Source organism: Zingiber officinale, chromosome 1A (assembly GCF_018446385.1).
Source record: "Zingiber officinale cultivar Zhangliang chromosome 1A, Zo_v1.1, whole genome shotgun sequence".
Classification (NCBI taxonomy): Eukaryota; Viridiplantae; Streptophyta; class Magnoliopsida; order Zingiberales; family Zingiberaceae; genus Zingiber; species Zingiber officinale.
Genome location: NC_055987.1, coordinates 135031809 through 135103897, shown reverse-complemented (window position 1 = coordinate 135103897; position 72089 = coordinate 135031809). Strand labels below are relative to the sequence as shown.

The 72089-nt window shown below is 38.7% G+C and overlaps 1 non-coding gene and 1 pseudogene across 1 annotated transcript; both read right to left on the bottom strand.

Moving 5' to 3' along the window:
- Positions 1 to 15231: 15231 nt before the first annotated feature.
- On the bottom strand, positions 15232 to 32803 carry LOC122003486 (annotated as a pseudogene).
- A 28102-nt stretch (positions 32804 to 60905) lies between these two features.
- On the bottom strand, positions 60906 to 61011 carry LOC122039259. Its single transcript, XR_006128120.1, has one exon. It is a non-coding gene; the product is annotated as a small nucleolar RNA R71 (small nucleolar RNA).
- Between the last annotated feature and the right edge of the window lie 11078 nt (positions 61012 to 72089).

Below are 72089 nucleotides of genomic sequence, written 5' to 3'. Positions count from 1 at the left end.
CAAGTAGTAGGAGACATCACTCAAGGAGTGAGGACTCGATCTTACTTTAGAAATGAAGGAAGTCAAGTAGCCCTAATATCTCAAATAGAGCCCAAAACCATTGATGATGCCTTGCTTGATCTGGATTGGATTTTAGCAATGCAAGATGAACTATCTCAATTTGAGAGAAGTCAAGTTTGGGATTTAGTTCCTAGGCCTGCCAACAAATCAATTATTGATATAAAATGGGTCTTTAGAAACAAACTTGATGATAAGGGGATGGTTGTGAGAAATAATGCAAGATTAGTTGCTAGAGGTTTCAATCAAATACAAGAGATAGATTATGATAAAACTTATTCACATGTAGCAAGATTAGAGTCTATTAGGATGATGTTGGCCTTTGCCACTGACAAGGGGTTCAAGTTATACCAAATGGATGTAAAATCAATATTTTTAAATGGTGTTATAAAAGAAGAGGTATGTGTTGAGAAACCGTCGGGGTTTGAAAATTTGGAGTGTCCAAACCATGTATATAAACTTAAAAAGGCCTTATATAGGCTAAAACAAGCTCTCCGGACTTGGTATGAACGATTGTCAACATTCCTAATATCAAAAGGGTTTTATAGAGGGAAAATTGATCCCACCTTATTTTTGAAAAATAGTGATAATGATATGTTTGTGACCCAAGTATATGTAGATGACATTATTTGTGGTTCCACAAATAGAGATTTTTTAAATGAGTTAATTAATTACATGGAGAGTGAGTTTGAAATAAGTTTGGTTGGTGAGTTGACATTTTTCTTAGGTTTACAAATTAAGCAAACCAAAGAGGGAATTTATATTCACCAATCTAAATATGCCAAAGAGCTATTTAAGAAATTTGGAATGGAAAATGCAAAAGATATATCTACTCCCATGGCCACTAGTACTAAATTAGATAAAGATCTTGAGGGAAAAGAGGTTGACTCTAAGGTGTATCGTAGTGCTCTAGGAAGTCTTCTTTATCTCACGGCTAGTAGACCCGATATACTTTTTACCGTGGGTATGTGTGCAAGGTATCAATCTTGTGTCAAAGAGTCACATTTGAGTGTCGTTAAGTGAATTCTCCGATATCTCAAGGAAACTAAAAATGTTGGCCTTTAGTATCCTCGAACCGAAACTTTTGACCTAGTAGGATATACCGATTCTGATTATGTCGGATGCAAATTGGATCACAAAAGTACTAGTGGTGGTTGTCAATTCCTAGGATCCTCTCTAGTAAGTTGGTCAAGTATGAAACAACATTGTGTAGCTCTCTCCACAACTAAAGCAGAATATATTGCAATGGGAGAGTGTGTATCACAATTATTATGGATGCCCCATACTCTAGAGGACTATAAACTTACCTATAACAATGTTCAAGTTCATTGTGATAATGTGAGTACAATCAACTTGACAAAAAATCCCGTCCATCATTCAAGAACAAAACACATAGACGTTAAACATCATTTTATCCATGATCATGTAACTCGAGGTGACATAGTTCTAAATTATATTAAGTCAAAATTAAACTTAGTCGATATCTTCACGAAACCTCTTCCCGAAGTTGAATTTAGTTTTCTTAGAAGGGAATTGGGAATGTGTTGTATTGATTAAATCACATCCTCCATGATCACTTCAAAGGTAAAGTTCTTGAAGTTCTCTTAACCTTTATTTGCCCTCTCACAAAAACTAGGATCGTTCTCTTGATAATGTTTAGATGGAAACCCTATTGAAGTTTGTGTTTGGATAAGAGTTACTATTGCATTGTTAGATACAAACTTACAAAAATTATTGAAGTTTTAAACGATTTCCAATTATGTGTCAATTTTCGACAACAAGGACCATTTTCTTCAAAACTTATCTTTCCCTGATAATAGAAGACATACGTATTATCTACCCAAAATTTCATGATTTTTAGATTAGTGTATAATTATTTGTTCATTTATGAAACTTGGCTCTGAAAATAATCAGAACTGCAGTGTTATCAGAAATTTCAATCGATTGGGAAGCTCGCATCTCACCCACAGAGCATCGCTGAATCGATCACTGGATCGATTCAGTAAGTTTCAATCGATCGATCGATCGATTGAGATGCATGTCTGAATCGCACAGAGGCTTCGTGAATCGATCGGTCAATCGATTCATTTACTCTCAATCGATCGTGCGATCGATTGGGGAATTCGAAGTCCAACTTAAAACACTGTTGACCTAAGTATCCTCCCATTTCAAACTTTCTCCTTCTTGACTCGTCCCGTGACCTAACTTGGGCAATTTCCTTGACGATTCTCCCAACTTTGTCAGTCGCCTTCCCCAATGGTCTTCACCGGCAATGAGTGCTCTCCTCTTCCTCTCCCACTTCCACTCTTCCCCTCTTGATGAATGAAGCTCGCGGTCCACTGTCTTCCTCGTCTTCTCATCGCAGAACTCATATGCCTAGATGCGAAATCCGAATCCTAAGTGAATCCTACACTTTTCTTTTACTTTCTCTCTAGACTTTGCTTCTATAATCTGAGTGTTATTTTAGGTTTCTAATCTTGCCATGTTTTTGGCACATTTCATTCATGCATCATATGCACGGCATTGCATTCTTTGTATTGTGTTGCCTGTGGCATTGTGCATTTTATTTCATTCCTCATCGTTTAGGAAGAAACAAAAGGTCAGTGAGTTGGGTGAGGGTTCATCTCGGCTGCAATCCCGCCCTCAACCTCCCACTGATCAATATTTTTTGAATGCTACTTTGCAACAAGCTGTTAACCAAAACACCATCAAACTGATCCCTCCTTGGTCCATCGATCATCAATTTTATCATGATTCTTGCTTTGAAGTCTTCTTCTTAATCGAACATTACAAGCTTTCATCCATTGTCTATTTTGAAAGAAGTGTCAATGTCGGGCTTGTATCTGAGTTCTATAATAACTTGCATACATCTGATGGAGTTCTTTACCGTACTGGTGTCACCAAGCACATCTTGGATTTTTCTTATCAGACCCTTCAACAGTTTTTGGGGTGTCGTCCATCGACGAATGAGTTTGTGTTTTACCCTACCTTACCTAATCTATTGCCTTCACCATTCGAGCATATCACCATTGATTCCATGCATCAAAGTCTCTTTGGTCGTCCCTGTTTGGATGGTCCAAATGCGCATATTACCACTTTCTCCTCCCTTGAATTATTTGCCAGGGATAATGCATTATTCAAAATAGTTATTAACTGTCTTTTGCCCATTGTCTCTCATGTCTTAGCCCTCATCAGACCCTCTCACATGTTTTTGTTGTATGTCACGCGACATCTCCTTGATGTCAACATGGCTTTGAACATCTTTCACTACATCATCCATTTCACTCAGCTAGTGCAGCAGACAGTCCATATGTCTTTTGGTAACCTTATTACTGACTGGTTAGAGTCCATGCACATTGATGTATCCTGAGGGAAGATAGAGCATATGACCGTCGTGTATTCCCAAATCTCTTCATGGTCATTCACTAAGACTGGTATTGAGGCTGGGTCGGATGGCGTACGATGGATTGACCGGTGTGCCCTTGATGAGGGACCAAGGGATCGACCACGGAGGGAAGGACAAGCGCTGGCTCTGAGGGCATCTGATCCTGAGGCGGATGTTGCGACACCTGCTTCTCATAGTCCCATTGTAGTTGTTCACCTTCAAACACTTGAGGAGACCATGGACACTCTCTTTGAGGAGTTGTTCATGGCTATTGCTGAGGTGCACACTGAGATTGCCACTTTGTGGATGAGCCTTGATTCTCTGGTGGATTTAGTGCACTCTTGGATGGCGGGTCACTCGTCTCAGTCTCTCCCTCCCGCGAGTCCAGTCCCACCTGGTGTGGATGCCTCTGGAGTTGCTGTTGCTCCGGCTGCAACTATTGCTCCTGATCCTGTTGTTGCTTCCGACCCTATTTCCACTACTTCTAGAGATGACTCATTTGACTTCTTTGTACCTTTATAACACAACACTCTTGCACTTTATGTATTTGTTTGTCATGAAGTCTATGGTGTGAACTTCAGACTTTTCTTTTAGTGTGTGATATATATCTCTTTCTATAATATGTCCCCTTTCTGAACTCCTGTTTGGCATATTATGTTGGTCTTTGTGTACATGATACATGGGGGGCATACCCTATTGTCTTCTGGTTTAGGGGGAGTGTCCCTCGAGTATGTTGTGTTTGCTTAATGTACCCAATGAGGGGGAGTGTTTCTAGTTTCTTTTTGATATTTGCCAAAGGGGGAGATATAAGTTGAAGTTTATGCTTAATTAAGATGAAATTCATGCTTAGTTATATATGTGTTGTTATTACTACTTATGCTTAATTAAGATGAATTTCATGAGTAGTTCATGACAGTATGTGGTTTGCTATTACTATTTACCATTTCATTATTATTATGGTGTGTTGGTAATTAGCCTAAACTTAAATAGATTGTCAAACATTAAAAAGGGAGAGATTATTGGTGCAATTATGCCCTGGAAGTTTCAATGTGTTGACAATTATTTAAGTTTAGGTTAATACGTTTGGATCTAACATGTATTGTAAGTTTGCAAGAAAAGTCCTTGTAGGTCAGAAGACATAATGCAAGGCAAGAGAAGTCTAAGGAGATCAAGGACCAGATTCTTAGCAAAAGAAGTCCTTGCAGGAAAGAAGATCGGATGTAAGGCAAGAGAAGTCCAAGAAGGTCAAGGACCAGATTCTTAGCAAGAAAAGTTCTTACAAGTCAGAAGGTCAAATGCAAGGTAAGAAAGTCTAGGGAACAAGCGTTCATCTGACATGAGGTATTTATAAAAAGAAATATGTATTAATCCACTTGCTATTAATCGGGAAACCAACAATTGATTGGTAAATCGATTGAGACGCACGACTGTGAAACAATGTGTTGACAATTATTTAAGTTTAGGTTAATACGTTTGGATCTAACATGTATTGTAAGTTTGCAAGAAAAGTCCTTGTAGGTCAGAAGACATAATGCAAGGCAAGAGAAGTCTAAGGAGATCAAGGACCAGATTCTTAGCAAAAGAAGTCCTTGCAGGAAAGAAGATCGGATGTAAGGCAAGAGAAGTCCAAGAAGGTCAAGGACCAGATTCTTAGCAAGAAAAGTTCTTACAAGTCAGAAGGTCAAATGCAAGGTAAGAAAGTCTAGGGAACAAGCGTTCATCTGGCATGAGGTATTTATAAAAAGAAATATGTATTAATCCACTTGCTATTAATCGGGAAACCAACAATTGATTGGTAAATCGATTGAGACGCACGACTGTGAAACAAAGTGTTCCTGCATTGATCAACCGATCGATTGGATGAAACTAATTGATCGACCAATCGATTGACCAAGCTTCTACATGAAGCATAGAGCACTCCTAGATCGATCGGCCGATTGATTGGAGGAAACCAATTGATCTGCCAATCGAATGACGAAGCTTCTGCATGAAGCGCAGAACGCTCCTGGATCGATCAGCTGATCAATTGGAGGAAACCAATTGATTGGTCAATCGATTGATGAAGTTTCTGCGCGAGAACTCAGCGTGCGTCTGAATCGATCCAATGATCGATTGATGAATTCAATCGATTGAGAATATTGGCCCAATCGATTGAGGTTTGAACCAAATGATCTACACCGTTGATGTTGGCATGATGGTGCTCAACGGATACTTTTGAATCGGTTGGAGATGTACTCAATCGATTCACAGCGACGCTCATGTGAGAAACGACTATATTTGAAGCTGTTTAAAAAGCTCAAAAATATGCAACGAAAGACTCTCTGAAATACACAGTTCTATCTCTCAAGTGCTCAAGATCTCTCAAGTGCTCAAGAACAAGTTCAAGCTCTCTTTCTTGCCATATTTTCAAGTTGTACTCTACAAAGAAGAAGTTATTCCAAGTTTGTAATCATCCTCTTCTTCTTCCTTGTAGTGGTTGTGAGCTTTTTCCTTTGGAGAGAGAGAGAGCTATAAATCTTGTAAGATTTCTCCACCTTCTGTGTAATTCTGAGAAGGAGAAGTTCTATAGTGGAAGCTAAGAGTGATGGTGGTTTGGATCCTTTGACTAGTCACCTCCTTGAGGAGGTGGATACCATGTAAATACAAGAGTTAGCATTGCTTTCAAATTTCTGTCATGCAAAATCAAGTCAACGAAGAAATCAAAGTGAGTCATCCCCCCATATAAGATAATAGTCACGGAAAGGTTATGTCAGATCTCGACATTCTCATCACTTGGGTAGCAATAATATCTTGCTAGATGTCATTCATTGTTTATAATCTAAAATGTTGATTTGGATATATTGCCAACGTTACGAGAACCTATTGGATCACATACAAAGAACAAGTTGAGTTGGAGATGAGTTCATATGATGGATCATTGGATTAAATCTAATCCAAATTAGACTCATTGAGTTAAACTAAATTGGATCTAATTTTTGGATTGAGTCTAATTCGAATTAGATTCATGGAGTCAATTTGGATTGATGTTCATGGAGTCAATTTAGATTGATGAGGTTTAATGAGTTAGACTTATTGGGCGAACTTGAATTCACAATGGAAGATGAATGGTCAATTTTGAAAATAACCATTAACTCATGAAGAGTTCAAATGTTGATTTGAATTCTAGAAGGAAGACCAAAAGACTTTTCATGAAAGATGATTAAGATTAATTCATGAAAGAAAATCAAAAGACATATGACCTTTGGTATTTCTTAGATGGATATAAATATGATTTATGTATGGAGTTTTCATTAGAAAAAAACTGGTCGTGTCGATTGAGATTCCTCCTCCTTATCTTCTTTCTCCCTATCTTGGCTGAAACATCCTAGGTGCTTGCTAGCACAACCAAAGGTTGCTTTTTTCTCCACTTTGTGAGTTTGTGAGATAAATGAAGGTTTGTTCGTGTGGATACCGTAGAGGCACGAACACGTGATCGTGCAGAGATCCTAGCTGTCGGGACATCGAGTGTACGAATCAAAGGTATAACTCTCTAATCAAATTTAGTATATGATAGTTTTTTCTTTGCATGGATCTTCTGGAGAGGATCTAGTAAATTTTCCCCTTCTCTTTTCGCGTGTTTAGCGCACTAGATCCCTACAACTAACGGCTATCGAATTTGGTCCTCTCATTGGCATTAATGTAGAGATATTCTTCTGACAACTATATAAATCCTAGAGAAGGTAAATGCAAGAGATCTCTTTTGTGTAACTCTCACACACATTCTCTTTTTAGCTCTATCAAGCTCTCTCTTGCTTCATCTTTCTGCTCTATTCTTTATATCTCAAGAAATCCTAACTTGAATATCGAAATAACTTGTCGGGATCTCCCCAGTACTAGTCTAACTTTCTATTGAAGTGCATTTTAGTTTTTGTTCATCCTCTTCATTGATAATCTCCAGAGAACATGCATGTCAAATTATTTATTGACTGATAGTTTGATCATCGATGATATTTAACTGAAACACTTAACATTAATCAATTAATGTGTATAAATTACCAGGCAACTTTTGATTTTCCCTAAAGTTGATGTTCCTTATAAAGGTTGAATTTAACTCTATGTAATTACATAAGTTATTTGACCAAACATAAAATTATATATATATATATATATATATATATATATATATATATATATATATATATATATATATATATATATATATATATATATATATATATATATATATATATATATATATATAGCATGACAATTTCAAAAAAAATGAAGACGCTCTTTTGACCTTTTCCATAGTTATACAATTTATTAGTTGCTATATTAAAATATATATATATATATAATATATTGATTGCGATATCCATATATAGACGGTGGGAAAGAACAAGTACCAATTGCACGAGGACCTCTCTCCTGTCCTTTTACTATGTCACACTTTAATGCATCTTTTTATTTTAATTAATGAATTTGCTATCTTACAGGATTATTGCCTCCACGGACAGGCACTTGGTACTTATATATAGTGTTTGCTATAATAAATTATAAGATCGATTCATATCATGTATGAAATATATAACGGGTCATCTGACCTCATATAAAGGTTGTGCCGTACGAAATCTTTCATAATTTATCTTCTTTTCAAATCACATAAGACAATATAATCATGAGGATGCTTGGATGAAGGTACATCTTTTTATTACAATATCTTATATATATATATATATATGATTATTGGTATGCAATTAATTAAAATTATAAATTAGACTTTCTGCTTTTTTATTAAAAAGGAAAAAAATCAATGCAAATCAACGGAAAAGAGATAATTAATTGATAATATCACGCATGATCTCGCCAAATTAGTGCTTGATTATAACATTGTGTGGAAATGGTGCCCTCATCCCAAGCTCTCCTTCACCTAGCAATAATTTTTTAAGTGGAAGAGATTTTATTTCCTAGTTGATTATTTCTTTGGAGATTCAATTCTTATTATCCTATGATAGTCTATCATCCGAGTATCAACTCTAATCATTGATTATATCATTTTGTTCATATGAATGGTATATCATTGAGTACAACTTGGCTAAGATATCATCAATAGTAATTTTGAAAGAGCTAAAGTCAATTAAAAAACGAATTGACAAAAAGCAAGCAAAGCAAGTTATATTGATCTAAAAGTCATGAGCAGTCAAATTTGTACTCGATCAATTTAACTATATACAATGAGCTAGAACAAAATTAAACTTACTACAGTGTCAGTATGTGAATGGTTACACGAGGTACTTGTGCACTTGTTTGGTAATATATAGCAGCAGCTACTATTACACTGCTCTCTCCCACGAGCAAGGAACTATATTGAAGAAGAGAAAAAGGACACCGCAGGCACACTCGTAGGCACAACCTAGCTAGTTTCGATAGGGACAACCGCATCAATTCTGACACTTACCACGTGCGTACTCTGCTTGCACACGTGTGTCTGTTCAACTTCTGCTTCGGTGCCTCCTATGCACGCGCGTACGTACGAGACATATATAGACGACTGTAGCCTGTGAGAGACAGTGACAATGTCGTATAATTAGTTATTGTATAATTATATATTAAATCCCAAACAAAGAGACGTGGAGACGGCCGATGGCTTCTTTGAGACGACAAGCAAGCCTAGTAATTAACAGTTATTCCTGTGGATTTTTTCATATTTTAGATATATGGAATTCGCGAGTTTGCATCAGACTACTAGCTTGAGCATGGTTAAAAGCAGTAAGTCTTGTAATGCTTCCAAGCAACAAGTTGGAGGAAGAATCCAAGCCACTGTGTGAAATTTTGGTTTGATCCAGGCTTTGATTTGATATGCCGTCTTGTTTTTGCCTGCGCCAAAATATACGATCATATCACTGATGCATGCACCATAACATTAACATTTCATCTAATAAAATGAAAAACAAGGAGAACAGGAAGTCAAAATGGGGCAATGAGCAGCCAAATATTTTTCTGCTTCATTGTCATCGATCATTAACGCTTCCTAAAATTGCGCAGAGCATTTCACATGCAATGCAAAGCAAAAAAGTTAATTTAGAGCGGCACAAGGCTCCATGGCGCACCCAGTCAAACTTTGACAATCTGCCTCAAATCAAACCCTTTCTTCTCCTTAATTTTTTCCATCATCATTAATAAAAATTATCTTCTGCAATCAAACAAGTTCAGGCAGTCGATTAATCTAATAACGTTGATTAATTACTCGACTTTTTTTTTAATTATCGGCACTCTAAATTTACAGCTAGTCACTCTGACTTCTATTAAAGTGTTCAGAGCATGAAAATCGCATGAATATGAAAAAAAAAAATAGCTGTAAAACATGATTAATATTCGACTGTTAGCTAGTACTGGTTAGAGTTATAGGCTTGCCGGAACTCTTGAAGGGCATGCAATAGGGGTTGACAAATAATGGATATGAATCATGAACTTGAGGCTGCAATGTTGAGCTGATTTCTATGTTCAATTTCTATTTTTTTTGCTTTTTTAATTAGTCTCTTAACAAGATCAGCTGCATGTTTATATCAACGTCATTTTGGCAGGCATTAAAAGCTTCTCAAATCTCCAAGATATATCACTTTCTTTTTCCAGCTTTATATTGTTTCCTCTTTCTTATATTAATATGGACGCCTTTGTAAGTTATTGATATATGTAACTATCAATATTTATGGATTACAAAGATGGAGAATATACGTACAGTTAATTCTCACATGGTCTCGATTGCTTTGACCATTAGTATTATGAACTTTTTGGCTGAACACTTGGCTATCGACATGGCCATGGCCTTGGCCACACACCACGAGCACCTCATTAACAGGGAAAGCGTTTGGTGTCTTCTTAGGCTGTCTTTTTCTTGAGATAGTAGGGGCTTACACGCGAAGTAGAGCATTGCGTTGTGCAACTTGGTCCGGACAATCATATATGGTACACTGCATGATCCATTGCTATATTTATTAATTGAACAGGATCAAGTATCATTCAATCTATCACACAGTGCAGCGTTCAATCGATTTATCATTCTAACGCGGAGGAGCAAGCTGCAATTCGAGGCCTCGAGAGCGTCCTATTAATTCTATCAAGTCCTAGCGATATTTTTGCAGCAATGTCGGCGGGTTGATATTAATGCCTATGTTCGGACTGCCCATCTACTTTGGGCTAAAATTATTGAGGGCCCAAACATACACCCACTTACTCTTTATTACGCGTACTCGTGCGTTCTTCGTGACCTTGCGATTTGCATGCGTCAAAACAGCGCTGGCATTGTATGGAGGACGACGGAGGACGAGACAGGAGCAGAACAATGGTGCACGTATGCATTGTTGGTGTTAAGAAGGTAAAAGGGTGTCTCTTCCTTTTTACTATCTAACCTTTTCTCATTCCTTCATTAATGGAGGTAGAAGAAGATGAAGAGTCCTCTTTCTCTATAAAAAAAAACGTCCAAGATAATTAGTGCAATGAAAAAAAGAGAATAAGAGGGGTGCATGCATCAAGAAAGGTTGTTGCATTGTGTACGCAAATAGGACCGCAATTGGTGCAATGAGAAAAAGAGAGCAAGAGGGGTGCATGCATCAAGAAAGGTTGGAAAGGTTGCTGCGTTGTGTACGCAGATGGAGACCGAAGCACATCAGAAGTGCTGTCAGAATTCTATCGAGACTGTGTCTTGCAGAGAAGAAGAACATCCGAGGCATGAGATTTGGTTTGTGAGTCATGAAGAACTTTCCGATTCGTTCGTAATCGTTCTTCCGACGACAAGTGGTTCGTGATCGTTTTTCCTAAGACAAAAGAAGATCAAGATCTACTACTGGAGATCGTTGTGAGTTTTACATATTTTATATTTCTATATTTTTCATGCTTTAGAACTATCAACAATGGTATCAGAGCACAAGTTGTAAAAGCATGAAAATAATTTGTATTACTTCGCCTGGAAATCGCAACTTTGTGTCGGAAATTTCCTCCCAATCTAGCAAATGACTTGCAAACGATCGCTGCAAGAACCAGTGATCGGATTGTGTGCCGATGGCTATGTTACATGCTACCAACCATGTCCGAAAGAATCTGTGATTACTACCGACCACGTGTTTGTCACGTAGAAATGGTCGTAAACACCGACGACCAAGTCGGGAGGATAGTCATAGGTGTTCTTGGCCTGCTAGCGCTAGAAACGAGGCTAGAAAATCGACAATTGATTGTCGTAGTCGGCAACCACGCCACTGCATGGGGCGACATAAATGACGTCGACATGCTCATGGGCGTGTCTTCGGTGGAAGAAGCGGACGTTGTTCGGCATTGGATAGAAGACGCCGGCTGGAAGGTATGCCAATGACGACATTTCGGATTTGGTGAAGGATTCCCGTCTAGCCGACGATGCGCTAGTGGCCGGGACACGTTGAACACCCAACGGTGACGTCGTCGGGCCAAGGGCGACCAGTATCTAACGCCAGAAAGGATCAGCGACCGCCATTGTAGGCCAGTGATTGGCCTTTGTGGCTGACAACCATGTCTGTCGTGGTTGCGTGGAGGCAGAGTGGCGCGAAGAAAATGGTCGAATAGTAATTTTGTTCCTCAAACTTACTTTTTGAGAATTTATTTGATTATTGCATGTTGGATTAAGTTTGTGTTATCAAACTTACGTTTCAATTAATTGATGCACTTGGAATTAATTATAATTGGGATTATTAATTGTCTTAATTAATTGGGTTGGGTTTAAACTTTTTTGTCGGACTTAAACTGGATCTGGTTCACTAAATCAGACTGACCATGTTGGTTTAATCAGACAATTTTGGCCCAATATGACCTTGATTTAGTTCAAACCTGTAACGCCCGCCCTTCCCTTACTAATAGCAAGGGTGGCGCTACGCGAACATACATATATGCATATGAAATCATTGCAGCGGAAGGATTTTTTTCTTCTTATTAAAACTTAATCATATAAACAAAACATGTGAACATGCCAGCATTCATGCATATAAAATTTATGTACTATTTATTACTTGAAATATGATACATGCTTGTTTAACTAAAGCATAAAGTGTACTAATAAGAAGGAAATTAAATATGTATATTGTTCTCTAGAGTTCATGATAATTAACAATTCTCTAATTACACAAGTACTTAACATTCCAAGGTGTCATGGAAGCAAGAGCAAGTATAGATCCCCTTAAGTATAAACCATCCAAACAAATTCAAGTTAATATTATCAAAAGTAGCAAGAAAGAAATAGTTCACATGCAAAAGCTTAAAACATATATAAGTCTTGAAACACAAAACAGATCTCTTCCACCATACCACTGCCACACACATCCTTTGCCCCTCCTGCTGCTCCCTTTAGTTTAGTCATTCTTTATCCTTTTCTGCAGTACAAGGAAATTTAAAACTATAAGCACATAGGCTTAGTAAGATCCTTTCCTATTCACAAAAGTAATAAATCATGGAGTAGTGATATATTCATTTAACTAACATCTAGATTTAACATTTCATGCTAGCATAAAGTAGTGTCATACTCATTTGGGCAAAATCATAAACATAGCATATGAAAGCATAAACATAAGGTAGTAGCATGTTCATCTAGGTATCATAGACATATCTCAAGAGAGCATCCTCCTAAAGTATAATGATCATATAGCATGAAATAAGTGTATGCACGATGTTCTTTTGAAAACATGTATCAAAATCATATGGCATGAAATAAGAATACGCAAAATGTTCTTTTGAAAGCATATATTATATAGATACTTGAACATAAATCTCAACATGAGGGTCCAGCATTGTACCACATACATGAATTGCGCGCATCCTAAATAAATCCGAGGTAGCCAATCTCGAACCTACTAGGAACTAGGCCCGTGCTTTGACCTAGGGACAACTTAGGAGCCCATCCCATGGACCATTCTTAGGGTCCGGTACAAGCCATACAAAAGTAAAATAGCATATCATGTTTCTTGTCATATCATGAAGAGTGCTCTTGATCCAACTTATAGGGAAGCAACTCTTAGACATTTCATCATACATAAGGCTTGCATAAGCATAACATGGTGACATAAGGTCCACATATCACATAGCATATCATAGAGAGTTATTATCATGCATAGTTGGGGTTTTGAACCTTCTACAAACCCTAATTCCATGTCTTGGCCGAAACCTATAGAGCATGAATCTAGGTTTCTTTTAAGCACATTAAGCATGAAACTTTGAACTAATATCACATGGTACATGGCATAGCATAAAAGAAAACATAATCAAGTCTAGTTGGAATTAAACTTCCCTAAGCCCCTTTTCATTTCCTTCTTGGCCGAAACTTACAAGGCATGTTTCTAAGGTTTTAAGCTACATAAATCATGAATAACATCTTAATAACATCATATCACATATTAGGTATCATGAGAGAAAACATAAGCTAGACAAATTTGAGTTAAAACTTCTCTAGGCCTTTTAATTCTTCATGGCCGAAACTTCAAGGCATGTTTCTAGGGTTTTAAGCTACATAAATCATGAATAACATCTTAATAACATCATATCACATATTAAGTATCATGAGAGAAAACATAAGCTAGACAAACTTGAGTTTAAACTTCTCTAGGCCTTTTAATTCTTCTTGGCCAAAACTTCAAGGCATGTTTCTAGGGTTTTAAGCTACATAAATCATGAATAACATCTTAATAACATCATATCACATATTTGGTATCATGAGAGAAAACATAAGCTAGACAAATTTGAGTTTAAACTTCTCTAGGCCTTTTAATTCTTCATGGCCGAAACTTCAAGGCATGTTTCTAGGGTTTTAAGCTACATAAATCATAACTAACATCTTAATAATATCATATCACATATTAGGTATCATGAGAGAAAACATTAGCTAGACAAATTTGAGTTTAAACTTCTCTAGGCCTTTTAATTCTTCTTGGCCGAAACTTCAAGGCATGTTTCTAGGGTTTTAAGCTACATAAATCATGAATAACATCTTAATAACATCATATCACATATTAGGTATCATGAGAGAAAACATATGCTAGAAAAATTTGAGTTTAAACTTCTCTAGGCCTTTTAATTCTTCTTGGCCAAAACTTCAAGGCATGTTTCTAGGGTTTTAAGCTACCTAAATCGTGAATAACATCTTAATAACATCATATCACCCACTACAAGAAAAATCCTCATAGACATCGGTGGAACAACAACGTGTTTAAGAAAAAACCGATGTCTTTGAGTATTTTACACCATTTTTTCCAAAAATCAGCGTCTATAAGCGCAGATTTTCGCTCTTAGACATCGGTTTTTTAAGCTGATGTCTATGAGCGCCTTTTTTTTCATTAATAGACACTGATTTTAATAGCGGTTTTTAAAACCCGGTGCCTATGATAAAATAAAATAATTTAATTTCCCACCAATACTTAGCCAAAATTTACAACACTTCACTCTTCCTTCCAAACCTAAACCTATATCGCGCCGTCCACCGTATTCCGTCTCAATGCCGCCACTACTTTCCTCCTCGCCGCTAGCCGCCCAACCATCTCTCTCAGCCTCATCTTCCTCTTCCCCTTCCTTTGGGTGAGAAGAGGCTGCCTGTGTGGCTTGGAGTCATCGCCGGGTCGCTAGAAGTCGCCCTCCTCCACTCTTTCTCGATCCCATATCTGGTAACCTCGATTCCTCATCTCCTTCTTCCGATTTGATCCCTCCTTGTCGATCCTTGCGTGGCCAAGACTGATCGGAGCTCCTTGCTCACTGATTTTGCTGATCGCGGTAAGATTCGGCGCTGCCTCCAGGTGTGTTATCGACTAATCGGTCGACATGGTGAGGGGGAAGACGTAGATGAGGAGGATAGAGAACCTGGCCAGCCGGCAGGTGACCTTTTCCAAGCATTTGAGAGGCCTTCTGAAGAAGCCCTTTGAGCTCTCTGTGCTCTGCGATGTCGAGCACCAAATGTCAAGTATTCCCCAAGTACTCCTTATGGTTATCGATTTGTGAACTGGGTAACAAAAGTCAAGTATTTTTGTTTTTCATCCGAAATGAAAGTACCAGTGCTTCCATACTTGACCAATTTGAGCTTGATCAGGAGTTAAATGCATATTTTGCATTTTTGTTCGAACTTATTGTTGAGAGGGGACCTTCTGTGGGTTTGAATGTTAACCTTAGCCGATATGATCTGTTTCAAGGTCATCTCTTCATTGCTGACTCTGGAAGACTTGACATTCTGTAAGTAGAAAATGATTTTCTAATTTCTCAGCAAAGTTATGGCTTTCTTATTGTTTGAAATTCTGTGTTCTTCTGCAGTGCTCACTCTATTTTCATGCTCCTTTTGTCAGAGTGACAAGTGTTTTCAAGGAATAGTAGCAAACATAGAACGTGCCTTAGTGTTTGTGATGCCTATGCAAATTTAAGTAGAAAAAAAATTAAACAATTAAACTAAAATGATTTATCTCTTGGTAAATGATCACAGGCTACTGAAGTCGCTACTGAAGCACTACAACAAAAACCCTCATAAACATCGGTTTTCCACCACTGTCTATTACATTTTCGACCGATGTCTATGAAGGCGATATAAAAGGTCTGCCATTTTAGACATCGGGTTATAACCGGTGTAGTATCACTTAACGACATCGGGTGTAAAACCGATGTAATATTATATGTTAATAACACCAGTTTTGACAATGGTATACGACTGATGTAATATTAGTTAATGACACCGGTTTTAAAGCAGTGGAAAACCGATGTAATATCAATATTGTTTAACGACACAAATTCGATTTCTGAAACAGTGAAAAATCGACAGTATCCAAGAAAATACACAAATATTCACAAATTACATAAATATTCTTCTTCCAACAGTATCCATAAAATACACAAATATTCATAAATTACATAAATATTCTTCTTACAACAATATCCATAAAATACACAAATATTCTTTTTACATCAAAAGTTAATAGATATTGTACACATCAAGGTAGAACATGGTGAGTCAAAAATCAAGCTGAGGCTACATTAAATTATGAGAATCAGAATCTGTTCAACTTGCGATACTGCTCCATTCTTCTTGCGCCTTTCATTTCCCTAATCTCACCACTTTTCACCTTCAAATGCCTAGTTTTCTGAGTTAAAACATCCACTGTTCTAATCTGTCAAACAAAAGTATCATTTGGTCTACTTAACTATAGCAAAGAATAAAAATAGAAGAATTATACATGCTGTAGAAATCCTAGAATATCACCATCAGAAAGAAATTGACATGGGATAATATACGCAATTTACATTCCATGCAAATGCATGCATCATCCAAAGTTTTCAAAAATCAAATACCTTTCCTACTCAAATGTAATCTAGCATGCATTCAGCCCACTCGAACCACACTTCATCAATTTCAACTCTGGAGTACTTGAGATTTATAAACTGTAAAAACACATAAATAATATATTAGTAAACCAAGACCAAAAATCATAGTTAAAAAAGTAGTAAGAGCACCAGGTAACAAGATGACTAATTTGAATGCTTAAAAAGAGACACATTCATCATTTATCTCAACCACATCATATAGTGATAGATCTATCATTCCTGGGAACTTAATATATTCCAAACTAGAAATTATTGCAACAAAGTTTTCTCATAGTTGCAATTTAACTAATTAAACCATTTTCAATCCAAATCAATTTAACTAATATACTCACTGCTTCAATAAGCATCTGCACTTCAGACTCCACCAGATGTGAACCAAATTTAGCGAGCCCAGTTTTGAGTTCATCATGGGATACAATGCCATCATTGTCAGCATCCATCATCTTGAACATATCTTTAATGTCTTCCACTTCTTCAGTAGATAAGTGATCAGCAATAACCTAATGAATAATCAACCAAACCAAGTTATACTCTGCAATCAAAAACATCCCATTTAACTACTAATTGCAGTGAGACAAACCCTTAAAGCTCTCCTTTTGAATCTGTTCATCATGAAAATTGTTTAAGTCTTGACTTGACAACATCACCAAGAGGTATTTGAGGCTTTCTTTGCATTCTGAAGCCAATGATGCTCTGTATGGGGAAAAAATGTATAAGCATCAGTTCGACATAAGAAAGAAAACAACACCAAGTAGAAAACCCAAGAACAGGATGACAAGCTAAAGAAATATGGATACCATCCCAGATAATAAAAATGATCTCAATTCTCAAATTATCAAATGTTAGGGACACTTCCATTGAAGTTATATTAACAAATAGCATACAGTGTAAACATACCAAGCACTTGCTTTGTAGTTAATCGAAGCTTGGGATCAGGTTCCAACATCAACCGAACTAAATTTTTAGCACTATCAGAAATACTAGGCCATGGTTCCCATTTGAAATCTATTACGCCCCTAAGAATTGCTTGAGCAACTCCCTGTTCAGTTTCTGCAATTAAGAAATCATAGCTCGTTAGATAGAAAATGTATCTGAAGAAATACAAAAAGTGTATTAATTAATAGAAAATAAGTATCTTATTAGCATAAAGTGATAGAACTAATAAAGAATAGATTTATTCATGGAAAGCTTACAATAGACAATAAGTAACTTATTTGTAGAAAGTGGTAGAACAAATAATGAAGTGTGCAAAATGGATTTATTGATAGAAAGCTTACCAGCCCAAAATGGTGGAACTCCACACAGTAAGATATAGAGTATAACTCCAGCACTCCATATATCAATTTCTGGTCCATAATTCCGTTTTAAAACTTCTGGAGCCATGTAATTGTTGGTTGCTACTCGGAAAGCTTAGAGGTTCCACTGTACAAAAATTTTGTACAAAGGTCTGAACCTTTTCCTAGCTACCATGTGTTCTTTTAAATTAAATTTTGGATCGCCTGCAGAACTTAACACGTTTGATCCAAAACTTAATCTATTTGTTCTTTTAGGTTTTGACTTGGATCTCCTGCGGAACTTAACACGTTCGACCCAAATCACCTTAAGTTATTAATTCCATTAAATATTAATTTCCATAATTGGTTCCCAGTACTGACGTGGCGAGGCACATGACCTTCTTGGATATGGGAGCAACCACCACTGACTAGACAAAACCTTTTATAGAAATCTAATATTTAATTTCCTAAAATAACTTTAGGTTAACCGAAAAGAACAATCAAATCACAAGGAAAAATAAAACAAAAGAACACAACTTCGAAAAACATATTCGAAACACTAGAATCGTAAGCCTCTTGTATTTGGTATTATTTCCATAAATAACTAGCATGATGCGGAAAGAAAAATTACTAGTTATACCTTCTAGAAAGACCTCTTGATCTTCTACCGTATTCCTCTTCTAACCTCGGACGTTGTGTGGGCAACGATCTTCCGAGATGAGAAACCACCAAGCACCTTCTTCTCCTCCTAGCTAGGTTCGGCCAACACAAAGAAGCTTCACCAAGGACGAAGAACAAAACACCAACCAAGCTCCAAGGGATACAAGCTTTCTCTCCTTCTTCTTCTTCTTCTCCGAGTAGTATCCGGCCACCACAAGAGCTCCAAGCCAATAGAGAAGGTTCGGCCACCACCAAGAGGAAGAGAGGTTGGCCGGCCACAACACCAAGGAAAAGAGGGAGAGAAATAATAGAGGTTGTATCCCATGAAGGCACCCCTACCCCTTCTTTTATATTCCTTGGCTTTGGCAAATAAGGAAATTTATTTATAATAAAATTTCCTTAACTTTCTTTGACAATAATTAATTAAGAAAAATTTAATAAAATTTCTTAATCAACTAATCATGGCCGGCCACCTCAAATAGAAAAATTAGGAGAGTTTCAATCAACAATTAAAACTTCCTTATTTGTCTTTGAAATTTTTAAAAAATAAAATTTCCCTTTATAATCCCTTCATGGTTAATAAAAAGAAAATTCTATAATTTTAATTTTTCAACATGTGAATAATTTTTTAAAGAGAAAATAAAATATCTCACCAATCTACAAATAAGGAAAGTAATCTAATCTCTTTCTTTAATCTTTTGTAGATCCTTTACAAGAGAGATATTTTAATTTCAATTCTCTTTAATAAATTATGTCTTCCACATAAAAATTAAAATTAAAATTATTTTTAATTTAATATGGTCGGCCCCCTCTAGCTTGGGTTCAAGCTAGGGCCGGCCACCTTAAACCATGCTTAGGCCGGCCCTAGCTTGATTCCAAGCTAGCTTGGCCGGCCCCCTTTAGGTGGGTATAGAAGGTGGGTATAGGTGGGTATAGTACTCTATAAATAAGAGGCTACGATAGGGACCGAGAGGAGGAATTGGTTTTGGTCTCCCGATAAAATTAAGCATCCCGTGTTCGCCCCGAACACACAACTTAATTTTATCAATAATAATTCATTCCACTAAAGAACTATTATTGAACTACCGCGCCAATCCCAAATTACATTTTTGGGATCCTTCTTATTATGAGTGTGTTAGTCTCCCTGTGTTTAAGATATCGAATGTCCACTAATTAAGTGAGTTACTGACAACTCATTTAATTAATATCTTAGTCCAAGAGTAGTACCACTCAACCTTATCGTCATGTCGGACTAAGTCCACCTGTAGGGTTTAACATGACAATCCTTATGAGCTCCTCTTGAGGACATTATCAACCTAGTATCTCTAGGACACAGTTTCCTTCTATAATCAACAACACACACTATAAGTGATATCATTTCTCAACTTATCAGGCTTATTGATTCATCGAACTAAATCTCACTCATTGATAAATTAAAGAAATAAATATCAAATATATGTGCTTGTTATTATATTAGGATTAAGAGCACACACTTCCATAATAACTGAGGTCTTTGTTCCTTTATAAAGTCAGTATAAAAGAAAACAACCTCTAATGGTCCTACTCAATACACTCTTAGTGTACTAGTGTAATTATATAGTTAAGATAAACTAACACCTAATTACACTACGACCTTCCAATGGTTTGTTCCTTTCCATCATGGTCGTGAGCTACTGTTTATAAGGTACTGATAACATGATCTTCTATGTGTGACACCACACACCATGTTATCTACAATATAAATTAACTGAACAACTACATTTATCATAAATGTAGACATTTGACCAATGTCATTCTTATTTCTAGATAAATGTTTTATACCAAAAGCTAGACTTTTAGTATACATCCTAACAATCTCCCACTTATACTAAAAGACTAAGCTGCCATATCTGCTGCCATACATCTGATTCCCATGCCTTTCAAAAAACTCTTGCCTTAAGGACCTTAGGTTATCATCTGATGCAATATAGGCGGCAACAACTTCTCCTCGTTATACAATTTCTCGTATTGGGTAGTACTTGCGCTCTATTGTGTTTACTTGCCTTATAGACTCATGGTTTCTTCGAGTTTGCTACTGCACCATTATTATTACAATAAATTGTAATAATCTTTGGACAAACTAGAAATCATATCTAAGTCTATCTTGAGGTTATTTAAGTCATTCAGCTTTTATGGCTACCTCAGAGGCTTGTCATATACTCAGCTTCTATGGTGGAGTCCAGAAAAACACCTATGCTTATCACTCTTCCATAGTTATGACTTTTCCTCCTAAAGTAAACACAAAACCCCGTGGTCGACTTATTATTGTCCCTATCCGATTGGAAGTCAAAATCCATGTAACCTACAGGAACCAAATTAACTGCCTTGTAAGCTAGCATATAATCTCTTAGTGCCTAATATATGCTTTACTGCAGTCCAATGTCCTTGTCTAGGGTTACTTTGATATCTGCTAACTATGCCCTTGGCAAAACAGATTTCTGATCTCGTGCATAGCATACATTAGGTTGTCTAACTGCCGAAGCATAAAGAACTGCCTACATGTCCTCAATCTCCTTTGATGTCATCGGAGACATCTCTTTAGATAAAGACACTCCATGCTTAAAAGATAAGAAACCTTTCTAGGAGTTTTGCATGCTAAAAATGAGCAAGGATTTTTCCGATGTATTAAGCTTGGGATAAGTAATATATATATATATATTTTCTTGCGATCCCTTATTAATTTGATCTCAAAAATATATACATTCTCCCAAGTCCTTCATATCGAATTATTTGGACAACCATACCCTTACTTCTGACAACATTTTGATATTGTTCCCAACTACCAAAAATGTTATCTACGTATAGTACAAGAAACACCACCACGTTTCCATCACACCTTTTGTATACACAAGACTTATCCGTTTACTCAATAAATCCATAGGTCTGGATTACTTTGATAAACTGGATGTTCCAAGACCTTGAAGCTTTGCCTCAGTCGATAGACTGATTGAGCTTGCACACAAGATGCTCTTAGCCCTTTACAATGAACCCTTCTAGTTGCTTTATATGGATGCTTTCTTCAAGACTTCCATTAAGGAATGCTGTCTTGACATCCACTTGCCAAATAGATAAAAGAATCCGGATAGACTTAAGCATGGCTACCAGTGAAAAAGTTTCCTTTTTCATCAAGCCTTGCTTTGAAAGTTACTACCTTCCTTTCTATCCCTCTTTTCCTATTATAGACCTTTTTACACCCAAAGGCTTTTACACCATTTGGTGGTTCTACAAGCTTCCAGATTTTATTAGAATACATATATTCTAATTCTGTTATTCATTACTCTTTACCAAGATGTTGCATCTTTATCTTGGAGTGTTTCGTCATATGTCCGGAGATCAGGTTCATGTCCTCCAGGGATCAAGTCCAAAAACTCTCCCAAAACATGAATCTTTTTAGGTTGCCTAACAACCCTCCCACTACAACAAGGCACTTTCTGCAATTGTGTATCATTTGTGATACGTGTTGCAGTTTCCTTGTGGTATCTCATCTTGTACAGTTGGTACTAGATTAGACATGCCTTTTATTATTTCCTTAAGAACAAATTTTCTTATGGGCACATGGTTTATTACATAGTCCTTTTCTAAAAATCGGTCATTAATGCTAACAATGACCTTCTGATTTTTAAGACTATAAACCTACTTTCATTTCACTAGGATAACCCACAAACAAGTGAATTCCTATCCAACTTATCATTGTCTCTCTCCTGCATATGTGCTGGACTACCCGAATCTGAATATGCTTCGAAATAGGCTTACGCCTATTCAGTAATTCTATATGAGTAGAGAGTTCTGACTTTAGAAGGTACTGTATTCACTCCCGTTTCCAGAGTATATCCTTAAAATGATTTTGATAATATTCTTAATAACTCATCAATCTACTTATTTCCATAAGAGTCCTATACCTTCCTTTTTCTACACCATTCTGTTGGGGTGTACCAGGTGCAGTTAGTTGGGATTGAATCCCTACTTCTGATAAATGACTCCTAAATTCTCCCAAGAGGTACTTACCACTACGATCTTATCGTAGTGTCTTGATACTTTTACTTTGTCGTTTCTCCACATCAGCCTCGTACTCTTTGAACTAATCAAAGCACTTAGACTTGCGGCACATCAAGTAAATATATCCGTATCTCAAATAGTTGTCTATAAAATAGATGAAATATTTGAAACAACCTCTTGCCTGGATGCTCATAGGATCACACAAATCAGAATGAACCAATTCCAATATATCTTTGACTCCATACCCCTTAGACTTAAAAGCTTCTTGGTTATTTTTCCTTCCAAGTAAGACTCATAGGTTGGTAAGATTTTCACTACTAATGAACCCAAAAGTTCATCAGCTACCAATGAATCCTACTCAAGTTAATATAACCTAGCCTTAGAAGCCAAAAATATAATTGGCTCATTTTCGAAGGTTACTTTCTCTTAAAGTTAGAAGACGTGTTACTAATTTCCATTTGTTGCATCGTGAGAGTTATTGGATTTATAAATTGCCAACCAACAAACAGATAACTTCCCTCTTTTTCTTAACAACAACTTTGTTATTAAAAGAGGCAGAATATCAAGTTCTTTGAATGGTTTAGAAACTGAAAACTAGTTCTTTCTAAACTTGGTGCGTAAAGACAATTACTCAAAAATCCATGTTTTATTCTTATCAAAAGATAAACATCTCCCACTGCAACAGCTACCATTTTTACAGTAGTGCCCATGTAGACGGTGTTTTAATTTTCATTTAGTTGTCGGGTTTCCTGGAACCCTGCAATGAATTACGGACATGATTAATGACATCTGTATCTACACTCCAGGTTCTGGTAGATAACACCACTAAACATGTTTCAACTAATGAATTAAATACACCTATATTGTTCTTAGTTCTAAGAAGACAGTCTACCTTAAAGTCCAAGTCCTATTTCCAATCATTACAATTGGGATTACTAAGTCTTTCTTATAGTATGACTACTAGGGGATTGACAAACATTTTAAATCCTAAGAATCACAAAAATACTTGGTCAAGATCAACTCCTTAAAAATCCCCATGAATTTTGTATGCCACGATAGTGTGGACGTATACAAAATCGAAGATAAGATTTTATTCATTAATTTTATTATCTCGTCAACTTTACTTTATGACGAATAAAATTAATAGTTGAGCTGTCTTTGATCAAATATTTGGTCAAAAACTTTTGAATTTAAAAAATATTGATTCCTCAAACAATATTATTTAAATTCACCAACACCTCAAACACCGTGAATTTTGCATGCCACGTTAGTGTGGACGTATACAAATTCAACATTTGTAAAAGGAGGGTTTTAACCCATTAATTTTATTATCTTGTCAACCTAACTTTTTGACAAATAAAATTAATAGTTGGTATCATTTGGTCACACAAATAATAGCAGTGACTCCGATGAGGAGGATACTATTAGATGTGTCTAAGTGTATACCATTACTTGACACTAAGTCCATTAATAAGATTATGCCCCTTCCGTTGGGGAAGATCACACGCTCTTAATTAACTTCCTATAGTCATCCAAAAATGGAAGTCTGTTCTAGTGATCCACAAACAAGCTCATCCGTTATGGAGGAAGGCACTCAGAGCCAACGCGCAAGCTTATTTGCATCACTTACAAACCAGTAATGGAGACCATGGGATTTACTTAAAAATCCCTCTCCCACTTAGTTATTTATAAATGAGGAATTTTAACTATGCTAGCCTACTAAATATGTAAACTAACATGCACACACAGCACAATATAAAAGCAATAAATAGAAAATCTAATTTTCAACTATTATGGCTTTTATCTCTTGTTGTCCTCCGTGTGTTGTCATCCCAAGCTGCTGCCATATTTGGCCACTGCCACCAGGTCTAGCTGTCGCATCCATCTTGCTCCTAGTTCCGCTGCGCCTCTGGTCCTTAGAAGGTTCCATGCTTTGCAAGATTCGATCCACGACATAAATAGAATTTTACATTTTGATCCTATATTCCTCGAAGGAATGTACATGTAAACTAGATCGAACATAAAATAAAATTTACATCCATCGATCCTATATTCCATAAAAGGAATGTACATGTAACTAGATCAAAAATAAAATCCTAATAAAACTAAATACAGCTCCTGCTGTATTTTATAATACAATCATGCACACACAATAAATGCCCTTGACATGTCCAAGGGTCCAATCACACACATAATAACTATAAGCCATAATAGTTGGATCCTGCATCCACAAAGTTAGCACATCCTACTATTAACCTGCCTAAATTATGTATGACATGTGCATAATTAAACTAATACCAAATACACAGAGGTAAAACCCTAGCTCTGAAACCAATTGTTGGTTGCTACTCGGAAAGCCTAGAGGTTCCACTGTACAAAAATTTTGTACAAGTGTCGAACCTTTCCTAGCTACCATGTGTTCTTTTAAATTAAATTTTGGATCGCCTGCGGAACTTAACACATTTGATCCAAAACTTAATCTATTTGTTCTTTTAGGTTTTGACTTGGATCTCTTGCGGAACTTAACACGTTCGACCCAAATCACCTTAAGTTATTAATTCCATTAAATATTAATTTCCATAATTGGTTCCCAGTACTGACGTGGCGAGGCACATGACCTTCTTGGATATGGGAGCAACCACCACCGACTAGACAAAACCTTTTATAGAAATCTAATATTTAATTTCCTAAAATAACTTTAGGTTAACCGAAAAGAACAATCAAATCACAAGGAAAAATAAAACAAAAGAACACAACTTCGAAAAACATATTCGAAACACTAGAATCGTAAGCCTCTTGTATTTGGTATTATTTCCATAAATAACTAGCATGATGCGGAAAGAAAAATTACTAGTTATACATTCTAGAAAGACCTCTTGATCTTCTACCGTATTCCTCTTCTAACCTCGGACGTTATGTGGGCAACGATCTTCCGAGATGAGAAACCACCAAGCACCTTCTTCTCCTCCTAGCTAGGTTCGGCCAACACAAAGAAGCTTCACCAAGGACGAAGAACAAAACACCAACCAAGCTCCAAGGGATACAAGCTTTCTCTCCTTCTTCTTCTTCTTCTCCGAGTAGTATCCGGCCACCACAAGAGCACCAAGCCAATAGAGAAGGTTCGGCCACCACCAAGAGGAAGAGAGGAAGAGAGGTTGGCCGGCCACAACACCAAGGAAAAGAGGGAGAGAAATAATAGAGGTTGTATCCCATGAAGACACCCCTACCCCTTCTTTTATATTCCTTGGCTTTGGCAAATAAGGAAATTTATTTATAATAAAATTTCCTTAACTTTCTTTGACAATAATTAATTAAGAAAAATTTAATAAAATTTCTTAATCAACTAATCATGGCCGGCCACCTCAAATAGAAAAATTAGGAGAGTTTCAATCAACAATTAAAACTTCCTTATTTGTCTTTGGAAATTTTAAAAAATAAAATTTCCCTTTATAATCCCTTCATGGTTAATAAAAAGAAAATTCTATAATTTTAATTTTTCAACATGTGAATAATTTTTTAAAGAGAAAATAAAATATCTCACCAATCTACAAATAAGGAAAGAGATCTAATCTCTTTCTTTAATCTTTTGTAGATCCTTTACAAGAGAGATATTTTAATTTCAATTCTCTTTAATAAATTATGTCTTCCACATAAAAATTAAAATTAAAATTCTTTTTAATTTAATATGGCCGGCCCCCTTTAGCTTGGGTTCAAGCTAGGGCCGGCCACCTTAAACCATGCTTAGGCCGGCCCTAGCTTGATTCCAAGCTATCTTGGCCGACCCCCTTTAGGTGGGTATAGAAGGTGGGTATAGGTGGGTATAGTACTCTATAAATAAGAGGCTACGATAGGGACCGAGAGGAGGAATTGGTTTTGGTCTCCCGATAAAATTAAGCATCCCGTGTTCGCCCCGAACACACAACTTAATTTTATCAATAATAATTCATTCAACTAGAGAACTATTATTGAACTACCGCACCAATCCCAAATTACATTTTTGGGATCCTTCTTATTATGAGTGTGTTAGTCTCCCTGTGTTTAAGATATCGAATGTCCACTAATTAAGTGAGTTACTGACAACTCATTTAATTAATATCTTAGTCCAAGAGTAGTACCACTCAACCTTATCATCATGTCGGACTAAGTCCACCTGCAGGGTTTAACATGACAATCCTTATGAGCTCCTCTTGATGACATTATCAACCTAGTATCTCTAGGACACAGTTTCCTTCTATAATCAACAACACACACTATAAGTGATATCATTTCCCAACTTATTGGGCTTATTGATTCATCGAACTAAATCTCACCCATTGATAAATTAAAGAAATAAATATCAAATATATGTGCTTGTTATTATATTAGGATTAAGAGCACATACTTCCATAATAACTGAGGTGTTTGTTCCTTTATAAAGTCAGTATAAAAGAAAACGACCTCTAATGGTCCTACTCAATACACTCTTAGTGTACTAGTGTAATTATATAGTTAAGATAAACTAACATCTAATTACACTACGACCTTCCAATGGTTTGTTCCTTTCCATCATGGTCGTGAGCTATTGTTTATAAGGTACTGATAACATGATCTTCTATGTGTGACACCACACACCATGTTATCTACAATATAAATTAACTGAACAACTACATTTATCATAAATGTAGACATTTGACCAATGTGATTCTTATTTCTAGATAAATGTTTTATACCAAAAGCTAGGCTTTTAGTATACATCCTAACAGTAATAAGGGCTTCCAACTATCTCAGAAAATCTTTCACCTAGAATTGGGGTAAAAAGAGGAAAAAAAAAAGTAGAGCACACCCTTATAGTAAAACTAAACTCCAAGTTATGTTATTGAATGGAAGTGATCATTAATGAGACTCAACAAAAATGAAGACTATTAGTATGCATTCATATGGTAACTAATCATTCTAACTTCATTAACCAGGAGAACTTTAAGACTAAAATAAATAGATGAATATAGTAAAAATAAAACTCTCCCTCAACTCCACTGAACAAAAATTGCTTCTTTTTCAAGCAGTGCCATTGCCAATAGTTCACTCCATTCATAATATTATGAACTTAATCTTCTCATTCCAGACACTCAGAGATCAAAATATTCAAAGTAGACATGAAAACAATCTCAATAAGTGCATTGCCAATAGTTCTTAAAATATTACCAAGGAGGAGAAAATAAGGAAAACATTCTTACGAAGTATTCTTTTGTTGTAGTAAACTAACTTAGCGAAATGCAAGGAACAAAATGTTAAGTAAACAATGAATTGTGAGATAAATTCTTTCCTTAGAACAACATTAACGTCAATACACGAACTATTTTAGAAGACAACACTAGCATAGATAGTTCCACGGCTGCACCACATTGTTAGCAACACAAAATAATCAGATAAAGACAGTATCAGTGGAAGAAATGTTATGTTAATTATCTATTCTGAACCTAATCACAGGATTAAATCAATGTGCCCACATCCGTACTTACACAGAAACTTCAACTGGTCCAAGCTTTTCTAATTAGAAAGAAGACACTTCATCAAAGGGGGAAAAAAATCAGCAAGCAGTAGAAGATGAGGACGATTTGGACCTGCGAAGTTCAAAGTGGCGAGGGTCTTTTGGTAGGACTTCGTGCAGTACAAGCAGCCATACACCATGGGACCTAAACTGATAGATGATGATCATTCTTTGTCAATGAAATATGCAGCAAAATCAAGTGATCATAGTGGGAAAGAAGGGAGGAAATGGGGGATGAAGGAGAAAATAAGTGTACCCAAAATGGCGCCTCTTCCGGCTTCATCAATGTCCATTATGCAGGGCTTCGCAGTCCATCTCAGAAGGGAGGAGCAGGAGAAGACATCCTCCCTTCTCCGCCCAAGTTGCTGCCAATTCCAACACAAGGAACTGAGGAAGGAACTCATGGATCATGAAGACATCCTCAACAATGGTCTTCATGACCACAGCTGCCGCGCGCTCTGAGTAGTGGCCCCTCGCCACAATGCGGTCAAAGAGCTCCCCGCCCTCGCACAGCTCCATGACCAAATGCACGACTCCGTCGTCCTCGCATGCCTCCCGTAGGTTCACGATGTTGGAGTTCCTCGGCAGGTGCCATATTATCGCGACCTCCCGCCGCACGTCCTCCACGTCAACCGCCGTCCACAGCTTCCTCTTCGAGATCGACTTGCAGGCGAGCAGTTGTAAGATACCGTAAATTTAAAATAATAAATATTATTGGATGAAAAATCTTATTGGATTTTTCAGGAATTTTTAGAAATTTTTTGGGATTTAAATGGAGTCCGTATGACCCGCTTTAAAGGGATGGATTCGGGATACAAAGGAGGTTTATTTGGAATATCCATTTAAGTAGGAGTTGATTTGAGAATGGACTTAGATCTTAATTAAATTTAACCTAAGGTATAAAATCAAATCCCTAATATCCTTTTTCTCTCCTCCGATTCTTAATTCCTTTCCCCTCCCGATCTCCTTGCTGATCCCGATCCCTTCATCGCGCGTGTGATGATGCCATCGTGCCGATCGCCGTGAGCTCACCGTCGGCAGCGGCTTTCTCCTCCAACGTGCTTTGGTCGAGTCTCTCCCCTCCCTCCCCTCGTGCGTCTCTCCTCCCTTTCCCTCGCGTCTCTGCTCAACGCCGCCCGACGCCATTGATCACCGCTCATCGCCGCAGCACTGGAGGCAAAACATTGCTAGATCTCGACGGTACCAGCCATCTCCGGCCGAGTGGTTGTTTCTTTGGCTGTTCTTGCTCACGATCGACTGATGCTCGGCATCTAGGGCACTGTGGGGGATTTGGTTCGTGTCGACCCTGGCCGGTTGATTCTTGTAGTCATCCTCCTCCTCCATCTGTTCATTAGAGAGCGTTCCGCATCACCACCAGCGGAAGAATCAAGTGATACCATCAGGAAGTAACTGATTGAGGTAAGGCAACGTCGAGGAATTCTTTGAATTTAAGGATTCATGTGTAATTGGCTTCTTGTTATTGTGTTCTTTCTGATTTGGGGCAGAGGAGAGCTTTAGCTCAACTTGGAGATAAACCTCCCCTGAGCAGGTCATCATCTTCTTCAATTCTTGCGGCTGCTAAGATTGCGGTGAAGAAGTAGAGGCTTGATGGAGGTGAGTATGGTTCTGTTTATTAGGGTTTCAGTAAACCAATTTCTCTATAGTTGGATTCTGGATTTGATCTTGGAAGGAATTTGGTGGTAGTGTTCTTTGTAGCTTCCGGACAGTGAAAGAAAGGCTGCTAACTATTGGATTAGCTGCCTTATCTCTAGGTGAGTGTATTTTGATGATGTACTTTTGTTTTTCTCATTAGTATATCGCTAAATTAGGTATTTCTATGGCTTGTAGGGTTTTGTTATTCTTGTTTAGATTTATTTGTGGTGAGTAGATGTATTGATTTAATTCATATTGATAAGAGATAATGAGATGATTATGGATGATTAGATTTGATTAGTGTGATGGTCAGTGGTGATTAATTTTGGGTTGGATTAATTGAAGTAGGTGGATTATGTAAGATTGATGTTGGATGTTTAGTAGAGATGATACAATTGATTGATTAATAGATTTTGGGTTATGTTTAGATTTAGAAGGAGTTGGATTGAGGATTTATCAGAGATCAGGTTTGATTAGAGTAATCCTAATTGGGTTAGGGCTTTTATTTAGCTATTTAAATTCATATGAATTTAGCTAAATAAAAAAAAAATATATATATATATTGATTGATGTAGGACTTGGATTCGGGACGAGCGTCTCGACGCGGGATTACTTGACACGATCTATCTTTTTAAAGGAGGGTATTTCTTCCTTTGCCTCTATGTATTTTCTTTGAGCTTAGTGCATGATTGTTATTTGACGGATTTGGTTACTTTACCTTATATCGTGTTCGGCTGCTGTTTTTCCTGCTTGATACTTTTGCTTGAGCTTAGAGATGATCTAGTTATATCATATACAGTCTCAACTCTTGATTTCTATTCTGCTGTGATTACGCGTGTAGAGTATGTATTGTAGGGATTGTCGAGTGATTGGATTTACCATGCTGATTTTGCATATAATGTGGATTGTGCGTAGCTTGGTATGTGTTTTAGGAGTCATCATGTTGACCGTACATTTGCATATTTTATGTACACTCGTGTTTGGTTATGTACTTTTGGAGGAGTTGTGTTGATTATATGTTTATGGTTTATACACGTGTCTGATGTGTTTATTACTGGAGGATACATGTTGATTGTATTTATGTATATGTGTCTTATGGGATTATTGGAGATTCTTAGTTGATTATACATGTGTAGTTGTGTACATGTGTTTGGTGGGATGTGTGGATTTATCATGATGATTATATTCATGTTGCGGAGTGCTTATGTGGAGTTAGAGTTTGCATGGATGATGATGGTGTTTGTATCATGATTATATACATATATATCATGTTCATCATTCATTGCATACTGATGACTATCTTCTCATTTGTAGTTGAGAGGGTTGTCAGTTTTTATAGCTGTCCACTCTACCACTGATGGAGAGTGGTAGCTAGGAGTGGAGCTATGTCCTGTCGCGCTTACTCAGCTGCTCGGTATTTTTACTCTGTCAGCCTCGACCACTCTGGAGTAGTGGATCTTGAGGGTACAGTAGTCAGGGGGCTTGAGTTGTGAGTGGTCAGGGACCCTTAGCTATGTAGTTAGATAACTACATAGTATACTGTCGCCTCAGTCGCTTTATAGCGGTTACGTGCGTGAGGCTTGTACGGTTTGTCACGGACCTAAGCCTCTCGGCCATACAGGGGTCGTGGTGTCTAAAGAGGTGGCGGGGGTGACCATGGAGCATGCATGCACATTTGCATTTGATGCACGGTGCATCTTTGGAGATATATTTGCATACATGCCTAGTGGGTACTAGTTGCACGTGTTTGTGGCATGTTGCATTTGTTTACGATATGATTGTTGCATATGGTTGTCATGCTGCATATATGTCATTTATTTTACATGTATTTGCAGTCGTATTTATATTGCACAGGTGTCACGAGTAGGTCTGTTGCAGATACGGTGAGTTTACTGACCATTGCACCAGGTGTCGATTCCAGATTGGGTATGTATCTATCATTATGTCGGTTGTGGTTTGTACAGTATGTATGTCAGGTTAGTAGGTCTGATATGTTCAGATGCATTGATTATGATAGTAGGATCGTGTTCTTTGATTCCCTACTGAGACTGTATACTTTTGATCTCCATGTTTATTTATAGTTCATGCACTATCTTTTCTATTACTCGCTGAGTTACCTATACTCACCACCGCATGTATATCTTTATGTTTTCAGGTAGATGGTTGGAGTGTCGCTCGGAGTATCCTGTCTGCCGGGTCCTACGTCACATCCGAAGGTCGTTTTTAGTTTTGTATATGTTTTATTTGTATTTGTTGTATTTGGTGGGTTGTTGTATTTGTTGTTGTGGTTGTTGTATAAAGCCTAGTCGGCTAGTAGTGTGTTGATTGTGTTGTATTGGGCTTTCCGTTTTCGTTTTTCCGCTGTGTTGGTTTTTAGTACAGCCGTGTGGGCTGTTTTATATATAATTGCGTGGTTGTGATTGTTTCATTCTAGCCGTGTGGGTTGTTATTATAACTGCGTGGTTGTGCATATAAATATTCCAGCCGCATGTGGCTGATGTATATTTTGTTTGTAGTGATGCTTTATATTGTCACCGGTACAGGGGAGATGTTGTCGGATTTTTGTCTGGCAGGGACTCCTTTGGGGGCGTGACAGCAGTTCCCCGGTGAAGTGGTCCAGGTAGAGGTAGGTGACTCCAAACTCCCTGCGACAGAGCTCGCGATCCAGCACGTACTTCTCCTCGATCTTGCCCACCGCCCTGTCATCTCCACTAAGAACCGCCGCCATTCACTTGGAGTGCCCGCCGTTGTTCTAGCGGAGGTGGTTCTTGTTGGCTAGTGGGCGGGTGCCGTGGTCATGATGGGGACGAGGGAAGGTCTTGATGTCCTCCCGGGCGACGGCCTCTGCGAAAGGCAGCAGTTTCCCATATCGAGCTCGAATATGATACCTCCGCTCACACAAATCGACCTAACAGCATGGAAGTGACTAGGGTTTCACATCAAATCAACCTCTCGCAACCACAATGAAAAAGAACCATTTTTTCCCTTTTGATTGGGGAAAAAGAGATAGAAGCAACTGAGAAAGCGTCCGATTGGGGGAAGGTGAAACTTTTATCGCCGACTGGACCAACAAAAAAAACAAGCGAGACTGCGAGCAACGTGGCCGAGGTTTTACAACGCAGACGCTTCTCCTCCTCCTCCGTAACCGTGGCCTTGGTTAGCGGAGTTACAGGCGAGATGAGGATGAGAAGCGGAAGCTGCCATGGCGGTATCTTATCCTTCGCTTGGTCGAGTGCGAAGTGTAATGAGGACGTTTGTGGTTGGAGGAGAAGCAAGGGCATCGTGTCTTGATCCTGATCGGGAGAGGAAGGGGCGTCGATCTAGGAAGGGGAAGAGGGAGATGAGGTTGAGAGAGATGGTCGGAGGTTTAGGTTTAGGCTGAGAGAGATGTTCGGAGGAAGGGAAGCGATATAGGTTTAGGTTTGGAGGGAACTTCACAGTGTTGCAAATTTTGGCTATGGGAAAATTATAATATTTTATTTTGATTCATTAACACCGGGTTTTAAAAATCGCTATTAAAATCGGTGTCTATTAATGAAAAAAAGGCGCTCATAGACATCGCCTAAAAAACCGATGTCTATAAGCGAAAATCTACGCTCATAGACACCGATTTTTGGAAAAACCGGTGTAAAATACTCAAAGACATCGGTTTTTGCTTAAAATCGTTGTTGTTCCACTGATGTCTATGAGAGTTTTTCTTGTAGTGAAGTCCTTCCTCATCTTCGACAGTTTCATCTTCTTGATCTCTTGATTGCAAGTATTAATTGATTGATGCATACAATGTGTTTGATGAATTTCCTCAAACACTGCCCTGACTTGATTTTATCATTTTTGTTTGCATGATTCTCTTGAGTGATAAATGCTAGTTACTGTCACTTGTGGTATCAATTCTAGTTTGCCCCTAACACAATTTCATATGCCAATAGTAGTTTTTGTGGCTGTTGTTGTTGTGATGCAGCTCAAGGTGCGGCTATGAGGCTACTTGTGAAAATGACACTTCCACCAAAATCACATGAACAAAAAAAATCCGGTAGATTTAGTTCATTTAAGATGCAGAGAGGGTGCTATACCCATCAACAAGATGAAATGATGACATTTAACTTTTCCTTATGAGATGAAATATTCTAGTTGGTTGGCTAGTTATCTTGAAGTGTCGTGTTAATTTTAATTAATTGGATAGTTGAAACTTGAAGGGTTTAAAGAAAGCTTATTGGTGTATTATGGAAGAGTCTTGACAAAATGAAATTTCTCAAGTTAATGGGATATTTTACGAGCTCACTGTTGACTCAGTTAATACCCTCAGTAACACCAGGTCAACCTCATCCCAAAGAATTTTGTCCATGGTTCCAATTCCATGTAGAAAATTAAATCATGGGTCATCTCAAAAGGGAATGTGAAGACTATTATAGCTAAGCAAATCATAAGAGAAGAACATATTTTCTGACTATAATAAAAAAAATACTAAAACTAATGCTTGTCATTGCACCATATGCGTGAAGTTTATTATCTTGCTATTCTTTTATGAGTGTGTGATCATATTTTCAGCTTGGTATATGAAAAAACTACATGGTTGCATTGCCTATTTTCATATGATTGAATGCATGCCATAAGTTTTTACTTTAAAACTGGAATAATAACTTTTTGCTTACATATGTTTATGACATTTCCTCTGCATTCATTGTTTATGGTTAAGTTATTTTAATTTTTTTCTCCTCTATTTCCCAATTAGTCTATGAATTTTGGTTTTTTGTCATTTCTCAGTTTTATGTATTAATTAAGCATATTTAATTGTGAAAAAAAATCCTCTTTTCTTTAGTGTGTTTCTGTTATTCAAGAGCCATGTATATATTGTCTTTATTAGTGATGTGAGGGTATGTAGCCAAGAGGAACATGTATTCTTCAATTTTATTTTAGCATGCATTTGGTCGAAAAGTATTGTGGCATTGTTAAATTATTACATAATTTATTGCAGAATGTTCACCATGCTGGTCAACCAATGCCTGGTGAGGAGCAAGAAGATATAGTCATGACCAGTACCCAGAATAACCTATTAAATATGAAGTGCCTTTTGACAGGAAAGCCTGTTACAGAATTGCAAAATCCTGTTCACTGGTAAAGTAGTGCTTCACTCTTTACCAAAGTTTTATAGTTATGTTTTTATCCAATATAAATTAAAATTCCATAATTTTTTGTTTGTTAGTAATGAAAGATGAAAACATAACGGTCAAGTGAGATTGTTTCATATGTACAAAGCCATTTTTTTTTCTTTGTGAATGAACAAATATTAAACGGTTCATAAGTTAACTAAAAACAACTATTTTACGTGAACTTCTTTCTTAAAATGCAGAGCTTGGTTTCCTTGGAAATCATGTTCCTTCTTGAACCATATTCAATTTGGCATGAGTCCTTATTTGATTAGTTGCGAACTATGAATTTGTGTGCTTTGTAGAATGCAATGTGAGATATGTTAATGCCGTAGACAACATTCCATAGCAATTTTGATTACCAATGGTAGTCTTTGGATTTAGCAGAGAGTTTCAAGCTTAAACAAATGGTATATCTGTTTTGACTGCATATTGGGCTATTGTTGCTAGTTTTAAAATTTTGTTCTATTTGACAATACATATGCAGGTTTTGTATCTTTTGCAATTATGTGATGCATAATAAGAGTTACTGTACAAGCTGATAAGTTCCTTCAGGGTGAAAAAGAAAACATAAGGTTGAATGAAAGCTTGCAATTGATGCAGCTGAAATACGCATCTCGGGAGAATGTTTTCAAAACATTGCAAGATAAGTAAAGTTAGTCAACCCAGTGCAAAAAAGTAAAGTTAGTCATAACAAAGTTGTAGTGACCAAATTGCCACATACTTTTATTAGTCTAGCTTATGAGGAACTTGAATGGCCTTAAGAAGGTGATCCAACTGATAGTAATTGAATCAAATGAAGATAGTGTGAATAAATTATTTTATATATTCCAAGAAAAATCATAATAATCTACTATACACCATGCATCACTATATTTAGCTTCTTTCAAATCAGTTGCCTTATAACAGATTATTTCAAATGTGCAGATCAAAGAAGCTGAGCAAACAAGTAAAAATTACCAGCAAAAGGTTACTTATCTCATTTTCAATCTCTATTTGAGTAGAATTTACAACATCTTTAATTTCCCTTATGTAAGCAACAAACTGCTTTATATCCATATTGACTATTTTATTCTATTCAGGTAAGTGAACAACCAAGAAGGATGTTGCAAAGTTCCCAAAGCCTCCAGTGGCTCCTTTAAGATGGAGGCCTCCTTTACAAAGAATCACCAATCAGTTGTCACCCTCAGGACATCAAACAAGCAGAGGTGCCCATCCAGTAATAGATAAAGAGAATTGTCTATTAACAAATAAAACTACTGGGGAAGATTTAGTTAAATCTCTGCACAGAGCAAGAAGGATAACGTTGGCACTAGTAAGAAGAATATTTGTGTACTATTTATATCTTTTGATGTTGTAAGAAGAATAGTTATGCATAATTTGTGGATACTCACTTGATGTGCACAATATCTATTATCTTTTTATGTTGTAAGAAGAATATTTATGTGTTGGTTATATGAATATTGACTTGGTGTGTTTAGATACATCGGTGCATTTTTATTTGTGATTTTATTAGAGAATTAATAATATTAACTTAATTTTATGATTTGCTTGGTGATAATATTGGTTTTTCACTATTTCAGAAATCGAATTTGTGTCATTAAACAATACTGATATTACATCGATTTTCCATCGCTGCAAAACCAGTGTCATTAACTAATATTACATTGGTCGTATACTGCTGCCAAAATTGGTGTTATTAACATATAATATTACATCGGTTTTACACCCGATGTCATTAAGTGATACTACACCGGTTATAACCCGATGTCTAAAATGGCAGACCTTTTACATTGCCTTCATAGACATCGATCAAAAATGTAATAGACAGTGGTGGAAAACCGATGTCTATGTGAGTTTTTCTTGTAGTGACATATTAGGTATCATAAGAGAAAACATAAGCTAGACAAATTTGAGTTTAAACTTCTCTAGGCCTTTTAATTCTTCTTGGCCGAAACTTCTAGAGTAGGTTCCTAGGTTTTTGTTAAGCAATATAAAACCACAACAAAGACAAATACTTGTACTACAGGTGAGGGGAATACTTACATCGTCTTGCTTGGTTTACTAAGAAAATACCCTTGGTGAAGAAGAAGAAGAAGAAGCCCTTTTCGCTTCTAGAACTCCCTTTTCCTTATTTTTCTTGCAAGAAGAAATGTGTTTTAAGGACCTCTCTTTGTGAAGTTTTACTAGGAAGAAAACCTTTTTGCTTGAGTTCGAAAATGGGAGAGGGGAACCTTGGAGTTTCAGTGAAAGAAGGAGAAGGAGGAAGAAGGAAAAGAATAGCTTTTCTTTCCCTTTCTTCTATTTATCCTCAATGAAAGGGAGAAGGAAAAACACCTTTTCATTCTTCCTTTCATTTATTCTAAATGAAGGGAGAAGGAAAAAATGAACTCTTCATGCTAAGTGAAGAGGAGAAAGGAAGGATAAACTTTTTTCTAAGTAAAGGGAGAAAGGTGTCCCTTCACCATCCCTACCCTTAACTACAATTTCCCTTTCGTTCCTACCAATACTTCTTCCTGGGCTATTGGTTATCCCATACTACTTAAAACTTGCCACTTGTTAAGAGGTTCAAGGTTCAAGCCTTGACCACTCTTTTTTTTTTTATTTTTTTTTATTTTCTCTTATGCTTAAAAGAAATTCATATGACATTGCTGGGTGTTACAATCCCCATATCTTATAAAAAGTTCGTCTTGGAACTTAGAATAGATCTGGGTATCTTTGTTCCTTTTAACACATAATTTCGCTTCCTAGGGTTGGGACAATGCCGATAGCGACATTAAGGTGTGCGGGACTTCCTGCTGAGTGCATCGGCCACTTTGTTCGCCTTCCCCGGATGATAAAAGATCTCACTGTCATAGTCTTTGACTAACTCAAGCCATCTACGTTGTCTCATGTTTAAGTCTTTTTGTGTGAAAAAGTATTTCAGACTCTGGTGGTCTGTATAGATCCTACACTGAGCTCCATATAGATAATGCCTCCATATTTTGAGAGCAAAGACCACAGCTGCTAGCTCTAGATCGTGAGTGGGGTAATTTCTTTTGTGTTCCTTGAGTTGCCTAGAGGCATAGGCAATGACCTTGCCGTCCTGCATGAGTATAACTCTGAGTCCTAATCTAGAAGCATCACTGTACATATTGAAACTTTCGTTACTTTCCGGAAGAGTGAGGATTGGAGCACTCGTCAATCTCCTTTTCAATTCTGTTAAATTCTTCTCGCAGTTGTTTGTCCATTCGTACTTCTTGTTCTTCCTAGTGAGAGCTGTCATAGGGGCTATAATTCTAGAGAAACCCTCTATGAACTTCCTGTAATAGCCTGCTAGCCCAAGAAAACTTCTAATCTCACTAGCATTCTTTGGCCTGTTCCAGTTACTCACATCTTCAATCTTTATTGGGTCTACCATCACTCCATCCTTGGAGATAATATGACCCAAGAATGATACTCGATCGAGCCAGAACTCGCATTTAGAGAATTTCGCATACAGCAGCTTCTCCTGAAGAATATGTAATACAATATTCAGGTGTTCGGTATGCTCTACTTGGTTTCTCGAATAGATGAGGATATCGTCAATGAAGACAATCATAAATTTTTCGAGGTATGCCGAGAATATTTGATTCATCAGGTCCATAAACATAGCAGGAGCATTCGTCACTCTGAAGGGCATAACTACGAACTCATAATGTCTGTATCTTGTTCGGAAAGCCGTCTTCGGTATATCGTCCTGTTTCACTTTTACTTGATGATAGCCTGACCTCAGGTCAATCTTAGAGAAGATGGTGGCATCTTTTAACTGGTCGAACAGGTCGTCAATCCGTGGTAGAGGGTACTTGTTTTTGCTCGTCACCTTATTTAGCGCTCGGTAGTCTATGCACATTCGCATAGACCCATCTTTCTTCTTTACGAACTGTACTGGAGCTCCCCATGGAGAGTGACTAGGGCGGATAAGTCCCTTGTCGAGTAACTCTCGTAGCTGTCCCTGAAGTTCCTTCAATTCGATCGGCGCCATATGGTAAGGTGCTTTAGAGATCGGTTTAGTACCAGGAATCAATTCAATCTCAAATTCAATTTCTCTATCGGGGGCTAACCCTGGTAGTTCAATGGGGAATACCTCTGGGTAGTTGCAGACAACTCTGACATCTTCCAGCTTCTAGTCCTCTTCTTGGCTGGTATCGACCACATGTGCTAGAAACCCAGTGCATCTGCTGTCTAACATCTTTTGTGCCCTTAAGGCTGATAAGAATTTCTTAGTTCCTTTCCTTAGTTCTCCAATAAATTCAAACATCGGTTCTGCCTCTGGCCGGAAGACCACTTTTCTTTTACGACACTCGATCGAAGCACCGTACTTGCTCAGGAAATCCATGCCCAAAATAATGTCATAATCCTGCATGTCGAGCACTATCAGATCACAATAGAGTTCTCTGTCTGCGATTCTGATAGGAGCGGCTCGCAGCATATGGGTAGATGGCATCACTTCTCCCGAGGGTAGGGTCGTTAAGAACTTACAATCTAGGGATTGTGGTGGCATGTCTATCTTCTTTATGAAAGGTGTGGAGACGAATGAGTGTGTTGCCCCAGTATCAAATAATACAGTAGCATGCTGACTGAAAATAAATATCTGACCTGTGACAATCGTGGAAGCATTCGCCACATCTTCCTTGGTGAGAGAGTAAATCCTGGCATTTGTCGTAATTGGCGGGGCTTCCAATCTCCCTTGGCTTATCTGAGTACCTTCTATCGCAGCTTGTATCTGGTGTAGCTGTGAGGGAGCAACCCTATTCTGAATATATTGCTGAGGAGGTGTCTGAACCTGGGTAGGGCAGTCCTTGGCTCGATGTCCTTCCAGTCCACAGTTAAAGCACCTATTTGTGCCCTTGTGGCACACCCCGGGATGCTTCTTTCCACATGTAGTACACTGAGGGTATGTGGGTTGTTTGTTTGCTGGACCACCCTTAGAATTGTTCCATTGCTTTCTTTTACCATTAGGGTTTCCTTTCCAGCTGGCTTTGGTACTTTGAGGTTTCTGTCCTCTCGACTGGGCTTGACCCTTGCCTTCGTTTAGTGCCTTCAAGTAGTGTTTGGTGATCAGGGCACTGCTGATCAGCTCTTCGGCGGTCTGCGGTCTATTAACTCCGCCGACCACATTCAGAGCTATCTCGGGTCAGAGCATCTTCAGCATGAATCTGACTCTTTCTCTTTCTGTGCTGACCAACTCTCGGCATAAGCGTGCTAATCGATTGAATCTTTTCACAGCTTCATTAACTGATAGGTCACCTTGCCGGAACTTGGTGAACTCGTCGTAGTGCTTGTTTGTCACATGCATATGGAAGAATTCTTCGAAAAATTCAGCTTCAAAATCCGTCCATCTCATTTGGTTCACTTGCCTCTTTGCTTTAACCTGGTCCCACCACATTCTGGCATCTCCAGAAAGGCAGAATGATGCACACTTTACCTTTTCATGTTCAGGCCAGTCCAGTAGCTCTACTATGCTTTCTACAGTCTTGAACCAGGCTTGAGCGTCCCATGGTTCACAAGTGTCAGAGAAATTTTCCGGCTTCAGCCTCTACCACTGAATTAGATACGCCTCTTGTCGAACTACTGGGGCTGGGCCTATTGGTGGTACTGGTGCTGCTGTAGGTACAACTGGCATCGTATTCTGGTTCACCGGTGGGGTGGTAGGGTTCCCCTGCTGATTCATCAGAGCATTAATTACTTGCTGCTGTTCTGTAACCTGATGCTGGAGTTCAGTAACTACATGCATCAGATCAGGTGGGGGTACCGTCTCATCGACTCAGTTATTGCGTCTCCTAGCCATGCTTATCTTCATATATGACAACAACGCTAGCATAAGTTATCATCATTCCTAACAAGGCTAGCATAAGATTATTATCATTCCTACTTACATTCATGCATACTTAGACTAAAACATTTCTTTATCATACATAAAAGAAATAAGGTAGGCATAGAAGTTCTTACTTGGAGCGGTAGGATGGAGGCTTGATGTGTGTGTAGTGGAAAGGCAGACCTGCTCTGATACCAAACTGTAATGCCCGCCCTTCCCTTACTGATAGCAAGGGCAGTGCTACGCGAACATACATACATGCACATGAAATCATTGCAGCGGAAGGATTTTTTTCTTCTTATTAAAACTTAATCATATAAACAAAACATGTGAACATGCCAGCATTCATGCATATAAAATTTATGTACTATCTATTACTTGAAACATGATACATGCTTGTTTAACTAAAGCATAAAGTGTACTAATAAGAAGGAAACTAAACATGTATATTGTTCTCTAGAGTTCATGATAACTAACAATTCTCTAATTAAACAAGTACTTAACATTCCAAGGTGTCATGGAAGCAAGAGCAATTATTGTTCCCCTTAAGTATAAACCATCCAAACAAGTTCAAGTTAATATCATCAAAAGTAGCAAGAAAGAAATAGTTCACATGCAAAAGCTTAAAACATATATAAGTCTTGAAACACAAAACAGATCTCTTCCACCATGTCACTACCACACACATCCTTTGCCCCTCCTGCTGCTCCCTTTAGTTTAGCCATTCTTTATCCTTTTCTGCAGTACAAGGAAATTTAAAACTATAAGCACATAGGCTTAGTAAGATCATTTCCTACTCACAAAAGTCATAAATCATGGAGTAGTGATATATTCATTTAACTAACATCTAGATTTAACATTTCATGCTAGCATAAAGTAGTGTCATACTCATTTGGGCAAAATCATAAACATAGCATATGAAAGCATAAACAAAAGTTAGTAGCATGTTCATCTAGGTATCATAGACATATCTCAAGAGAGCATCCTCCTAAAGCATAATGATCATATAGCATGAAATAACTGTATGCAAGATGTTCTTTTGAAAATATGTATCAAAATCATATGGCATGAAATAAGTATATGCAATATGTTCTTTTGAAAGCATATATCATATAGGTACTTGAACATAAATCTCAACATGAGGGCCCAGCATTGTACCACATACATGAATTGCACACATCCTAAATAAATCTGAGGTAGCTAATCTTGAACCTACTAGGAACTAGGCCCGTGCTTCGACCTAGGGGCAACTTAGGAGCCCATCCCATGGACCATTCTTAGGGTCCGGTATAAGTCATACAAAAGTAAAATAGCATATCATATTTCTTGTCATATCATGAAGAGTGCTCTTGGTCCCAACTTATAGGGAAGCAACTCTTAGGCATTTCATCATACATAAGCCTTGCATAAGCATAACATAGTGACATAAGGTCCACATATCACATAACATATCATAGAGAGTTATTATCATGCATAGTTGGGGTTTTGAACCTTCTACAAACCCTAATTCCATGTCTTGGCCGAAACCTATAGAGCATGAATCTAGGTTTCTTTTAAGCACATTAAGCATGAAACTTTGAACTAATATCACATGGTACATGACATAGCATAGAAGAAAACATAATCAAGTCTAGTTGGAATTAAACTTCCCTAAGCCCCTTTCATTTCCTTCTTGGCCAAAACTTACAAGGCATGTTTCTAGGGTTTTAATCTACATAAATCATGAATAACATCTTAATAACATCATATCACATATTAGGTATCATGAGAGAAAACATAAGCTAGACAAATTTGAGTTTAAACTTCTCTAGGCCTTTTAATTCTTCATGGCCGAAACTTCAAGGCATGTTTCTAGGGTTTTAAGCTACATAAATCATGAATAACATCTTAATAACATCATATCACATATTAGGTATCACGAGAGAAAACATAAGCAAGACAAACTTGAGTTTAAACTTCTCTAGGCCTTTTAATTCTTCTTGGCCGAAACTTCAAGGCATGTTTCTAGGGTTTTAAGCTATATAAATCATGAATAACATCTTAATAACATCATATCACATATTAGGTATCATGAGAGAAAACATAAGATAGACAAATTTGAGTTTAAACTTCTCTAGGCCTTTTAATTCTTCTTGGCCGAAACTTCAAGGCATGTTTCTAGGGTTTTAAGCTACCTAAATGGTGAATAACATCTTAATAACATCATATCACATATTAGGTATCATGAGAGAAAACATAAGCTAGACAAATTTGAGTTTAAACTTCTCTAGGCCTTTTAATTCTTCTTGGCCGAAACTTCTAGAGTAGGTTCCTAGGTTTTTGTTAAGCAACATAAAACCACAACAAAGAAAACTACTTGTATTGCAGGTGTGGGGAATACTTACATCCTCTTGGTTGGTTTACTAAGAAAATACCCTTGGTGAAGAAGACGAAGAAGAAGCCCTTTTCGCTTCTAGAACTCCCTTTTCCTTATTTTTCTTGCAAGAAGAAATGTGTTTTAAGGACCTCTATTTGTGAAGTTTTCCTAGGAAGAAAACCTTTTTTCTTGAGTTCGAAAATGGGAGAGGGGAACCTTGGAGTTTCGGTGAAGGAAGGAGAAGGAGGAAGAAGGAAAAGAATAGCTTTTCTTTCCCTTTCTTCTATTTATCCTCAATGAAAGGGAGAAGGAAAAACACCTTTTCGTTCTTCCTTTCATTTATTCTAAATGAAGGGAGAAGGAAAAAATGAACTCTTCTTGCTAAGTGAAGAGGAGAAAGGAAGGATAAACTTTTTTTCTAAGTGAAGGGAGAAAGGTGTCCCTTCACCATCCCTACCCTTAACTACAATTTTCCTTTCCTTCCTACCAATACTTCTTCCTGGGCTATTGGTTATCCCATACTACTTAAAACTTGCCACTTGTTAAGAGGTTCAAGGTTCAAGCCTTGACCACTCTCTTCTTTCTTTTTTTTTTTATTTTCTCGTATGCTTAAAAGAAATTCATATGAAATTGCTGGGCGTTACAAAACCATTAGTTGGTTTAACTAAACTAATTAGATTTATTCTAATGGGTCATACTTAATCAAATAGACATTGGTTTGATCAAATGAACTTGAGTTTGATCAATAAGTCTAAGATTAACTTAAATGGGCTTAGATTAACACAACATAGGTAAGAAATCCCAGTCCAGTTAGATTAGTTCTAATGAGGACATTGGATAGAGCTCAGGATATGGATTCCCAATCAACCGATTAATTGGATCAGGCAATTTAGACTCCTGAAAATCAAGATGATTTGTTTTTCTTGATTAATAATGTTGGTTTTATGCCTGTATAAATTAAATTAAGCCGGTTTTGTACTGGTTAGCTGGTTTTGTACTAACTTATTTAATTTCAATTTAAAGATGACATGGATGATTACCAGTCCTAGAAACTCGAGTAAGAAGAGTTTTCAATCCTGGATAATTACAAGATCTGGGCATTGATTCGTTCACTGCTGGAGAATCCTAGGGTGGTAGCATACCAAATATGGAGGCTCTCCGAAGGGGTTCCTAGAGGAAGATACTGAAGAATTTGAGAAAGATCCTAAAGAATCTAAAGAGGATTCTGAAGAAGTTTCAATGATAGATCAAAATGAAAATCTTGAAGTTGGTCTATTAGAGATTGCCTCAAATGAGTCAAGGTTGAAAGGGATTATGTTGGCCACTGTACTAGTGTCTATTCTAGTGGGAGTGGTGTCAACCTATCTAGTTTGTAAGAGTTCTGCTATTGTTACTATCATTATGTATGAACAATATTAGTCCATTTAGTTTATGTCCGTTTGTTATATGTTAACAATATGCGACATGTTTATATAAATAATATGTTCATTCATATGCTGATTACTCTACATGATATATGAAAAATGATTAGTTCATTTAATTAAAGAAATCATGATAGAATGATGATTAGTTCATTTGTTGATATTATGTAATATTATTGATCAATGTTGATTTGATTGGATCATACAAATGATGAGTGGAAACATAGTTATCACTTGATTTTATAAACCAACTCAAATTAATATTGAGTCAATCATAAATTACATGCATATGAATTGCACTGAATACAAAATAATATGCGAACATCATAAGCTAAACTCAATAATAGAGAGTGATATGGGTTAGGTTTCATGGGTCCCCAATAAGGAAGGGAAAGGAGATAACCAAACGGAGAAGATAGGCCAATATCGGCAGGGATATACCTCAAAAGAGGTAGGCTGATATTGGCCGGGATATGCCTCCAAGGAGGAAGACCCATACCGATCAGCATATACCTCAAAGGAGGTAGGCCAATATCAGCCAGGATATACCTCAAAAGAGGTAGACCAATATCGTCCGGGATATATCTCAAAGGAGGTAGGTCAATATCGGCCGGCATATGCCTCAAAGGAAGTAGGCCAATATCGGTTGGGGTATGTGCCTCCAAGGAGGCAGGCAAGTATCGACCGAGACATGCCTTTAAGAAGGAAGGCCAATATCGGCTGGGATATACTTCCAAGTGAGTAGACCAGTGTCAACCGAGACAAACCTTTAAGAAGGAAGGCCAATATCGGCCGGGATATACCTCAAAAGAGATAGGCCGATATCGGCTGGGATATGCCTCCAAGGAAGAAGACCCATGTCAATCAGTATATACCTCATAGGAGGTAGGCCAATATCGGCCAGGATATACCTCAAAGGAGGAAGGCCAATATCGGCCGCGATATACTTCCGAGTGAGTAGACTAATATCGACCGAGACATACCTTTAAGAAGGAAAGCCAATACCGACAGGGTTGACTAATATCTTGAAATGATACTTGATAAAATATAGCCTATGGCTAGTTAAAATAATAAACATAAAGGAGCCCGGACGAACATTGCCCCAGGAGCCTCATGAGAGGTAATAATAATTGATCAAATCTAATTAAGCTCAGCCTCGATCAATACAAGAAACATTAGTATATTAAGTTATCTATGATGTAGTAAAAACAGGAGGGACGAGTAGGAAAGGTAGAAATAGTTTAAAAGAACTTGTGAAACAAAGGAGAAGTAATATTTCAAATAAAGCGGTGCAGGAAGATATTTGCAGTATATGATTGTATGACAGGTGTTATATGTTTTGGCGGGAAATGTGTTTTTAGACTATTTTACAGGTACTAGACGACAAAGAAGGTACATCTGGGGTACAAAAAAGATTCCTTAAAAGTTGTTTACCACAAGTACGCAAATTACGTCATCTCATAACAAACTCTAACAAACCGGGGTCCACTTCATGACTATGGAGGTTATATGAAGTGGTATAAAAGGGGAATCCTCTCCGTTGGCAAGGAGGTTCACATCATTGCGCACATTCATAACCCTAATTTTCAACTACTGTTCATCTTCTTCCTTCTTCCACACCGAGAGAGATTACTAATTTGAGCGTCGGAGGGCCTAGCCAGGGATTTCCACCCCGGTCTTAGGTCACTGACGATAGTGTTGGTTGGTCTCTTGTGCCCAGGAAGTCTTGGAAGCCCCGGATCTGAGTTCTCTTCGGTTGGATTTCTCTCTCGACATTAGATCTTCGCGCAAGGAGAGCATTCAGTGACTCTATCCTTCCTGATCCGCTATGGGTTTCTCGGATCAGTATTCTATAGGTATTATTCTTCACCGGCGGTAGGTTTTTTCTCCCAGCTCTCCGTCTTGTCCAGCTTCTCAGGCAGGATCAAATTTGGCGCCATCTGTGGGAAACTTCACCTGAATCTGAGACTACAAGATGGAAGAGGCCAAAAAATCAAATCTACTCACCATCAGCCGTGGGGATCTGGATTTCCTCATTAATTCTCATGTGCAAAAAGCCTTGCAACAACAACAACAACAACTTCAGGCGCATACTGGAGCTACCCTGCCAACAGCTCATAATCCAACGATTTCAACCACTGGGCATCGAAAAGGAAAGGAGTCGGAAGAAGAGGAACATGCATATTTTCCTCCAGCTACAATTTCTCCGACGCGACGTCCGTGAGCCTTTCTTCGTACTCCCATGGAGTAGGGGGGGTCGAAAGCCCGTGTTCCAAGAATCTTCTGGTGAAGCACCGGACAAAGAAAAGCGTAAGATTAAAATGATAACTAGTGACAGCTGACCAGAAAAAGTCATCTCCCCATTCTCTCAAAGTGTACTGGATGATCCGCTTCCTAAGCGGTATCAAAATCTTCAGATCGGCGAGTACACTGGAACATCAGATCCAGAAGATCATCTATTGAAATTTGAGAATGTAGAATTATTACAACAATTCTCTGACGGGGTGAAATGTCGGATGTTTCTTACTACCCTCGGAGGAGCCGCACAACGCTGGTTCAAGAGACTGCTAGAGAAGTCTATCCGAAAATTCAAAGACTTCAAGGAAGTTTTTCTACACCATTTTTCCAGCAACAAGAGGTATCATAAGACTCCTTGGAGTCTATTTTCAATTAAGCAAGCATCCAAAGAGTCCATCCGAGCCTACATCAAAAGGTTCAATCAGGTAGCTATCGATGTACCTAATGCTACCATTGAAATCTTAGTGAGCGCTTTCTCTCAGGGTTTAAATGATAATGATTTCTTTAAAGATTTAGTGAGAAATTGTGCTGTTAATTTTGATTCCTTGATTGAGCATGCTACTGAATTTATTAATGTGGAAGAAGCTCAAGCTGCCCGTAGAAAGGAGGGAGTTACTTCTTCTCCTACCCTAGTTAAGGAGAAAGCTCCTGCCCCTGTTCCTCCACCAAGAGGGCCTCGAGCGACTCATCCACCTCACCGTCAACCAGAATATCGTCCACAGGCAGTACAACACGTAGAGATACAGCCAGAGACACCAAGAAGATGGTGCACTTATCATAAAACTAGCAGTCATCATATTGAAGACTGTTTTGTTTTAAGAAATAAATGAGCTAATAGGGAGCATTATCAAAGGCAAAATTATTATCGACAACAGTACCCCAAACAGTAAAGTCCGTTCAAATTGGAATATCGTCCGGTCGAGCCTCGGCAGGATGCATTGCCAACCCCGGCCGGTACAAGTCAAGTGTCGGAAAAGGCTCCTTCTGAAGCCATAACAACTCGACAAGAAGAAAATAGGAGTAATGCCGTTTGGGGCAATATCAAAATGATTGCAGGCGGGCCCACTGATGGGGATTCTAATAGGGCCAGGAAAGCACATGCCCGAAGACTAGAAATTCATGCCATGGGGTGTAGCATGGAACGAACAGCTGGTCCTGAGATAAGTTTTGGGCCTAGAGATCTTGAGGGGGTAGAAATATCCCATGATGATGCCCTGATTATCAAAGTCGTGATAACCAACTACGCTATTTCTCGTACCTTCATAGACATGGGCAGTTCTGTCAATATTATATTAAAGAAGGCTTTTGATCAATTACAGATTGACCCGAGTGAACTTCAACAGATGGTCACTCCTCTATATGGATTCACGGGCAACGAAGTACAACCACTGGGTCAAATAAAGTTGGCCATATCTCTAGGAGAGGAGCCTTTGATGAGAACAAGGAGATCTTATTTCATGGTGGTAGACGCCCCGTCCTCTTATAATGTGATACTGGGTCGACCGGCCCTAAACGAGTTTAGGGCGGTCGTTTCTACTTTTTATCAGAAAATTAAATTTCCTGTTGATAACCAAGTCGGGGAGGTGCGGGGTGATTAGAAGATAGCCCAAAAATGTTATGTAGAAATAGTTCGGGCTGAAGCTAACACTGCTCGAAAGATTCAAAGAATGGAAGTCAATGCCATTTAGGAGAAGCAACCTGTTCTGGTTTATAAAGAAAAGGAAGAAGTTCAGATCCAGACCGGTCGGCCTGAAGCTACTACATATGTTACGGCTGATCTTGATCCCACTCTGAAAGCCAAACTGGTACAATGCCTAAAGAAGAATAATGATGTATTTGCCTAGACGCCCAAAGAAGTCTCGAGCGTTTCTCCTACTGTCATGGAGCATTCCTTACATGTCTTCCTAGATGCCCGCCCGGTCATGCAAAGAAAGAGGAATTTTAGCGCGGAACAGAACCAAATCATCAAAGAAGAAATAACTAAACTTATGGAGGCTGGTTACATCAGGGAGGTACAATTTCCTAGCTGGTTAGCTAATGTGGTGTTAGTCTCTAAGCCAGGAAACAAATGGTGAGTATGCATTGATTTCCAAGATCTAAACAAGGCTTGCCTAAAAGATTATTATCCATTACCCAGGATCGATCAATTGGTATACTCCACTGCTGGGTGTGAGTACATCTCTATGCTAATCGCTTATCAAGGCTATCATCAGGTTCCCTTAGCTAAAGAAGATCAAGAAAATGTCAGTTTCATAACATTTGACGGTACTTATTGTTATAATGTTATGCCCTTCGGACTAAAAAATGCAGGAGCAACTTATCAAAGGCTTATGAATAAGGTCTTCCAGAAGCAGATTGGGAGAAATATGGAAGTATATGTTGATGATGTCTTAATTAAGTCTCTTCAAGCTGTTGATCTGTGCAGGGATGCAGAGGAGACCTGCAAGACATTGAGACAATATGTGCTCAAGTTAAATCCGAGCAAATGTTTATTCAGAGCGAAAGGGGGAAAATTCCTGGGGTATATGGTGTCCGAGCGAGGAATAGAGGCCAACCCGAGCAAAGTAAAGGCACATCAGAACATGGAGCGTCCGCGCAACATGAGAGAAGCTCAAAGACTGACTGACCGGATTACAGCCTTGTCTAGGTTCATTTCCAGGTCGGCTGGTCGTAGCTTCCATTTCTTTAAAATACTCAGGAAGACAAACAAATTTCAGTGGAACGAGGAATGTGATAAGGTCTTCCAAGAGTTAAAAGACTACTTGTCTACTCTTCCTGTATTAGCTAAGCCTATAGTAGGAGAGACCCTCTGGGTATATTTGTTAGCTAATGCAAACGTTGTAGGCTCTGTATTAGTTAGACAAGAAGGAAAGGAACAACAACCTGTATATTTCTCTAGCCATTTATTAAAAGGAGCTTAGTGTAGATATACTACACTAGAAAAATTGGCTTATGCATTAGTATTGACTGCTTGGAGGTTGCGCCCATATTTCTTAGCACATGAAATTATTGTATTAACCAACAGTACCCTCGGACGGGTGTTACTCAACCCAGAGGCATCAGGTCGACTGATCAAATAGATAACTGAACTTGGTGAATATGACATACAATATCAACCTTGCTCAGCCATCAAGGCACAAGCTCTAACAGATTTCATTATAGAAGTTCAAGGCCCTGAGGAAGAAAACATCTGGAAAGTTTATGTGGATGACTCCTCAACTAGACAAGGTAGCGGAATTGGTGTTCTTCTTATATCTCCAAGGGAAGACAGACTCCAACTCTCTATCAGATTGAATTACAGAGCTACTAACAATGAGGCAGAATATGAAGCCTTGATAGCTGGATTACAAGCCGCTCGGCATATAGGGGCAGCTCGAGTCCTCATCTATTCTGATTCTCAATTAGCAGCCCAACAATTATCAGGTAATTTTGAAATTAATAATGACAGACTCAAGTTATATGCTGAGGTATTTGATAAGTTGAAGTCCTAGTTTCAAGAAGTAAATATACAAAAGGTTCCTCGATCTGAGAATCAGGTAGCAGATGAATTGGCTAAGCTGGCCTCTGCTATAGTACCATGGAGTCTAGATCGGCCAGTAGAACAAACTCTGTTAATATCCTGTATCGAAAGACAAGCTGACGCAGAAATTCAAGGTGACTGGAGGGCTCAAATCATATTGTATCTACAGTAAGGTGTTCTTCCAAGTAATACAGAACAAGCAAGGGTATTTAAGAAGAGAGCTGCTCAGTACACTATGGTAGGAGAACAGTTATATAAAAGAGCTTTTTCTAGACCTCTGCTTAAGTGTATTGGTACAGAAGATATACAGTTTATTTTACAAGAGGTTCATCAAGGCTCATGTGGTAGTCATATAGGAGGAAGATCTGTGGCTCGTAAAATTTTACAAGCAGGATATTTCTGGCCTACTCTACACGAGAATGCCAACAAGCTGGTAAGAACTTGTATTTCTTGTCAGAAACACCAAAATATCTTGCACCATCCTACACAGCTATTGAGGACCTCTATAGTCTCATGTCCCTTCGATCAATGGGGCATGGACATAGTAGGCCCGTTTCCTATGGCAGCTGCACAAAGAAGGTTTTTATTGGTAGCAGTGGAATATTTTTCCAATTGGGTAGAAGCAGAACCACTTGCCTGGATTACCGAAGACGCGATAAATTTCTGTGGAAAAATATCATATGCAGATTTGCCATTCCTCATAAATTAGTCTCTGATAATGGAAGGCAATTTCAAGGGGATAGAATCTTAGATTGGTGCAAAAGCTATGGTATTATTCAGGCCTTCACCTCTGTGGCTTATCCGCAAAGTAATGGTCAAGCGGAAGTAACCAATAGAGAAATTATAAGGGGTTTAAAAACCAAACTAGATCATGTCGAAGGTAGTTGGGTATATGAATTACCCAGCGTACTTTGGCATACCGTACTACACCTCGAGAAGCTACAGGAATCACTCCCTTTCAATTAGTGTATGGGGGAGAAGCAATAATTCCCATTGAGGTGGGAGTAGAATCTGACAGAAGGCAATTATATGATGCGGACAATGAGGGTCGACGACTCATGGAGCTAGACTTGATAGAGGAAATTAGAGATAAAGCTGCTACTTGTCTCGTATCATATCGACAACGAATGAGGCAAAATTATAACAAAAGAGTCATCCCCAAATTTTTCCAAGTAGGAGATTTAGTATGGAAGCGTATTAAACCTGTCGGGGATGTCAGTAAGTTGGCACCACAATGGGGAGGACCCTATAAAGTGGTGGAAAAGCTCGCATCAGGTTCATATTATCTCCAAGATACTGAAGGAAGAATTCTGGAACGTCCCTGGAGTGCAAATCATTTACAACCTTACCGGACCAGCCAAGATCATGCCACTCAAGAATATGTCTGAAGGAACAAATCATAATTATCTGAAGTAAGTTCCCAGTGAGCTGAGAACAAATTGGCAAGTATTGGCAGAACTTTTATAATCTATTTCGAGCAATCAACAGTGAGGAATCCTAAAGACCTATTCAGCTCCCCTAAGAAAAACCCAGAAATTTTAAAACCATCACAAGGTCAGTACAAACATCATAATTTGGCATAATAACATAATCGATCAGGAAATCTCATGAAGTAACTCGGACGGGTCTTCATGGGAGGAACTGGAGACTCTAAACTATCACAGAACATAGTCGATCGGAAAATCTTATAAAGTAACTGTTACGCTCCGCAAGTGTACGGAAATGTCGCAAGTAATATAAAAGATTATCGTATCCACAGGGACTGGAATAAGCACTAGAAATGTCTCAATGCGAATTAGCTAAACAACAATCCAATCGTTTCAAATGCAAAGTGAAGGTAAACAAATCTAATATTAAAGATCAACAAACAAGAGTTTAGTATTTTGGGTTATGATAAAGGGAGATTCTAGGAGTTTCGGTTTCTTTATAAGGTTTCTTAAATGTAAATGGTTCACCAATTCTTATCCCTCAATTGCCAAACACTTGTAGAAAGTTGCCGGTTCTCTCTTGCAATAGATAACCGGCTAAGGACTGAGAAATGTATCTAAATATGATCAATTAGACGTGAACCTACGTTGTCCTTACACAGAAGCGCACCTATTACTATGCCTTCCTCGGATATCAACATAGAAGCTCACAACTTATTAATCTATCAAGATACAAGAAACTAATCACAAAATCCATCCTACTCTCTTGAATATTCCTATTTCCTCTTCAAGATTATCTCTCAAACGTCCTTACACGGGCTTGCACCTGTCACGTGGATCCCTCGGATGATCGAGTGAGAGTTTATCTTTACAAAGTCCACAAGAAATCCAAACAATCAATCAAGAATGAGAATTAAGCACAAATCACCATTAATCATTCAAGATCTAATTGATACAAGCAAGACAATGTCATTGAAACAAGAAAATGGCAAATCCATAAGATATTACATCAATCCATCATACAAATACTCCCTTAATCATAGAATACAAGATCTACTCCATAAATCGAGGAAGAATACCCGAAGAAATAAAGATTACAAGCATTTCATAAATCCCCAATCCAAGAAACCAAGAAAAGGGGAAGGAGAAAACTTATCTACGAAGAAGCCTCGTCTTCGGATCCAATCCTCGCTCCGGAGTCGAAATCTTTAAGAACTCCCTTAGAATCGCCCAGAAATCCTCCCAAGAATGGGAGGAAACCACCAAATCTTCCCTTCTCCCAAAGTTGGAGAGATCCCCTTTCAATTAATGAAGGAAGGTTTAAATAGAGGAGGAAATCGGGCGCCACACGGACCCACGACACGGCCGTGTGAGATTCACACGGCCATGTCTAGTTCCCTCTCTGCCAAAGCTGCACGGCCATGTGACTCCACACGGCCAGGACCCTACTGTTCTCTGGAAGTGCTACACGGCCGTGTGGTGCACACGGCCACCACCTGCTTGGTCTCTGGAAACCTCACACGGTCGTGTAGATGCACACGACCACCACCTTCTTGGCCTCTGGAAACCTCACACGGCCGTGTAGATGCACACGGCCATGTAAGGCATCTGCTCTAATTTCTTCAAATCAAGACACGGCCGTGTGAGATTCACACGGCCATGTCCTCTTCCCTTCCTGTTAAGACTACACGACCATGTGTGGTACACGGCCTGATGCTCTCTCCCTTCAATTACTTTCAAGCTTGCCCGAGGACGCATAATCTTCACCAATTTCGACTCCTGTGTACAGAAAATGCACAAAAAGCAGATCTCCGAACCAAAAGAGTAAATATGCTAAAAGGAAAGCTGGAAGTATAAAAATGCATAGATCAAGCATGCTCAAAATATGTAAATATGCGTAAAAACATGCGTAAAAGAGTATATAATCTACACACATCACACCCCCAGACTTAAACCTTTGCTTGTCCTCAAGCAAAATGCTGCAGTCTAAATTCATATGTTCTACAACACATTCATAAAACCTAGTCCACTTTCCTAATTCTATCAAAAAGTTTCATTAACAAGCATGATCAAGGAAACAAGTAAAGTATGTTTCAAACATAAGAATCTTGTGCACAGTGTAAAAGTAACTCAACACCCTTCAAGTTTCAATCCATGTCCTAGTCAAGTCGTCATCAAATTTGAATTCCTAATGTTTCCAGTGAAAGATAAGTAACCAGTGATAGGCACTTACTCACCATTCACTTGGTTCATATTTCTCAACTAACCCAAGGTCTCAAAGGTGTGCTCAATCTCAAGGGAAGCTAAGCAGTCATTTCCCCAGTAACTTAACTCGGTCTAAAAGGGGTGACTTGCTAGATTCCACTCATGACAACTGTTTTTTATAGCCTTTTTTTTTTTTTTTTTTTTATAAGTGTTTGCATTGTGCAAAACTTATTCACAAATGCACTATTAGCACACATGTTGGGATATTTTGATTTTTCCAAATGAGCTTTAATGATTTGAGCCTCATCCAGTAACCAAAATGAAAGTTGAGAAATCACCATGGAAACCAAGTACTAAGCAAACAAGATGAATCATGACTATTTCAATGACATCAACTATTCAAGCATCAAGCACAAGTGTAGTGAAGATAAAATCCTTAAGGTTGAACCAAAACTAAAACTCATCACCATAAGATTCTTAGCTTATTAATGCTTCCCAAGATAGAAAAAAGAACTACACAAAGTTTACTACTAGCATCATTCGAACATCATGAATCAAGACAATAATCGTGCTAACATTTCACTTGAATCCAAGAAAGCATATAAGTGAAGATTTGATGTTCTCAAAAAAATTTTTTTTTTTGCCATGATTATTTCAAAAACAAGCACAATAAAGCAACAAGCAATGAAAATAAGAACCAACATGAAAAACTAACAAAAACTAAAAACTGAAAACCAAACTAAACAGTACATGACACCCCCCCAGACTTAAACTTTTCATCGTCCCGATGAAATCAATATGGTGGAGGAGGTGGAGGTGGACGAGGAAAAGGGGGTCTACGACGTGGTTGGCCAATAGGAAAACTAGGAAAACCTGGAATCTCACCCAAGGATCTATGATACTCATATAGAGCATCTACTTGTTGGCTAGTAAGTGTCATGCTCTGCATAAAATCTCTCATCCTAGCCTGATCAGTATCATAATCCTGCACAAACTCAGCCACTTGACCTTGAAAATTCCTCGTAAACTGAAAATGATTTTGTACCTCCCTAAACTGATCATCAGATAAAGAGAAGCGACCCTCCAACATTTTTCGTTGGGCATCTTGCTTCTTATGAAGTGATTCTAGAGACGTACGAAAATCTGAAAAATCAAACCTAGAAGATCCAGTGCCATATGCAAAAGAATGCCTAGCAGGCTCCATAAAACTAGAAGGCTGCGGGTGTCCAAATGACGAGGGCTCATGATGTGGCTCAGTGTCTCCAGGTATAGAAGGGTTATCCTCAAAATCTAACTCAAAAATTACCCAATTAGCCGGGTTACGAATAGTAGTTCGTTCAGGAAAAGGAAGGGGTAAAGGAGAACCACTCCTCCTAGGAAACGCGAAACCATTCTCATCCTGAACGATCATTTTCATAGAAAGACATGCATCAATGTCAATCATGTCATTACCATGAATTATTTCCAACCCATCAACATTAAGATTTAAATTATAAGCTATTCGGGTAGTCAAACCACCAAAAACAATTGATCCCAATGATGCCCTAACAGATCTTAATAAGGTTTGAACAAAATGAAAACCAGAATCAAATTCAACCTTATAAAGCATAGCCCATAAAGCATAAAGTTCTATCTTTTTAACTACCCCATCACTCTCTCCCCTACCAAAAATAGTTTTACTCATGACTCTATGTAGATACCTAAAGATGGGGTTTTGCATATTGGAGGCCTTAGCTCTTGAAGGCTCATAAGGTTGATCTAACCCAGTTATTGCATTCCAAAAATGATTCCAATTAAACCTTGGATCAAACCTACGAGGGCTCCCGGTGGTTAATCCAAAACAAGAATTAAAGTCACTAAATGTCCATAGAAATTCTTGATTCATTAGTCTAAATGAGATTTTTCCAAAATAATCATCTTCATTAGTAAAATGGACATCCAATGAACTTAAAAATTCCAAAACAAGACGAGGATATGTAGGCAAATGTGTGTACATAATATCACTCCAATCCAAAAACCCAATCATCAAATCTATATCTTCCCTAATTCCAAGCATATCAAGAACAGTTGGGTCCATATATCTAGTACACACTATCTTTCTATTGACAAGAATTGCAAATCTAGTTACTTGATCATCATTTCTAAACACAATATTGAATTCATTGTCATTACCTTCGTTGCGTGAAGTCCTTTTGCCTTTTCCATTCACTGGTTGTTTTCCTTTGTCCCTTGATGGCTCCTCCTCTTTGTCCCCACTAGATCCACCGCCTCTTTTGCGAAGTTTCTTCAAAATGTTGGACATCTTAATGAGTTTAGATAGGGGAAGAATTATCTAGGGTTGGAAGAATGAAACTCAAAGAACAAAACTTCAAAGAGCAAAGATCTTAGGTTAGGAGAATGAAAAGTCCAAGTCTTAGAGAGGAAGAGAATCCAGATCTAAGAGATCTTGAGAGATTAGAGAGGAGTTTTTAAGAGATTGGGAGAGAAAGAGATGTTTTGGAGAGTTGGGGGTGTGCGGAACATGGCCAAGATCTGGCCGTGTGAGGTAGAAAGAAGACTTTAATAGCTCCCCTACACGGGCCGTGCAGATCCACACGACCTCCCCCTCTTCCTTCTCTGGATTCTTCGCACGGCCGTGTCTGGGACACGACCTCTCCATCTTTCCTCTCGGGATTCTTTACACGGCCGTGTATGAGACACTGCCTAGACCTTTTTCTCCTCGGGATATCCTACACGGCCGTGTCTGGATGACACGGCCCAAGCACTTCCCTTCTCTGCAACCTTTGCCTGGCCGTGTATAGCACACGGCCGGGCTCTGTTTTGCACCTAACCTGAAAACAAAATCAAAAGAATGCATCAAACTAAAAGAAATTAAAACACAAATCCAAACTAATTAAAAGAACCCTTGGGTTGCCTCCCAAGAAGCGCTTGTTTAAGGTCTTTAGCTCGACCAAACTTGATCATTCACTTCTTTTCCTCGCCCTTGGAGGACAGATATACTTTTCATTTTTGTTGGGAGATCTTCTCCCAACATCTTCCACCACATTGTTTCCTTCATTTGGTGGCCTTCCATGAGGATGGAAATTCCATTCCTCAAGTTTATAAATGCTTGTCCTGCTACAAGCATTTAAAAGAGACGAGACATGATTAGAGATATTAGATAAATCATATTCCAACCTTTCCTTACCAATTACTAAAGAAAGCTTATGTTTTTTGACATCAATTATAGCTCCAGATGTAGCAAGGAAAGGTCTTCCTAATATGATAGGAATCCTAGGGTCCTCTTCCATGTCCAACACGACAAAATCTGTGGGAATAACATTCCCATCCACCTCTACTGGCACATCTTCTATAATACCCAAAGGGTACCTGCAGGAATGATCGGCAAGTTGAAGTGCCATAGTAGTAAGTTTAATGTTTTTGAGACCTAATTTATTACAAATTGAATAGGGAATGAGACTAACACTTGCCCCCAAATCACAAAAAGCTTTTTCAAAAATTCTTTTCCTATGCTGCAAGGAATATAAAAGCTCCCTGGGTCCTTTAGTTTTGGGGAAGTGTTCTTCTCAAAAATAGCACTACATTCCTCACTAAGCGCAATGGTCTCAACCTCTCCTCTTCTTCTCTTGTTTGACATGAGATCCTTCAGTAGGCATTTGAAGAATAGCATCAATAAGAGGTACCTCTACACAAATTTCCTTAACTTTTTCTAAAAATTTGCCAAATTCTTCATCTTTCTTGAGCATTGTAAGCCTCCGAGGAAAAGGGACAACTTTGCTCTGATGGTTCAGTGGAAGAGTCTCTTCAACCTCAATGGTACTCTCCTCATTAGCTTGAATTCGATTTGGTATAGGAGGAGAGAGCTCTTCTTCTTTTTGTATCCCTTTTGGAGCAGTCATTTGGGAGTCTCCCAAGGTCCGTCTGCTCCTAAGCTCAATTCTATTGCAATGCTCCATAGGATTCACATCAGGTTTTCCTGGAAGTTGTCCTGGTGCTCTGGATGATGAGGAAGCTAGTTGGGCAATTTGACTATCCTGGATCTTTTGATGCTTTTCAGAATTATGCATTCTTTGAATGAGCTTTGCTAAATCTTGCTTCATTTCATTCTGACTTGAGATAATTTCTTCAAGCATCTTTTCAATATTTGACTTTGGTAAGCCTTGAGAAGATAGATGTTGAAAAGTTTGTTGCCCAGCTTGAAAATTTGGTCTTGCCCCCATAGATGATCCTTGATCTTGTTTATTTCTGTAAGAAAAATTGGGATGGCTCTTCCATCCAGGGTTATAAGTATTTGAGTATGGGTTGTTCTTCCTTTGATTGTAACTCATGATTGCATCACATTGTTCCAGTTGATTGATTTGTGCAGTGATAGCTCCCAATGGACATGAGTCATTTGAATGCTCTGAACTCCCACATACTTCACAAGATGTACTAATAGCATTGACCATATTAGCACTAGTCCCCATATTCTCAAATTTCTTTGTAAGAGCGTCCAATTTTGCAGACAAAAGAGTGATCGCATCTACATCAAACTTCCCTGATGCTTTAATTGTTGGGTTTACAGAAGAATAGCCACCACTTCTTTCATTTGCCCATTGATGATGATTTTGTGCTACACTGTCAATAATTTCTTCAGCTTCATCTAAACTTTTGTTCATAAGTGCCCCTCCAGCAGCTGAATCAAGGGACACTTTGGTATGATAGTTGATACCGTTATAAAAAGTGTGCAACACCAACCCATGATGTGGGCATTGTCTGAGCATACTATTATATCTATCCCATGCTTCAAAAAGAGACTAGGGTCCTGGCCGTGTGGATCTACACGGCCATGCTTGGTTGCTTTAAAGAGAAGAGACCTAGGCCGTGTGAGTCACACGGCCGTGCAGCTTTGGCAGAGAAGGAACTGGACATGGCCGTGTGAATCTCACACGGCCGTGTCATGGGGCCGTGTGGCGCCCGATTTCCTCCTCTATTTAAACCCTCTTTCATGAATTGAAAGGGGATCTCTCCCCTTTTGGGAGAAGGGAAGATTTGGTGGTTTCCTCCCATTCTTGGGAGGATTTCTGGGCGATTCGAGGGGAGTTCTTGACGATTTCGACTCCGGAGCGAGGATTGGATCCGAAGACGAGGCTTCTTCGTAGATTAGTTTTTTTTCTTTCCCCCTTTTCTTGGTTTCTTGGATTGGGGATTTAAGAAATGCTTGAAATCTTTATTTCTTCGGGTATTCTTCCTCGATTCATGGAGTAGATCTTGTATTCTAGGATTAAGGGAGTATTTGTATGATGGATTGATGTAATCTCTTATGGATTTGCCATTTTCTTGTTTCAATGACATTGTCTTGCTTGTATCAATTAGATCTTGAATGATTAATGGTGATTTGTGCTTAATTCTTATTCTTGATTGATTGTTTGGATTTCTTGTGGACTTTGTAAAGATAAACTCTCACTCGATCATCCGAGGGATCCACGTGACAGGTGCAAGCCCGTGTAAGGACGTTTGAGAGATAATCTTGAAGAGGAAATAGGAATATTCAAGAGAGTAGGATGGATTTTATGATTAGTTTCTTGTATCTTGATAGATTAATAAGTTGTGAGATTCTATGTTGATATCCAAGGAAGGCATAGTAATAGGTGCGCTTCTGTGTAAGGACAACGTAGGTTCACGTCTAATTGATCATATTTAGATACATTTCTCAATCCTTAGCCAGTTATCTATTGCAAGAGAGAACCGGCAACTTTCTAGAAGTGTTTGGCAATTAAGGGATAAGAATTGGTGAACCATTTACATTCAAGAAACCTTACAAAGAAACCGAAACTCCTAGAATCTCCCTTTATCATAACCCAAAACACTAAACTCTTGTTTGTTGATCTTTAATATTATATTTGTTTACCTTCACTTTGCATTTGAAACGATTGGATTGTTGTTTAGCTAATTCGGATTGAGACATTTCTAGTGCTTATTCCAGTCCCTGTGGATACGATAATCTTTTATATTACTTGCGACATTTCCGTACACTTGCGGAGCGTAACCAGTTTTTGGCGCCGTTGTCGGGGACTGCGCTATAACATTAGGAATTATCAATTGAGTTAGACTAAACATAACATTTGTTTTCCTTTCATATTGCATAGTTGTAACTAATCATTAGATTTCTCTTTTTACTTTCTTGTATAACTTTTACTTCTTGTTAATTCTTTTTGTACAAATTCAATTCTGCATTTTTAATTCTTTTATTTCTCTTTTTCTGTTGAACTGTCATTTGCTATCTTGTTCTTGTGTATGCGAAGATCTAACTTTGCAGGGGAATTCTTTCCTTTTGACCCTGAGATTGACAGAACTTTCCATAAAAGAAGAATTCTGCAAAGGCAAATTGAAGAACAGGAACATTTGAACATGGCGAATAGACCACTCAAGGATTATACAGCACCTTATGCAAGAGGTTTTCGATCTAGTATTTCAAGACCTTCAGTGGAAGCTAATAACTTTGAGATCAAACCCACAATTATATCTATGGTGCAGCAGAACCAATTTGGTGGAGGACCTCATGAAGACCCCAATCAACACTTAGAGGTCTTTTATGAAATATGTGGTACCAAGAAAATGAAAGGAGTTCCTTCAGATGCAGTTAGATTATTATTATTTGGGTTTTCTCTAAGAGATAGGGCAAAGCAATGGCTAAATTCTTTGGCCCCTAATAGCATCACCACTTCGGAGCAGTGTGAGCAACAATTTCTTGATAAATTCTATCCACCAAGCAAAACAGCTCATATGAGGAATTTAATTGCAAGCTTCAAGCAGACTGACTCAGAATCTCTTTTTGAAGCATGGGATAGATATAATAGTATGCTCAGACAATGCCCACATCATGGGTTGGTGTTGCACACTTTTTATAACGGTATCAACTATCATACCAAAGTGTCCCTTGATTCAGCTGCTGGAGGGACACTTATGAACAAAAGTTTAGATGAAGCTGAAGAAATTATTGACAGTGTAGCACAAAATCATCATCAATGGGCAAATGAAAGAAGTGGTGGCTATTCTTCTGTAAACCCAACAATGGACAACGTAGGTTCACGTCTAATTGATCATATTTAGATACATTTCTTAGTCCTTAGCCGGTTATCTATTGCAAGAGAGAACCGACGACACGGCCGTGTGAGATTCACACGGCCATGTCCAGTTCCCTCTCTGCCAAAGCTGCACGGCCATGTGACTCCACACGGCCAGGACCCTACTATTCTCTGGAAGTGCTACACGGCCGTGTGGTGCACACGACCACCACCTGCTTGGTCTCTGGAAACCTCACACGGCCGTGTAGATGCACACGGCCACCACCTGCTTGGCCTCTGGAAACCTCACACGGCCGTGTAGATGCACACGGCCATGTAAGGCATCTGCTCTGATTTCTTCAAATCAAGACACGGCCGTGTGAGATTCACGCGGCCATGTCCTCTTCCCATCCTGTTAAGACTACACGGCCATGTGTGGAACACGGCCTGATGCTCTCTCCCTTCAATTACTTCCAAGCTTGCCCGAGGACGCATAATCTTCACCAATTTCGACTCCTGTGTACAGAAAATGCACAAAAAGCAGATCTCCGAACCAAAAGAGTAAATATGCTAAAAGGAAAGCTGGAAGTATAAAAATGCATAGATCAAGCATGCTCAAAGTATGTAAATGTGCGTAAAAACATGCATAAAAGAGTATATAATCTACGCACATCAGTAACTCGGACGGGTCTTCATGGGAGGCACCGGAGACTCTAAACTATCACAGAACATAGTCGATCGGGAAATCTCATGAAGTAACTCGGACGGGTCTTCATGGGAGGAACCAGAGACTCTAAACTATCACAGAACATAGTCGATCGGGAAATCTCATGAAGTATTTTGGACAAGTCTTCATGGGAGGAACCGGAGACTTTAAACTATCATAGAACATAGTCGATCGAGAAATCTCATGAATTAACTCGGACGGGTCTTCATGGGAGGAACCGGAGACTCTAAACTATCACAGAACATAGTCGAGTGGGAAATCTCATGAAGTAACTCGGACGGATCTTCATGGGAGGTACCGGAGACTCTAAACTATCACAGAACATAGTCGATCGGGAAATCTCATGAAGTAACTCGGACGGGTCTTCATGGGAGGAACCAGAGACTTTAAACTATCACAGAACATAGTCGATCGGGAAATATCATGAAGTAACTCGGACGGGTCTTCATGGGAGGAACCGGAGACTCTAAACTATCACAGAACATAGTCGATTGGGAAATCTCATGAAGTAACTCGGACGGGTCTTCATGGGAGGAACCGGAGACTTTAAACTATCACAGAACATTGTCGATCGGGAAATCTCATGAATTAACTCGGACGGGTCTTCATGAGAGGAACCGGAGATTTTAAATTATCAAAGAACATAGTCGATCGGGAAATCTCATGAAGTAACTCGGACGGGTCTTCATGGGAGGAACTGGAGACTTTAAACTGTCATAGAACATAGTCGATCGGGAAATCTCATGAATTAACTCGGACGGATCTTCATGAGAGGAACCGGAGACTTTAAACTATTAAAGAACATAGTCGATCGGGAAATCTAATGAATTAACTCGGACAGGTCTTCATGGGAGGAACTGGAGACTTTAAACTATCACAGAACATAGTCGATCGGGAAATCTCATGAAGTAACTCGGACGGGTCTTCATGGGAGGAACTGGAGACTTTAAACTGTCACAGAACATAGTCGATCAGGAAATCTCATGAATTAACTCGGACGGGTCTTCATGAGAGGAATCGGAGACTTTAAACTATCAAAGAACATAATCGATCGGGAAATCTAATGAATTAACTCGGACGGGTCTTCATGGGAGGAACTGGAGACTTTAAACTATCACAGAACATAGTCGATCGGGAAATCTCATGAAGTAACTCGGACGGGTCTTCATGGGAGGTACCGGAGACTCTAAACTATCACAGAACATAGTCGATCGGGAAATCTCATGAAGTAACTCGAACGGGTCTTCATGGGAGGAACCGGAGACTTTAAACTATCACAGAACATAGTCGATCAGGAAATCTTATGAATTAACTCGGTCGGGTCTTCATGGGAGGAACCGGATACTTTAAACTTTCACAGAACATAGTCGATCGGGAAACTCATGAATTAGCTCGGACGGGTCTTCATGAGAGGAACCGGAGACTTTAAACTATCAAAGAACATAGTCGATCGGAAAATCTCATGAGGTAACTCAGACGGGTGTTCATGGGAGGAACCGGAGACTTTAAACTATCACAGAACATTGTCGATTAGGAAATCTCATGAATTAACTCGGTCGGGTCTTCATGGGAGGAACCGGATACTTTAAACTTTCACAGAACATAGTCGATCGGGAAATCTCATGAATTAGCTCGGACGGGTCTTCATGAGAGGAACCGGAGACTTTAAACTATCAAAGAACATAGTCGATCGGGAAATCTCATGAGGTAACTCGGACGGGTCTTCATGGGAGGAACCGGAGACTCTAAACTATCACAGAACATAGTCGATCAGGAATTCTCATGAATTAACTCGAACGGGTCTTCATGGGAGGAACCAAAGACTTCAAAGCCTAATCAACCGGGATTAGATTGGCATGGTAAATACAAAGTTATATGGATTTATTAACAAAATCGGTTGACATTTTACACTGGATCAGAGGCCAGGGTTCAAGGGGGATTCTATGCATATGGCACATTTTCTATCTGGAGGCCCATTCACATGGAAATCTTTATTTAAAATCGCCAGAGTATTATACTCAGCTTGGAACTCAGGAGTTTTATGCAGTTCCTTATCTAAAATCACTCGGGATTATTCATTCTTTTGAAATATGGAGCACACTAGATATTATCTACAAAAGAATTTATTAAGACCAGGTTTAACTTCATAAGGTAAGCAAGGAATTCTTGAATAAAACTTATACTCAATACCCTGAAGCATTTCAAAGGAGGCATTCTCAAACTAGCATAAAGGAGAAACAGGTAAGTATCAAAAATTTCCTCTATATCGCAATCACTTAATTACCAAGTTTTTTGTTACAGTTCCTTTCACTACCAGTTTTTCCATTACAAGTCTTTTCATTGCCAATCCTTTTGGATACATAGACATGATTAATTAAAAGGACTTTTTAAATCTGCGGGTAGTTCTTCGTTAAGTCTGCGACGGCTTATGAAAGAAGAGGGAGGTTCCTTAGGTAGATAACCACCCTCTCTCAATTGTTGAATAACTCCTGACATAGAATGATTTAGAGCACCCACAATTTGACGGACAAATTCTTGGGCAAACGCCGGAGACTTTAGATAAGCTAGGCGCCACTCTTCCCATCGGTTCTTCTCCTGCTCCTTATAACTCTGAAAATCATCTTGTAGTTTAGTGTTTTGATCTTTTAAAGCATCCTTCTCTAATTTGAGTTGTTCTAATTCCTTCTGGAGCAGTGACAACTCAACATCTTGAGCCTTTCTTTGCTCTTGTTCTTGTAGGATAGCGAAATCATGAGAGGCTAGGTCTTGAGCTTATTCAGAAAGACAGACATTATGAAGCTTCTCTACTTTCTCTAAAATAAGACTTTTATGAGAAGCATTTAAGAGAGCTTTCTCCTTTAAAGCAATTTCCAGTTGGAGACCAGAGTGTAATCGATCCACCTGTAACTCCAAAGTTTTCCTTGCAAGCTCTTTGTCTTTCAATAATTGTTGTGATTCCTCTAATTCCTGTCTCAATACCCCTAATTGTTGATCTTGCAAAGACACTTTCTCTTGCAACTGAGTCAGGTCATTATTAGAAGGAGGTAAAGTAGCCTTCAATGTCTCTAGTTGAGCTTTTAACTTATTGTTCTCTCGGTCTCGAGCCATAAGTAGCTGGTCGATGTGCAGACTCGAGGCAAGGAACTAAACAAAATGATGATATAGTTAAAGATAAGGATACGAAGTTAACAACATATAACTAGGAATACTTACAGCTACTGCCTGACGACTGTGGTGGTCGACCCGATCGGAAATATTGATGCCCCTTAATTGCTCTTGGCCATGTAGCAAAGATTCAGCCAACAATCCTTGTAACTGAAGAGAACCGTAACTAGGGGGATCAGAAATTTGACCCATTTGAAAAGGCAGACCCATGGCTTGTCTGAATAAAGGCGAGGAGATTGAAGAAGAAGGAGGTAGGGAAGAAGAAGACGCAATAGAGGGGAAAGAAGTAGTGGAAACAAGAGCAGCAGAAGAGGAACTGGATGGGATAGAAGGTGGCAGTGCAAGAGATACTGACTTAGTCGTGGAAACGCGAATTGCTGAGGGTTCGGCACTAGGAGAAGATCTCCGGCAAGGTGTACGTTTTGCCCGTGGCCTAGAGGCCAAAGGAGGCAAGGCCAATGCAAGAGGTGGAGAAGACATAGAAGGGATAATAGCCATCTCAGAAGCAAAACTAGGAGCAGAAGGAGCTGGAATAATAGCACAAGAAGAGGGGATGAGTAGACCAGGTCTCATCATCCTAAGAGTAGGATTAGAGATAATATGAGTAGGAGTCATCGGTGCCTTACCTCTCTCAAGAGAAATGGGCGCCGGAACAAGAGGAGCTTGCACAAAAGTACCAAAGAGATCGCCAAAGGAGGCATCCTCAGTAAGCTTTGGCTTTTTGATTAAGGCAATAAAAGGCTTTTTTCTTCCTCTTCCATGGTTGCGACAACTTCCGCTTGTTGCTCTTCTTTAGACAGCAAGCCCAGAGTATAAGAGTTAGGATTGGCTCGACGATCTTGCAACCACTCTTCTCCAAAATTATTCACAAAGGACTTAGTCATGGTATGGTTCTTGTACATGAAAGCTGGAAGAAGAGCATCAGCTGAAACACATGAGTTAAGCACCATTATAAAGGAGATATACTAATCAGTAAATATAGCATGAAATGTTTATACATACCGAAAGAACCATCCAAGGGGGTGTCAATGTTACCTATCCCAAAGGGGAACATTAAACCCTCCACAATCAAATGTGGTAAGCTGAATTTTGCTCCCCTCAATTTAGATATAGCAGAAGCAATAGAAGGATCACTGAGGAGATTATGGGTACTAGGAACAGGGGGTAAATCTTATATCCATTGGATAGGAAAAGGAGGAGGAGAAGGGAGACGCATATAGAAAAATTTGTGATACCATTCCCCCTGAGGAGGAATTCAGTTGAACAAAATGGCCTTGGGACAAGATTGAAATTTGAAAACACCAACATCTACTTGACGAGGAACAAAGAAGTGATGAAAAAGACGAGGAGATAAGGGAAAATCTAACAGTTTAGATACCCCGACAAAACCCATAAGGATAGAAAATGACTGAGGGACAAACTGATTGAGCAGAATGTTAAAATAGAGGCTAATGTCAGAAAAAAAAAGGGTGAAGAGGAAATCAAAAACCTTGTAGGACTTGATCTCGGAAGATAGATATACACCCCAAAAGAGGAAGATGTGGACTATCCTGAGGAGTAGGACGAGCTATATAAAAAGGAAAACCATAGCTTGCCTTTAAATCCACTTCCTCTATCTCTATAAGGTTAGAAACACACGAAAGAAACCACGCAGGAGGGGAAGTTGCCATAGTAAAATAGTAGAAGGAAGATGAATCAAGGGAGATGAAGAGAAAAGTGGGAAAGCGGGAGAGAACTTCTTAAAACCCTTGTTTTCCTTGCGGTCCTGTGCTAAAACCCCCCAAATAGAGATAGTAGAAGAAAACAAGAAAAGAAAAAGTACTCAATCGTCATAAATGGGTGGTAACATTAAAGGATAAAATCAAATTCTAAAAAAAGGGGAATGAATCCCGAGAGAGAGAGGTTGAGTTAAGTAATCTTCCTCGAAAAATACGAAAAGTTTCCCTATATATAATTTTAATTCTTAAGAAAGTCTGACGAATATAAGAAAAATTGGTCAGGTACTATAAGTTCGGATTATTTGTTTAATAAAATAACAAACCCAAAGGGACATAATAAGACCAAGCAAAAGTTGGGTATAAGGCATTAGTCAATAGACGAGACTTGGTCAAAGGATACTTGACGAGATTCATAAATATGAATCGGTCGATCATAATAGATCGGCTGAGATAAATGCCATTCAAATATGTCGACCAAAGGCTTATCATGATAAGTCAAATGACATACACTATGATAAAACCGTATGAAATTTGGTTAATACATAAGATGACATACGTAGATACGAGCGTAAATCAATCAAGTAGAACAAATCGACCGATATTGAGAATATCGCAATAGAACTGTACTAGATCGAATGGGATATAATTAATCTATAATGTATCGAACGATATTTGTCAGCATTGATATATACCGCCCGATCATGATAAAACAGTCTAAATAGATGAACATAATAATTTGTTGGGTGAGGTTTTATGATGACCAGCCAAGTCACATTCAACATGTTTAAATAAAACAAACAATCATCATGAGGAAAGACAAATTTAACAATGAAAAAGAGAGGATCCACTTTACATGAGTTCACTAGATGGTCATCACAAAAGTCCCAGTTCTCCTTTACAGGGACTCGAATTTAAGTCAGAAAAGAAAGTCATACTAGGGTCAGCTGAGGAAATAGATCAGGAGGCCTATTGTCAATAAGTTTGCGACGATCTAAGAAGTTGGGAGGGGGATCACGAGATAAGAAGTTTTCCTCTCGCAATTGTTGAATCGCCCCTTTAGCCCCCGCAGTAAAGGCTGTTAAGATTGACTTCACGATCGACCTATTGAATTCAGTGGATTCAATCATGGTGGTGACCCTTTCTTTGTAGCGAGTGTCTTCGTTTGCCTTGTAGACCACCAAAGCTGTCTGGGAAGTCTTCAATTCGTCTTCTTTCATAAAGACCTCAGTTTTAGCTGAATTTAAGGAGGTGTTCAAAGAAGTTATTTCATCATCTTTCAGCTGTAAAGCTTTAAGCTTTTCAGCCAACTCCGATTCTTAATCAACCTTTAATTTGCCAAGCTTGGAAGTTAATTCTTGGTTAAGATTCGTGGTTGATTTGAACTGTGTCTGAAGATTTTCAATTTGGGCTTCAAGTTGTTTCTGGGAAGCGGCAGAAAATGGGGCAGAAGATAACTCGGTAACTTGCTGTTTCAGTTTGTCGTTCTCAAGTCTCAGCTTTTTGTTCTCATTATATAAATTATGCATCAGCCGAGACAAGCCCATATTTTCTATCCATTGCTAGAAATATGATAAAGGGTTATAGAATAATCATTGGGGAATGAAAAGTAAATGTTAATAAATATACCTGATTCTCGTTATGGGAAAAACGATCAATTGTTTCAAGAGTGGTGAGTTCTTCAAAAATGGGATGAACTTTATCCCAAGCGCTGGCAAAGGAACCTCCTAGCAATATAGGAAGGACGGGAATAACAGAGGAACCAGCAAAGAAGGAGGAAGTAGAATAGATGGAGGAGCAAATACTAAGTAAGAAGAGGGTGAGGAAGGTAAAGATCTGAATTCTGGAATAGATAAGGGGAAGGTGAAAGAAGCATCACCAAGGGCACTGGTGCTGGAAGAAGGTAAGGCAGTAAAGGTTAAAGAAGGGTATAGCTCAGCCAAAGTGGGTTCATCAGAAGGAAGGTCGGTAGAAGTAAAACCTTCTTAAACAAGTTCGTCGGCTGGAAGGATAAGTCTCCCTTTGGGAGGAGGAGCCCGGGTAAGTTTACGCCCAGGGCGTTTGCCGATAGGAACTTCAGCTATTGATTTACCAGAACTCCCAGGAGATGTGAGTTCAATAACAGGGAGAGGGGCGGCTGATGAGGTAGCAGTAGCCACTGGTGAAGCCACAACGGACAAAGAAACAACAGGGATTTCTACGGGAAGACCTTCAGGAGCCTCAAGAACTCCCGAAGAGCTGGGTACCTCAGCTAAAGGAGTCGATTCTTCGATTGAAGGCGGCGGAGTAATAGCAGCAGAAGCTCTTTTTCTTTGGCGCGAATTGCACCCTCCTCCAGATGTAGTTCTTCATCAATCAAAGCGTCATAAAAGCTCTCCACTACATAGAAAAGTAAAATAGTTTAGTTAGTTAAAATCAACAAGAAAGAAACAAGGTTTTACCTAAAGAGCCTTATGTATCAGGTTTGATGGGGCTTAGGCCAAACAAGTATAGAAGATCGACTCTCAGCCACTTGGGAATAGAAAGTTGATGATTTAACAACTTTTCACAATAAACAGGAAAAGAAGGATGGAGATGGAACTCTCTGACATCGGGAAAATAGGGTAAGGAGGATTTCCAAGCATAAGACCAAGGAATGGGTCCAGGAAACTTTATGAAGAAGAAGCGGGATTTCCAAGCTTTAAGAGACGAGGGCATATCCTCAAAAAAACCATTTTAGTTCGTGAATGGAACATGAAAACACCAGGTTCCGAACAATTGGGGTAAGAAAACATGAAGAAATTTTGAGGAGTAGGAGGAATATCTAACAAACGAAACAACATGTAAGAACCACATAGATAACGAAATACGTTAGGGGCAAGCTGTTGCAAAGGAATATCAAAATACTGCCTTATTTTGATCAGGAAAGGAGGAATGGGAAACCTTAAACCTCCTATCAACTGATCCTTGAAAAAAGTCACGCAATTAGCAGGGGGACGATGAGGACGATCATCTGGTTTCGGGATTAAGATGTTATACTCCCGGGGAATTTCATATTGACGACGGATGGTGAGCCTAGCACTTTTATCAAAGGAAGAAGACATTTAAACATACCAAGGAGCAATTGCTTCCTCAGCCATAGACAAGAGTAGAGGCTAGCAGAACAATAGATTACTTACTGAAAGCAAGAAAGGAGATCGCCGAGAAACGGTGAGCACGAGGTTTGGTCGGAAATTGCAGCAAGAAAAGAACGCTAAGGTAAGAAAAGAAGGGACAAAGTTGAAAAGAAGACAAAGGGTTTAGGGTTTGAAAAACACACAACCGTCATCAGATCAAAACATTTTTATCTCAATAGACGCTGAGGATTACAGAAAAAAAGGGCAAAGGCCTACATGACGTGGCAAAGAGAGAAAGTATGTGTCACATAATCATAAAGAAACATTTATACTGGATGCGACAGATCGGATCACGCTGGGGTTGGTAACACCTCATTGTACGCTTCCAACATTCTCTTACCAGAGAAAGAGTCAATCACCAACCAGGAAGTTTTGAAAGGAGATGTAATTAACTAGGCATAATAAAGGGGAGAGGGACTGAGTTTGACTAAGCCCAGGCTAAGGACAAGAAAAATTTAAGAAGAGTTATTTAGGCATATAACGGGTTTTAAATTAATATCATTATGAAGTGCAAACTAGCATTAATCAAGATAATTTTATTTATATCGGCCGACATAACTTTGGCTATGCTAGACAAGTATAATATTGGTTTAAATAACATTGTTTGTGATAGATAAGCTAATATCGGTCGATATAACGTTAGCTATAATAGGGAAGTATTCCAGCGGTCAAGATAGCCTTGGCCATGATTCGAGATACCGACACATAGGATATACGAAGGGGTAATGAGCACAACATCACATTTATTCTTATAAATTAGAAGGATTCAATAGAGTCACTCGATTCAATACAAAAGATTGTTGTTACACTTAAAGTTTGATCAAATGCACAGCATTACATTTTCTTCCCAAAACATCAGACCTCGAAAGGTCAACAAAAATTACAAACACAAGCCCTCAGAATACTTTGAAGATTTCGATCCCCCTATAGTCAAACTTACCAGGGAGCAGAAGTAAGAATATATTACCTTGCGCAGAGGAAGCTCATCCGAGCTTGTCAAGGCACAGAAACAACAATATTTTGCCAAGATAAAGGAAATTATGAAGTAGAATGGGCACATGAGCAAAAAAGGGACAAATTTGTTCATGCCCTGGTGGAAAGGTGACCGAAAGAGCCCCCTTTCCTACTCAAGCCCTGGAGTTCTGCAACTAGAGCCATCAAGCTTAGCCCAAGGGTAGCATGGGCTACGCGTTCGTATTGATACCCAAGGGCTATGTGGTTGTCCCTCCATGAGTAACAAAAACCTCTCTGAAGTTTCTTGAGCCTTCAGAGCATTGACACCTTTGGCTGAAAATTCTGGACTTTGAGAAACTTCATCTCTTGGGACAGTTCCTCGAACCCAAGAGTTAGCCGAAGTAAAAACTTGAATAAACTCATATATAGATCTCGCCTTGTCCAACAAAAGTCGCCCCCAAAGAAGGGGATCCAAGGCCATACTCTTAGCAGGAAAGATCAGCAAGGAAGGAAAAGAACTGAGGTAGGCGATGAATGAAGAGAAGGTTGTAGCCCTATTTAAAGGATTAAGGGGCCCAAGGAATCACTATACTAAGGTTCACGGGATCACTGTACTCAGGTTCACAAGATAGTTGTACACAAAGTTTGTAAAGTCACTTCAGTACCTGTGGTAGAATCATGGGTAGGAAAAAATAAAATCAAACTTGTGTCTAGTCAGTCATCTACACCTCCTTCGACTAGACTTGAAGAGAAGGCTAGTGATATGAGTTAGGTTTCATGGGTCCCCAATAAGGAAGGGAAAGGAGATAACCAAATGGAGAAGATAGGCCAATATCAGTCGGGATATACCTCAAAAGAGGTAGGCTGATATTGGATGGGATATGCCTCCAAGGAGGAAGACCCATACCGATCAGCATATACCTCAAAGGAGGTAGGCTAATATCGGCCAGGATATACCTCAAAGGAGGTAGGCCAATATCGTCTGGGATATATCTCAAAGGAGGTAGGCCAATATCGGTCGGCATATGCCTCAAAGGAAGTAGGCCAATATCGGTTGGGGTATGTGCCTCCAAGGAGGCAGGCAAGTATCGACCGAGACATTCCTTTAAGAAGGAAGGCCAATATCGGCCGGGATATACTTCCGAGTGAGTAGACCAGTGTCAACCGAGACATACCTTTAAGAAG